This window comes from Phaenicophaeus curvirostris, chromosome 3 (genome assembly GCF_032191515.1).
Source record: "Phaenicophaeus curvirostris isolate KB17595 chromosome 3, BPBGC_Pcur_1.0, whole genome shotgun sequence".
NCBI lineage: Eukaryota > Metazoa > Chordata > Aves > Cuculiformes > Cuculidae > Phaenicophaeus > Phaenicophaeus curvirostris.
In genome coordinates this window covers 70,306,006-70,378,094 of record NC_091394.1, presented here as the reverse complement: position 1 = coordinate 70,378,094, position 72,089 = coordinate 70,306,006, and positions in this window count along the sequence as shown.

Sequence of the window (72,089 nt, the reverse complement as noted above, 5' to 3'; positions counted from 1 at the left end):
GTGATGCAGGAAGCTTTCATGTCATTAAGTGATTGTGCAGGAAAACGGCCATAGATTGATAACCGATCAGAATCTAATTCATAAACTTGCAGTTTGCAGTTTATGAACTAGAGAGACAAAAAGCCTTACCTGCTGCAACACTTGGTGAGGCAGTGATTTTTAGGTATCTTCTATTGCATTGGGAAGTCCAGCTCTTCTAGTACATTTCAAAATATATACCTAAAACCAGTATTATTTCATTGTACAATACAAATCCTGAAAAAAAAAAAAATCTGAAGTAGTTTTCTACTCTGCATCATTTTGCAGGATCAGAGTTTCGTGTTTAACCTCCAACTTTTTTTTTTTTATTTTCTACTAAGTCAGTTTTGCAGCTGTTAATGTGTTAATGCTCACAACCTGTTACCACCAAGTCCTGTATTGATTAGGCAGAAGTTTCCATTAGTACTAATAATTTCATCAATAACCTGAGAACTATGGATTGTGTTGCTGCAAAGATGTGTTATGCAAAAAGCGAGCCATTGAGATCATGTAATTCGTTTTATGACATCTTACTCAATCAACTGATGAGGCCAATAGTTTAGCTGTTCTTATTATTGTTGGATATAAACCTTTGCTACCAACAGTGAAAGACAAATGTTTAATTTAAATAGATGCCCGATTCCCATTATGAATAGATTTTCAGTATATATTTGTAATGCTCTATTTAGCATCAAGTTGTTTTTGCAGATGCCTTCTCCACCCTTGGCAGTTAAAAGTTTTAATATCTTTAATAAAATTTTCTATAAATAGCATTAGTAAAATTGAAGTCTGATAGAAAACTGTAAGGGAAGTGTTTATACTATCCAAGTCATAGTCTAAACAATTTATAACAGCTGTAAATATTTAATATGAGTGAGTACATGAGAACATACTCAGGGCTGTTTGCAGGTTCGTTTCAATATTTTTAGTAGAATTATTTTCTTCAAAATTGTTTCTTCTAGGACAATGCTTTGCATAGACTTGATCCGGTATGGTGTGGCTTACCTATACGTCTGTTCTACTCAGTGCATGCTGTTTCTTACAGAACTGTTACATCAGATCTATTAAGATCACATAGAAAAAAAAGATATTTTTAAATTATTTTTTAATCTGCCAGTGGTCAGTTTCAGTCTGCAATTTGAAAGTCACCATACATTGTATGCCATGGCTTGCAAAACTTATATCACGACAAATCAACAAGAGGAAATGGTTGTAAGTTGCACCAGGGGAGGTTCAGATCAGGTGTCAGGAAAAATTTCTTCACCAAAAGGGTTATCAGGCACTGGAACAGGCTATCCAGGAAGGTGGTTGAGTCACCATCCCCAGGGATATTTAAAAGATAGGTAGATGAGGTGCTCAGGGGCATGGCTTAGGAGTGGGCAGGTATGGTTGGGCTTGATGATCTCAAAGGTCTTTTCCAATCAAACAACTCTATTATTCTGTGAGCAACACAATATTCATCTTTCTCCCTTGGCTGTGCTGTCTGGAAAGGAAACAGGAACTGGTATAATACAAGTATATTATGACAACTGTCAGGAAGGTAGAACTCCAAACAAATATAGGATATAAAGTCTCATCTTCCTGGAAGACAGCTGGAGATTTGTCTGACTTCATCAGATTAAGAGATTCACCCAGGGAATATATGTTTTGAGGTAATTTGTATTCTTTTCACAGAGTCAACTTTATGCTAATAGGATTTAAAGCATAGCTATTCTATATGAGTAATATCCTGCTTTCATTTGAGTTGATTTCCTTCCTAGTAGCTGATATAATGCTGTGTTTGGATTTAGTTTGAGAATAAAGTTGATAAACACATTCATGGTTTATTTGTTGTTAGGTGGTCCTTATGCTAAATTAAGGACCTTTCAGCTCCCCGTGCTCTCCCAGTGAGGAGGTGCATGGAAAGCTGGAAGGGAGCAAGCCAGGACAGGTGACACAGACTGGCCAAAGGGGATATTCCATATCATATGATGTCATGTTCAGTATATAAAATGGGGGAAGTTCATAGAATCGTCGAATCATAGAATCATAGAACATAGAACAGTTAGAGTCAGAAGGGACTTTAAAGATTTTCTAGTTCCAACCCCCTTGCCATGGGCAGGGACACCTCCCACTAGAGAAGTTGGCCAGCTGCAATCACTGGTCAGGGACAAGCTAAGCACTGGTCAGTGGGTGGTAAGCAATATTACTGTGCATTACTTCTGTTGTATACTCTTTATTTCCCCCCCCCCCCCCCCCCCAGCTCTTCCTTTGCTGTCCTATTAAACTGTCTTTATTACAACTCACAAGTTTTACTTTCTTATAGTTCTCCACCCCATCCTACTGTAGGGGTGAGAGATGAGAAAGTGGCTGCATGGTGCTTAGCTGATGGCCAGGGTAAAACCACAGCAGTCCTTTTGGGGTGCCTAATGTGGGGCTCAAAGGGTTGAGATAATGGTGAAACTAGTAACCATCCTTGTTTTATTTTCTGTTTCCTCATATGTATTGGTTAAAACATGTACACTGATCTTTGAATCAGATATCACTCGTGTATACATTGCATCATTCATCGTATATAGTCTCTATTGTATGTCTGACTCTCAATATAAAAAATGTTACTTGATTGCTATCCATTCACTGCACATTTGAAATCTACAGGAAACATATTTATGCTTCTTTATTACCTTTTTACCTGTTAATAATAATTAATTGCCTTTAATATCCCACGTATTTTTGTCGTATAAACCACTTTGCAATGCTTTTTAAAATGCATATTGTATTAATATAATGAGGAAGTATTTCCCAGTTATTCTTTGAAATATGAATTGTCAAATAAAAAACAAAACCACCCTTATTTCTGTAACTATTTTCTTAGGTAGCTATTTCTCTGACCTCAGTGTAAAAACTTTTTAACCTACACAAATAAAGTGGTTTTTTTGTCTTTCTCCAGTGGGGTATCTCCATCATCATGAGAGATTTTAAGGCGCCTACTTTGTCTCCACTATAGACGCTGTATATATATAGATGCTCTTCTTCAGCTTCATGGAACATCCAGCAGGTCTCTGGATCAGGTATTGATTTAAAGCAGCTTTTTACCTATATGCAACATTTTTTTTAGAATAGGCCTCTGGACTATTTCTCAGTCTCAACCTAGGAACATATCTTTCAGAGATGCAGATGTGATGTCTTGCTGTAACCACAGTAGCTTGATAAGTACTTTTATCAAGATAAAGTGAATTAAAATTAATTTTATTTATTGTGAAGGACTGGGCTAGTTATTTGCCCATATTCAGTGTTCTTATTGCATTGTTTTGAAATTCAGGAGCTAAAATTGGATTTATGGCTGTAATCTTAATTTCACTACACCTGTCCTTTAGGGAATTCAGTACATTAGCTGACAGCTGTTCCTTAGTTATTCTGGACTGTATATGTTCTTTGTCAGGAACATTGATTTCATTTCTTCTCCCCAAAACTTCATTCTTAGGCTACCCTTCCTTTTAGTCTCCTTGGATGAAGTGCTAGCCACGTTCCCAACAATTACAATTACTTAAGAAATATTTCATTTGGTTTATCAGTTTTGTATTTAGTCCAATAAGGTAGTCTGTAAGGCAACGTACCTAGTATCTTATTTATCACTCAATGTACAGGACAGAAGAATTCAACATTCAGTTTTACTTGTCAGTACTAATATTCACACCTAGTACAACAAAACCTGTCTACCTGCCAAATGGCCGCACATGTCTGTATTCATACATCATTTCTGCTTATCAATGAGCTCAGAACCTACTTGCCTATTTACTTTAGAAACTATTGAGTAGGAACAATTGTATTCTTAAAGAGGATCAAGGGAAATAAAAAAGATAAAGGAAAAAATCTTGCTCTTTATTCCTCCTGTAGAAGGAATCTGAAAAACTTTTATACTATAAAGAAGCAGTTCTGTTGAAACTTTTCTTAAAGGGAAAAAAAAATCAGGAATTTACAGTCTTGATTATCCTACATTGGTTAAATAAGGTGGATGTTCTGAAGAATCTATGATTCTTTTTGATCTTTGAGTAACAGAACTGGAATAGTTACATATTTGCAAGGATTCTTCTTCCAATTGGAAGTGGAATGCTACTAGTTGAACAAGTGCGGCATGAACGTGAAAGTGTATCCAAAGAGTTTATTGTTGCTTTGGCATTTAATTTATAGTAACTATTTTGTTAAACATTCTGTGAGTGATGTTGTTAGTTGTTTTCTAGCCATTGATAGCATTTCAGGTGAAAGGGCTAAGGCAGGAGGGAGTTGAACTTCTCAGAGCCATCTTCTTTATTTATCTTAGCAAATGCAATATTTCATTTTACTTTTACTTCTAAGACTCTTCAGCCTAAAACTGCATAAACATAAGTATGCTTTTCATTCATAAAGGAAATGTTTATAATTTAAAATATTGTAGGATAATTTTTCACATCATGTTTCACTTGTTGTCTTATAGTTTCTGTAGCATTTTCTGTAAGCACTGTATCAGACTTCATAAACCTGTTCATTTGCTGCCTTGAGGACATAAGCAAAAACCTCTCTCTCTTGACCCTGGCAGACAGAAATAGATGTGAGGGCTTGAGTGACATTTCCTGTCCTGCTTTTCTTTCACATTCTTCTCCAGTTGTTCCTCTAGATTTATTTAAAAAAATCTTGTTATAATGGACAATTACTCTTACCAGAGATTTATAGAACAATTCCAGTTAGAAGGGACTGCTGTATGTCACCTAGTCCCTACCTGCTGTTCAGAGGACATCTAATTAGATTATATTGCCTATGGCTGTGTCCACTTGAGCCTAAGGCCCCACAAAGAATGGAGATTTTTTCATGTTGTTCCAGCTTGTGCTCATTGTTTCTTATTCCATCACCATGTACACTGAAAAAGAGCCTAGCTCCATCTTCTCTGTCTTCCAATTAGATGTCAATAACAATGAGATCTCCCTTGAGACTTCTCTTATGGCTGAACAAACCCACTCTCCAAGCTCCTCTTCCAAAGTCATGTACTCCAGTCACAACTGACTTACTTGTTCCCCATATGATTCACAGTGGCAAGTCAATATTTTTCTTGAAATAAGCCCATAAATGGGCATGAAAGTCTATATCTGTTCTCACAGGCGCCAAGCAGGAGGGAAAGATCATGTTCCTTGGCCTGCTGAATCAACTTTTACCAATGCAGTTAAGAGTACTGCTGGCTTTCTTTGCTATAAGGGCATATTGTTGCCTCATGTTCAGCTTGTTGTTCAGGATGTCAAGTTGTTTTCTGCAGAGCTGCTTCCCAAATTGTTGGCCCTTAGGAACACTGTATGGGGTTATTCCATTACAAATGCAAGACTTCACACTTGCTTGTCACAGGATCACAGAATGGTTGAGGTTGGAAAGGATGTCTGGAGGTCATCTGGTTCAATCTCCCTTCTCAAGAAGGGCCACGTATGGTCAATTGCCCAGGATCTTCTGAACAGCTGTCATGTTCTGCATATAAACAGTCCCGCAACCCCATACTTGCTGCCATCTGCAAAACTGTTGAGAGTGCCATCCACTCCAGGTGGTTAATGAAGACATTAAACAGTATTGTCCTTAACGTGGATCCCTGAGTGATGCTACAAGTTACTGACTGCTAGCTGGACTTTGCACAACTGATAACAGCACTTAAAGCCCAGCAACTGCGCCAGTGTTCCAACCCACGTTTATCATCCACTTATACAGTCAGTATCTCACCACTTTGGTAATAAGAATCCTACAGAAGGCTATTTCAAAGACCTTAATAAAATTAAAGTATACAAAATCCACTGCCCTATTCTTGCCCGCAAATCCAGTTATCATATAAGGCAATCAGATTCAGATTAGTCAGACATGATTTGTTCTTGCTAAACCCTTGTTGGCCTTTTCTAAATATCTTCTTGTCCTTTATGTGTATAGAAAGGGCTTCTAAGAAGATTTACTCTATAACCTTCCCAGAGACTTAAATTTGACTGACTGCACATACCTGGATCCTACTTCTTTCGATTCTTAAAGATGAGGGTCAGATCTGCATTTTTCCTGATATCAGAAGCCCATGCTGTTGCTCATTTCTTCCTACAGTTCCTTCAGCCAGTGACTCAGGGCTGTGACCAAACCACAGCAGATGAACCTGCTTCCCTGACCCCATGAGAGGCGCCAACTCTGTCTCCAGCTGCAGACCTGGACAGAAGTGTGCTCCATGCCAGAGATCTCTGTGCTACAGACATTTGCAGCAGTCAATGGCAGAAAACTTACCCCATGTTGTACTGAGACCATCACTCCTCTATACTAAAGCATCATCAGCTGAGATGCTCTGTGCCCTTGCTATGTGACTGCTGTGTCTCTGATAGATGAATCTTTCTGTTGGCCACACATTATATTACAGAGTAGTTAGAAATTCAAAAGCTTTGCAAAGAACCCACCCTGAACTAAGAACAGACAAGCCAGAGCACGAACTTGCCTGTATTATAGAACTACAAAATATAGTCCTATTTTATGACAGAACTGAACAGATATGACATTTTTTTCCCCCAGAAAGGCATATGAGTAACTGTGGTGAATTTGCCATAGTTATGGTATTTCCTAAAAATGTTATATTTACTGGGTATGCATAAATCAACACTTGTGAAAAAAAAAATCAGATGTTTTCAGGAAGTGTCAAAATTGCTGCACTTCTAGTCTACTGTTCAGCACTGTGTACTTCCACAATTTCCAAAAGTATGACAGCTTAGTCAGAATTAGTTTCATAGCTCTGACACAAGCATCTGGTACCTTTTGACAGCTTAAAAAAAACCCCTTTAAATTATACTTTAACATAACTTACGGGTGGAAAATCTCAAGAAATATGATATGTATTAGCCCAATACCTGGAATTGTGTTAGTACTGTTTTAGGAAGACTTTCCTTCCTTTGAGAATCTGCAATCTGTTCATTTATTTTTCTAGTAGTTGTGACATATTATGTGATTAATTTGCTGTTGTTTATTGTGGGAAGCCAGAGAAAAACACCATTACTTATCCACAGTATGATGATCAACAGCAATTTTCAGGAATGAAAGGAGTTTCCTTATTGGAACTCATTGATCAAAGATACTGATTAAATTTGAAAGGTATATCAGAAAAAAAACCAAACAAACCTGATAAGCAAACAGATGATTTATGAAAAAAATGCTTCAGTTTTTATTTCTATATAATAGCCTTGGACTGTTAGAATGTGATTAGAAAACAACAGGAATGTTATCTGGTTATCAATTATCTTTCTTTTTCTGTACCTCTGTGTTATGTAATGTTTTCCACTTGCTTTGTGCATTTAGATACCTGAACCTGAAGAAGAATTGGACATAGTATTACTTAAAAATTTACATTTCTTGATATGACAAATGAAGCTAATCTCTGTGACAATGCTATTAATTATATCTTTCACATCGATTTTTCAACATGATCCTTGTTGTTTCTTTTCTAATACAAATGCAAATCTTATCCAGTACAACTGGAAATCATCATGATTTTGAAGTATTTACAATAGTTATTAAATAGCTTAGTAATGCTCCAGCCAAAATCAAATCACAGTGATTTATCCAGAATTTTGAAAGTCTTGATTCAAAGGTGAAATATTCAAAAGTGAAATTTGACTATCTTTAACTTAAGGAAGAGTAACCAAATCTGATATGTTACCCTATTTGAAAAGAAAAAACCTAAAAATATTACAAAGAAGTTAAAATTGTGAGATGCAAATTTAATTACATTTAAGAGGAATATTTTGTTTTCAAGAACTTCAAGGAACAGTCCATGTCTGCCGAGAAAGTTCATGCAGACCCTAAGGGATTCCCTTCAAACACTGTCATGTGTATCAACTTATTTACTCTTACAAGCGTAGTCTTCATCGAGTGAAAAACTGGCTGGATGGCCAGGCCCAAAGGGTCCTGGTGAGTGGATTTAAATCTATATAACACCACCAAGCTGGGCAAGAGTGTTGATCTGGTTGAGGGTAGGAAATCTCTACAGAGGCATCTGGACAGGCTGGATCAGTGGGCTGAGTCCAATTGTATGAGGTTCAGCAAGGCTAGGTGTCAGGTCCTGTACCTTATTTCTTCCTACAATAACCTGAAAGGAGGTTGTAGGAAGGTGGGTGTTAGTCTCTTCTCCCAAGTAAGAGGCAATAGGAGAAGCGGAGATTGCCTCAAGTTGCAACAAGGGAGGTTTGGACTAGATATTGGGAAAAAAATCTTCACTGAAAGGATTGTCAAGAGTTGGAACAGGCAGCCCACAGACATGGTGGAATCACCATCCCTGGAGATGTTTAAAAGATGTGCAGATGTGGTGCTTAGGGACATGATTTAATGATGGACTTGACAGTGTCATGTTAATGGCTGGACTTGATGATCTTGAAGGTCTTTTTCAAGCCAATAAATTCTATGATTCTATAACTACAAACATTTACATTAGACTCTGAACTTTCTCCTGTTTTTTTCTCCCCAAAACACTGGCATTCAAAAGTAAGACCAGCAGTTTAAGGTCTGTCCTTTATCCCTTCGGAAGTCCCTCTAGATTCTAAAAAAAGGTAATCCATGAAATATGTAGAAAGAGAAAGTGATATTACAATACATAATAGATTTTCCACCTTACAGGAACTCACAAGGAAGATCAGATTAGTTCATTCAGCATTTGTACACTCCTAGCTGTTCCTAACTTTTCAATATGTGCTCTGCCAGACAATGATTTCAGATATTCAGAAATAGTATACAGTACATGGCTGCCTTAATAAAGGCATCTGTTACGATTTTCAATGCCCTACTGTAATCAGCAGTTTCTCATGGGTCTGACGGATTCACAGATTTTTCTTTGGGTCTGTGCAATTCTGTAGTGGTGGTGTAAACGAGGTGAGATATCCTTGGATTCCTGAAATTTCATCAAATGCAACCCATTCAAAAAGCTTTCTAATTTTTCTTGGAGTATTTTAGACTGTAGTATTTATCAGACTCCTGACTTTTATTCTTATGTAGTAAATTAGCTTGTACAGAGAGTAAAAATTAAGTTCAATTTTTAGATAAGTATGTGTAGTCTGGCCATGGAGGTTGTAGAGTTATAGCTTGATATTTTATTCCCAATTATTGATCCTGCTTGTAGAATTTATAGTACTGCATCATATAAATCATGTGGAGATTGATTTGTTGTTGACATGATGGCTCATTACTTAGCAAGCTTAATTGGTTTTCTCCTTAAAAACAGTGTGTGCATATCTATATATATGCAATTTTTATTTACCATATTCATATAAAAAATGAAAAGGCTCTTGATTTACAGTTAATTATCTAGACTTTCATATCAACATCAGTTGACAGAAGTACTAGTCTGCCTCAGAGTGATCTAATGAGGCTCAGTTAATGAATGCTATTACGAAGAGATGATTTGCCTACAAGAAAACTACAAATGCATCTGGATTTCATTTACAGTGAAGAACATCAAATTACAAGAAAGTAGTCCAGGCTTTAGAAAAAAAAAGTATTAATCTAGAGCTTGGAAACCTCTTAAATGACATAAAGGCCCTAAGCTGTGTGTGAATTGCTCACTCTCGATGATAAAACTTTATCTCTCGAGCAGTTATGATGAGATGGTAAAAAAAGGGCAGGATTCTTCAGATACATGAGCAGTAAGGAGAAACACGGGAAAACACAGGCCCATTACTAAACAAGGAAGGGAAATTAGTAATGATGCTGACAAGGCAGAGGTTCTCAATACCTTCTTTGCCTCTTCCTTTACTGGCATAGTTGGACACCAGACAACAGGATCAAGTAGATACAACATCACCTGTGCTGACCCACTGTCAGTGGAGAAAAAGCTGCTCTGCAGTGTCTTGAGGGAGTTCAACCCACATAAATCATGGAATGATAGACGGTTTGGGTTGGAAGGGACTTTAAAGATCAACTAGTTCTAACCCTCTGCCATAGGCAGGGACACCTTCAACTACATCAGGATGCTCAAAGTCTCACCCAACCTGGTCTTGAACACCTCCAGGGAGGGGGCATCCATGACTTCCCCAGGCAACCTGTTCCACCTATCCCAGGGTGTTAAGACATTGTTGGCTGACATTGTTGCAAGGTCACTGTCCATAAACTATGAAAAATCACAGAGATCTGGTAATATGCATGATAACTGGAAGGGGCAAATATCTTACCTAACTACAAGAAGGGCCTAAAAGAGGACCCAGGAAATTACAGGCCCAGTAGTCTTCAAACTCTGGAAAAGTAATGGAACAAGTCCTCCCAGAAACTAACATGAACCAAATGTAGCAGGTGAATGGGAAAACAGAGCATAGATTTACCAAGGTAAAATCACACCAGACTCATCTGATCACACTCTGCAACAAAATAACATCTGTCGACATGGGACAAGCAGTGGGAGTTATTTACCTGAACTTCAGCAAAAGGTTTGACATTGTTTCCTGCAGCCTTCTTGCGGACAAATTGGCGGATATGGCTTTGATGAGTGGACTGTTCAATGGATAAGGAATTGGTTGGATGGTCACATTCAGAGAGTAGCAATCAATGGCTCAATGTCTAGATGGAGATCCATGATAAGTGGTGTCCCTCAGGTATCCATATTTGGACCAGTGCTGTTTAATATCTCAATCAACGATACAGACAGCGAGATCAAGTGCACCCTCAGCAAGCTTGCAAATGACACCAAGCTGAGTGGTGCAGTTGCTACACCAGAAGGATGGGATGTCATCCAGAGGGACCTGGATAAGCTGGAGAAGTGGGCTTGTGAGAACCTCATGAGGTTCAACAAAGCCATGTGCAATGTCATACACCTAAATCAGGGCAATCTGCAGTTTCAATACAGGATAGGGGATGATGTGACTGAGAGTAGCCCTGTAGGGAAGGGCTTGGGGGTGCTGGTTGATGAGGAGCTAGACTTGAGCCGGCAATACATGCTCGTAGAAAGCCAACCATATCCTGGGCTGCATCAAAAGAAGCATGGCTAGCAGGCCAAGGGAGGTGACTCTGCCCCTCTACTCTTATAAGACCCTACTTGGAGTATTGTGTCCAGTTCTAGAATCCTCGAAATAAGAAGGATATGGAGCTGTTGGAATGGGTCTAGAGGAGGGCTACAGAGATGATCAGATGGCTGGAGCACCTCTGCTACGAGGACAGGCTGAGAGAGTTGTGGTTGTTCAGCCTGGAGAAGTCTCCAGCAAGTCTGTACAGCAGCCTTCCAGTACCTGAAGGGGCTACAAGAAAGCTGGGGAGAGACTTTTTACAAAGGCTTGTAGACTAGGGGCAATGGCTATAAATTGGAAGGGGAAAGATTTAGACTAGACTTCAGGAAGGAATTCTTCATGATGAGGATGATGAGACACTGGCACAGGTTTCCCAAGGAAGTTGTGGATGTAAATTCCAATGATTAATGTGAACCATCTGCTGTCATACCTGGGGAAGAAAAGAAACTCTTGTAATTGTGGCAGTCAGTTCTACTTGTCCGGCTGCTTAGCTAGTAGGCATCTTCTACAAATCACACTGAATCACCCTCAATTGACCTTAGAAATGTAGAGATCTATAGCACAAGAAAACTTCTAAATATAGATGTGTAAATCTGGAGGACAGTCTTTCTATGAATGTTGTCCTTTGTTTAATAACTTCACCCAGCAAATCTTAAAAGCAGCAGGGCTGCGCAAGGATTTTGCAAAAGTACAATCATAAAGAAGCCATAGCTATAGGTTTCCACAGGTGTAGACCATGAAACTAATGTGCTTGAAATACGAATATGCAGAATATGCTTAAAGACATTAAATGTCTTTCAGGTCAATTACAGTTTTTGCAGAACAGAAAACTTGATAGAAGTGTATTATGAAATGTATCCGTTACAGACTCAAGAAGAGGGCAAGGACACAGGAAACATCAAATTGACTCAGCCTTTTAAAATATAGATAAAACTTGCCTGAGGATAAAGTTAAAGTGAAGTTGTGTTTCTTCATTGACAAGAAATGTTGCCTATCATTCAGTACTAAGAATTTAAATTTTGACAGTAATTTTCCAGTATAAAGGAGCATAGAAGGGAAGAACCAAGGTAGAGTTCATAAATATAAAGTGCTCTAGAATATGAAAAGTGCCTATTAGGTTTAGACCTAAAAGGTGCAATAAATGTGAATAAAATATAGATCTCTATCTTTCCCTATCATTAGACTAAATAGCATGCAATGTTTTAGACAGCTATACTTCATCAGACTCACTACAGATTTTTTACAAAACCAACACAACTCAAACCATTTTCTGATTTTACTACGGAAATACTAACATACAAAAGAATTTTAAATGTAGACTTGCTGTTGTCTAAATTCAACCGGAACCTGGAAATCTGCTGTCATATAATTTATGATGAATGTTGCAAAAGAGAAAACAAAGAGGGGCCTAGATTTTTCCTTTTCTATCTCTGGCTAGTAGCCCCAAAAGTAATAATTTGTATTCTGAATGGGACAAAATACAGATGATCTTTCAATATCAAAATGTGTTGAGAGGAATCAATAGTTTTATAGTTTTAAACAGATGTTAAAATGATAGAAGAATAAAATATCTCAGTAATTTTTACCTATTGCTTAGAGTCTGTCATAAGATTCTGTTGAGCTGGTCCAAAGACAGCAGAGTGATGACAGCAGCTTGCCTAAAGCCTTGATTCTGCATTTTAATACGTCTCCAGGCATGAGTGTAGAATAGCTATTACTGCATGGTTTGAATAGCCTTCTTACTAGCTATGCGTATGCAGAAATTTAGCACTGTTTGAAAGAGATTTCCTCTGGAACTGCTTCCATTTTAAATGAAACTAATTGGGGATTTCAGACTATAAACTAGAAATGCGTATTCAGACATATCAAAATTTCACTGGAAATTTTTCCATCTTTTTTTAATTTTTCCCAAAGTTGAGAAAAACATTGTGACACTATATGTTGGAGGTGTTGGCAAAAAAATGACCTGTGTGGTTTTATATGTGCAGTAGTTTTTATGCAGTTATGAAATGAAGAAAGGCAAAGCATTCAACTCCAGTATACTTCACTTCTTTTAGCTCTTCATTCTTTCTTGACATGCAAAAGTGACAGCGGTACATTCATGCTTTGTGATATGGCTGGCTGAGAATCCTAGTGTTTCATGAGTTCTTTCAGGGCATCAGCAGTGGTAGATAGGTAGTCTGCTGCTCCTACCTATGAGTATGGGGAACTTGACAAGCCCAGCATCTTTAAGTGTTACTTGCACCTTAACTCAATATATGAGACTGAGTATAGTAGATAATAGTAAGGGTTGGGCTTTACTGGCTGCAGTAGTTAAAACCATAAGCATTCAAAGCCAAGTAGAATATGTAGAAAAAGTTTCAGTTATTCAGCAGAAAAATGCTAATTTGATTCATTTAGTTTATATCCATTAGTCACTGAGTAAAATATACAACTGACTTGGGATGAAAACTTGATGGCCTGTGCCCCACTGGGTCACATGTCTGTCATGCTCAATGGACTCTTCTTCACAGGACCAGAGCTTTGATAAAAGAGGTCAAAGTGGCAAGTGCTTTCTCTTCCTTCTCCCTCCTTTTCAATGAAACCAGTCTACCTTACATGGTTCATTTGTGTCAGTGGTTCTTGCATGAAGCTTGATGTCTCTTATATGCAACCCCCCCATTCCCCCACACTCTCCACCCCACCCCGGGTTTTCCTGTCCTCCCATGAGTGCTTTAATTGCAACCTGACATGTCACTTTCAGTTTTCTTCTAGAAATATTTGAAAGAAAAATGGAAGTTGTAATTGACTTTCAGAAATACCTGTTGGTATATATTAGATGAGGCTGGAAACATATATCATATTGAGGTTCTCACACTGAACGGCCATATTCTTTTCACTAGTGGGGCTGAGACATGAGGGGGGAACCCAGCAAAGCTGAAGACCTTCTCCTTGCTGCTAAGGTGCCATTACAGTTCTGCAGTAGCTGAGTAGGAATTTCTCAAGTCCTTGATTTGAACGGAAGTTTTTAACATTTGCCCTGACCCCTGTATATCTATGTAAGTTGTGTTTTAGTACTTCAATATGTTTATACTTAGAGCAGATGAACTATCACAGAATCACAGAATAGTTAGGGTTGGAAGGGACATTAAAAATGCTCTAGTTCCAACCCCCCTGCCATGGGCAGGGACACCTCCCACTAGATCAGGTTACCCAAGGCCCCATCCAAACTGGCCTTAAACATCTCCAGGGATGGGGCATCCACAACTTCCCTTGGCAATCTGTTCCAGTGTCTCATCACTCTCATGGTGAAGAAATTCTTCCTAATGTCTAGTCTAAACCTGCCCTTCTCCTTATTAAAAAGAGAGTAAAACTCTTTCAGTCTGCAGGGATGATCCATAATGTTACTGAAAACTACCAGTCTCTGAATCTCTTACTGTGAGCACTTCAAGCAGATTTTATGAAAAAGACCTTCATCTATACTGTACAGACTGAATGCTCTGAAAAGATCAGTTATCCTGTATAATATTTAAAGATCAAGATTTTGAAAGTTCGTCTGTAGTTCAGCATTGTTAATGCCTAAAAACTGCAACTCTGTGATGTAGCACTAATCTAAACAGCAAATATTTAAGAATGTGTTATCTTACCTTGTGTTTAATTAAGAATGGAGCTTTTTTGGAACATTGATCCAGCTACGGGTACTGAGCACATCACAATCTGGCTGTTTGAATAACTTTTAATATCCTGGCTTCTTTGGTTTCTGATTTAAATTGAAAGTCAGTGAATACATTCATTGAGTTAATTCCCTTGGTCATTCTGCATGAAAGTGTCTGATGCAAAATCCAGATGTCTGTGCAGATTTTACACTATTTTCCAACTCAAACATGGCTCATTTTGTTCAGATGAGCAAAAGTAGTGATTAAGACTGGGATGTGGATAGATCAAAAGAAAAAAAAATCCAAGCAAATGTGTTGTGAAAACCCTCACAAAGTTTAATTCAATCATAAATATCTGACATGTCAAGGAAACATCATCTTCTGGTTTAAATTTTGTATAGTTTCTTAAATTGGTAGTTGGTTGTATATGACTTCCACATGAAAAACATGATAGAAGTTAAGTCTTGCAAAATTTCCCTCTTAGAAATCTTGAAAAGTTTGCAGAATTTTCACTTGACTGATGATGAATTAAGTCATATTGGTATATTTTTTTTTTTTATGGAAATCCAGGAGAGAGTTACCAGTTCTGCTTGAGATTTCTCTGATGTTTTTTGGGTTTTAGCACTCAATGCTCATGGAGAAACTCAACACATGCAAAATCCACCTATTTGGCCTGAAGAAATTTTTGTCTTTATTGACAAAGCAAACAAGCTACTAGTTTCTGCAGTGCTATGGTTGTTAATACTATTCGTTTAGAAGAAACAAACTTGCTACCAAAGAGCAAGATAAGGATTCTTATAGAAATTTCTGACATGATGTTACACACCGAGCAAATAATGGTGGTTTATTTAATAGATTTATGATAAGAAAATGAGTACACCTGGAATATTATAGGTAAATACTGGGATGGAGAAGCAGAAAAAAATCATTGTAAGAATTATGCCTCAACAAACTCTCAAATAAATTAATTACACAACATTTATCCAAGCTGTTTAAAACTGACTGAAAGAGACAAGAAAAATGTGCATTGGTAGCATAATATTTTACATAGCTTAACCAGGGTTATTTCTATTGGCAATCCTTGTGAATATAGATGCAGTTAAATATGAACAGCATACTTAGGCATTTATGGATAGAATCCTTCCTCCCTTCACTTTGTATCAAAAATTCTGTGGGACAAAAATGCTAAAAGATAATGATGTCTATTCTGAACTCCAAAACTATAGACAAATATGCTGTGCTATTATCTCTGAAGCAAAAGTAAGGCCAGATTTAGACAATGACAGTTTTCCAACAATATTATCCTAAATGCTGTATTATCACATGAGCTTCTATTGTTGTTAAAAAGCTTTTTCACTACAATTTCAAGTCACCACCTTTATGTTTCAGACTTAGAGAAAATGGCATTACCTTCCAATTCATCAAAGTATCAATAATAACAGAAGTTAATGTATTTTAGAGGCAATTCCTACTCTTTGTTTAGCCATATTCACACAGCACTTTAAATAAAGGCGTTCAGATATTGTAGAACAAGTCTTTTCGGTCTGCTTAGTAAGATCTTGGACAAATAAGGAAGGCATTGGTTTTTTCAAACCTTTAGCTGCTTGGTCTGTGGCATGAGGAATACAGAGCATAGTGGTGACTAATACATCTCTGTGCACTTTAAATGTGAGGTAGTACAAAAGTTCACCTGCTTTCAATAATTTTATTTATCAGCTTTTAATTAGATCCTTCACAGCTACATGTCCTTTGATCTGTGCTAACTGATGATGCATTGTGTTTTTAATAGGTTTCATAATAATAATGCTTGGCACTAATATAATGCTTTAGAGTTTCAAAGTACTATACCAACATTAATTAATTAAACCACAGAAAGCCCCTTGGGAGGTAAGAACAGTAAGTAAATATTTTACTGACTTTATTAAATGGGTATCTAACAGACACAAAGTGATTTTCCCAAGACCAGGGAGAGAGGTGAGAGAGGGCTTATCAAACAGAATGTAGGAGAAGGTCATAAAGTGTGTTGAAAGGTAATATTTGCATTTTGCTGGATATGTTGATTATTTGTAATATGTTTTATTTCCAATTTCTAAATAATGTTTTGGTTTCTGAAAGTAGAATGCAAATAGAATATAAAAAATATTTTACTTAGATCTTAAATATATGTTAATTTTTTAAAAAAATATTTAAATTCATTTTAATTTTCATGTTTTTAACATCTCTTTGTTGCAAATCTGTTGTGTCTTCTTTTGTACAGAATCAGGTTTTGGTTGGTAATTAACTACTTATAATATTCCAGGTTGTGCATAGTGTTCTAGAGCAAAGCCTTCAATTGCCAGGAAAATACACTTGAGACTTTGCAATTTTAGGCAATGTTGCTCAAGTAGTGTGATGGCTGCCTGTCAAAAAAGGCAAAGAAATGTGAGTGCCAGGAGTATAAACACTTTTCTCGCCCAATAGCTCTTATAGATCTAATACAGCTAAATCATTATTCTGTAACAGAAATTATCTATATGATACTTTAGTTTTGTATTGCATTGTAATGATTTTGTATGCCTGTACTAGAAAGGGAAGTGATGAAATTATATATGATGTGTATAGTGTATTTTTGGAAGTTGGTGTGAATGTCTAACTAAAATTCAACATTTACTTTTTATTGAAAAGTCATGATTAAAATCAAGATTGAATTGAATTGTTGATGCTTATCCTTCATTAGGCTTTTATTCCAGCTCCTGTCTCCTATTCTTTCTGTCCCCATTGTAGCTTTTTCTCTCCATATGAATTTTGATATTGGAAGATTTCCAGCTTATAACTGAGGGCTGTAACAAGGGTTGTGCGATGAAAAAAAGTGAGAGGGAAGGAGATAACAACTAGAAATTAAAATCTGACAGTCCAGGCTAAAATGCCGTTGTGGTTTATCCTGGAAAGAGCAGCAAGCCAAAAAAAAAATAAAAATAAAAAATCAAAGTTTATTGCTATTTAGCAATTAAAATCTTACCTTTTTATAGCTTATAAAAACAGATCATATAGAACTAATGGCTATTGAACTCCCACTGAGAATTGCACAGTACTTAAAGCAACAGAGATTTTTGTTAGGAAACAATAAAGATTCTTTGCTGTCTTCTGGGTCTCCTAACAAGAGGCCTAACCCCTGCCTAGATATGCTACTCCAGAAGTAAATTCAGCAGCATTTAAGATGACAAAGTTCACTTAGAGAAATGGGGTCTGATATCAGTGGAATAGGCTGTCATCTTGTATTAGTGGTTTTGCATTCCCACAGCTGTAAGAGCTTTAAAGGAAGAAGGAAATGATTATATGAACGATCCTATTGCAGTTAAGTTACAGGTTGGTAATGCCTGGAAATAGATGGGTTTCAAGAAGCAGGAGCAAGCCAAACTATTTTTTAATTTTCACTTGGAATCTGTAGTGACAGTTCCAAGCACAGATATGTAAAAAGTAAAATTCACAAGTCTAACAAAAACCTGTGTAGAAATTTCATCTTCTGGTGAGTTCTAGTTTCTACTTTCCTGCAGAATCTCCTTCAAATATTGTAATTTCTTTTGCTTATTATTTTGACATCTGCAAAATTATTATTTAAGTTTCATAGCTATATCTCCTAAAATACTTTATTATTGAAAGAAAAAAAAAGAAAAGTAAGTCTCAGCAGAAATGCTTGAAGCATTATTTCTTTTGCTTAGTGTCCAATGTATGGTTTTCTACACATCATCTATGATTATATTTGTCTTTGTATTTGACTCCAGGCATCCTCTAAGTTAAGGAAGAAAAATTTGCTGCCTTTTTATCCTGCAGTTTTTTTACAATGCAGCAAGAAGCATCAAAGACAAATCACCCAGAAGTGCAAGGATCAATTGAGGAGAAGGGAATAGCTTATCTTCCACATTATCAAAGACCCCCGCATTAGGCACGCTGTGCAAGTGCTGGCAGGCTGTGATGGATCAGCAGGCTCGGTCACACCAAGCTGCGTGGGAAATCCAGCTACTGCTGCAGTTAGTGCCAGCATCCACTAGGCAAAATAAAGCAGGAAACAGAGCACAATGCCATGTATGCTTCACAGTCTGCAACAGCACTTCATAATCAAATTTGGTGCTTACTGCATTTGCTAAATTCACACAACACCATTAGAGTGGAAATGTTTACATGAGGTGACACTGCAGTCATGCACTCAGGAACTGTATCTTGTTAGAATGTAAACCAGCAGTAAGAACAGCAAAGAGGCTTGATGAGTGCCCAGGAGGGTACTTTTAAGCCAGATCTGTACTTGGATCTGGTTCATGACATGACCATAAAAAAGTTATGCCAACATATTTAGCATGCAGCCATACATGGAGTAAAAGCAAGAGTGAAAGGAATGGATCAACTTGTATCAGACCAGTTTAAGAAGAATCGCTATTAAATGAAGAGGTAACTGTTTCCTCTATCTCTGCAAAAGTCCAGGGGTGTAAACTGTCCATAATGATCCACAGCTATCAGCTGTGATGTAGAATTGATATTGTTACTACCTACTGCTCCATTTGTGCTCAGAAGGTCTGAAAGAAAAGAGTTTTTTAGCTCTGGTAGATGACAGAGTTCACTTACTGCAGCAATTGCTGAACAGCAGAAACAAACTTGCCAGCGAAGCCTTCTGTGTTGATTCTTCTTTTGTTCAATCATTAGCAACTCCACCAGTTTAATACTAAAAGGCACAGGGCAGAGTTCTGACAGTTTAGTTGTCAAGGAGAGGGAAACATTGACTTGATGGTTGATAGCAATTCTTTCAGAGTAGGTTTTTTTTCTGACAATCTGTAAAGAAAAGGTGCAAGGATATCCTGTTTAAAGCCAAAGCTGGTAAACAGAGATAATACATTAATAAAAGAATTTAGTTAGCAATGAAGTTAATTTTCTACTATTTAAAAAAAAATATATTGAAGTATATTCTTGGTATAGAATTTGTTGGAATGAGATCTTTGGCTTACATTAGAAATCAAAAAAAACCCACAAGTATCCTATTTTCCTTAAAAGTATCTTTATCTGCCTTGCATTAATTTGTAGAATTTGTTAGATTTTCTGCTAATGCAATGTCCTATTTATGTACGTAAGTATACGTTTAGGGAAGAAGAGAGGGAGAATAAAAATATCTCTATCCTAATATAGATGTATAACCTGTAATAGGATGTAATGTTTATCAAAGAAAATATCAATGTTCCATCACATGAATAAGAGACTTTTTTAAAGCCATGTAATATGAGAAGCTGTAAATATTTCCCATAACTGGGTATATTAAGCTCACATATTATTTTTTTTAATTAAGATGAATGAAATGAGTGAATTATTTTCTATGCAATAAATAATTTTTTTCCCCTCACATTATTCACATTCAGGGCAACAGGTAATAAAAAATACACTTGTTTGTGATGAGTTAGATAAAATTTTTTATCAAAATGACTTTGATTCTATCATAATGACTCATAAGTAACAATAAATTAAATTTATTGAAAATATTTCTGCCCATAATTTATTGAAAATATTCCTGTCTCATTAAGTTTGGAACAATACAAAACATTTCAGAGATTACATTAATAAAGTAAAGTATTTGTGAAACCTGAGATAGGTTTGATTTAATTTATTAAAAATAAAAATCTAATTAGAAATTTTTCTAGGACTTGTACAGATTTTTCTAGTTTGCCTAATTTTGAAAGGTAGACAGTAGGTAGAATTATGAAGTGGAGATGGGGGGAGCTAGGAGCCCATTCTGCATCGGTGAAGTATCATAATTAAAAAAAAAAAATTCTACAGGCATATCTTCTAGAACATTCAGAAAATTCCATAATTTACTGTGAAGATAAATCACTTGCAAATGCAAAAACTAATTTAAGGTAACTGAATGTCTTGTGTTTCACCTTATGCAGACTCCTTCATGATCCTACTGTGAGAATGTGTTGGCTTAGGACAAACTATCATGTAAGATAATATCAAGTTATATGGTAAAACAAAGAGAACACAGAATGACCATGAGCAGGCCTCATACATACCAGATTCTAGACTGATCAAAGTAACAATCGAACATGATAATATTCATATACATATATATTCTCTTTAACTTTAAAATAAATTATCAGGGAATACGCTTATGCTAGTTTTTTGCACCAGGTTACCTGGTCAGCCTCTGAGATCCTACATTTTTAACTTTATTTACATTCCACAGTCTTAATGAACTACATTTTACTTTTTGTAAAAATTAGTACTGTACTATGTTTTCACTCTCATGCAATCTGACAATGGTGAAGAAGGAAATAGACTGTACCAGTTTCATGCTTTCTTATTTCATTTCCTCCTTCCATACTATACTTAGTCTTCTGGTGGAGGAAAAAAAATTGTGTTTGGAAGGCACAATCCCACTCAGGGCTAATCAGTTCCCAGCATTCACGCATACAGACGAATATATGCATATGCATATAGAAAAATATAGATAATGTTCCTTTTACTAAGAGATTGTTAGTACCATGGAGATTTTTATTGCTAAATGCGATATTGTGTTTAGAGTGTGTTAATAGGAAGGTTACGCTGGTTCTGAGCTTTGTATTATCTAAGCCAACAGGATGAGAATTTATAACAGAATCATGTAATTCACATGGGGCACCTTTTGTATAGGACTAGTATTTTGATTTCTTAGGTCCTGGTAGAACATTCTCAAAAGCATCAAGAACTTTCCTTTAAAGCTTTGCTGTGTCATAGCCTTTATAATAATTTTTTATCTGTCTTCTTGACAGTCACTGGAATGTTTTATTTAAAAATGAGAGAAGCAATGTGTGGTTCTCTCAGTTCTTGTCTGATGTGACAGGACAAAGCAGCATGAATGTTGGTCATGAGGAAAGTTACTATGAAGCAATGTAAAATTGATCAGTGGTTTCAGTGTCCAAGATGGATGAATCAATAGTTAAAATGATGACAAATAAATTTCATGTTTAAAAATCTTTGTTTTACTGATTTGCTGTAAGTAATGCAAGTAAAGACTTGCTCAAATATATACCTCTGGCTTAATTGTGATCCTCTAAATTAACAATATTGCAGCTCGTGTCAAAAGGAAAAAGATGGTTGGACAGACTCTGACAGAGATTAAAAAAAAAAAACTAAATCCAAACTGAAATTAATAGTCCTCTGGTGATACTGTATTTTTGTCAGAGCCAGTTGTTGGAATTGTGATTGAAAAGTCAATGGAAGAAAAGATACTTTCCTTCTGAAAAAGATGGATTTTTATTTCCCATTTAAAATACTGCTGCTGCTACTACTACTACTGCTACTGCTACTACTAGTACTACTACTACTACTACTACTACTAATAAACCTGTTCCCAGAGAAAGGCATCAAATTTATTCAGGAAAAAAGGATTATTAATTGGTAGCCTTCTAACCAATCAAAAGATTGCAAGCTAAAGCAATCCAATACTTTTCCTCCTCAATCACCTTCTGTTTTCCTCATCAGCTGAAAGATGCTTTTATGGCTCAAGGTTTTATAATATGATGCTCTTGGAAAATATCTTTTGCTACAGATTTTGGCAGAACAAGTGACAGGATTTTATGTAACTGATTAATGTCTAGTATCGGATGCAAAATTGTTGCATAACCTGTAGAGCTTCAACTGTCCAACAACAAGCAGAGTTAACTGATTTAGTGAATGGAGGGATGGCTTTTAATAAAGAAAGTAGTCATCATCCATCAAAAAATCTGCAAGCCAAGGTGGAACACAAAGCTTTCTGATTAACATTTAGTTAGACACTTTCATTTCATAAATATATAGCTGTGATTTTTTTAAGACTACAGCAGATAGCACTAGGAGAACCTGAAGACTATAAACAAACCTCCTCTTCTGTTATAATGGTCCCCAAGCTCAGAAATGTCCAAAAGAGATTAACTAGCCATGATTGATGTTCTGATTGTCCCCATCCAGTAGCCAAGATTCTGTGCATCAACTCCTGGAACCAGCAGCCTTTTCTGTAAAGAGTGGAGATGGGCAAAGCCTCAGGCAGAAGTGGGTTAGGGAGAGGGGCAGCCTGCCAGAAAAAAATTCTTCCTCCTGTGCCCAGAAGACTATAGTGCCTTTTTCAATTAATTATGAGAAAACAGAATCACCAGTGTTCCTCTGCCTTTCTTACTGCGTAATCCTGCCATAATCCCAGTTTTTACCAGTGCCACACGGGCAATGAAAAACAAAAGCAGACAGCTTTGTTATTGAAATATAACCTTCCATTTAACTACAGCTTACCCTTCTTGGGCATTACTGCCAAGTGGATGTTCTCTCAGATACTTGTACTTGCCATTTTCATGCACTTTGTCATACAGTAGAAATTCTTTACTTGCAGTCTAGTTTTCCTGATCATGCATTTGTTTTTTTAGGACGGTTTACCACAGTTAAAATGTCTTCTCTTCAACAAGCTAATCTTTATCTCTTTCCCTACTGATCCCTGCTATTAAGGGACAATGTCAGCTCTCTAGATTTGGTGCTGTTTTGAAATAGAAGTAGTTTGGGCACTGGAAATGGACCTCCATACATTCACATACAGACTACTGTGGAATGTATGATATTATAGGGAATCATTCCTCTCCTCTTATAGTTGCTCTATTAAATGTTTGTTTATAAACCTATTATAATAAAAATGCTTATTGAGGTATAAAATGAAAACATGCATGAAGGTTATAAGCAGCATCTAGTGTGCCTTGTTAAGAAGATGAAATCTGTTATGCTTTTTCTGTCACTAAAGTATCACAAATACATTGAGAAAAATTGTAGGACAGAGTTTGGCAGAAGATTCCAGGCCCTTACAAGACTATACCATATTATGAGCTGCTTCTCTCCATTTGCTATTCAGTTTTCTAGACTCTCGTCTTAGTAAAGCTCTGCAGTTGCTACTCATGTTAAATCTCTCTAGGACAAGAAGGACTAGATTCAAGGGAAGCCTTGGCTGCAACAACCATGAAATGGTGGAGTTCAAGATCCTCAGAGCAGCAAGGAAGGTGCACAGCAAGTTCACTACCCTGGACTTCAGGAGAGCAGACATGGGCCTCTGCAGGAATCTGCTTGGTAGAAGACCACAGGATAAATCCTTGGAGTGTAGAGGGGCCCGAGAAAGATTGTTACTGTTCAAGGAACACCTCCTCCAAGCACAGCAACGATGCATCCCAACAAAGAGGAAGTCAAGCAAAGACACCAGAAGGTCTGCGTGGATGAACAAGGAACTCCTGGACAAAGCCAAATGTAGAAAGGAAGCTGATAGAAGATGGAAGTAAGGGCAGATATGCTGCGAAGAATACAGGGAAATTGTCCAAGCAGCCAGGGGTCAGGTTAGGAAAGCTAAAGTCCTGCTTGAATTAAATGTGGCCAGGGACATAAAGAACAGTAAGAGAAGCTTATATAGGTATGTTGGAAATATAAGGAGGACTAGTGAAAACGTGTGCCCTTTCTGGAAAGAAACAGGAAAGCTGGTTATTTGTGACATAGAGGAGGCTGAGGTGCACAATGAATTTTTTTGTCTCAGTTGTCACCAGAAAGGGCTCAAACCGCACCACTCAAGTCACAGAAGACAAAGGCCGAGTCTGAGAGATTCAAGAACTGCCCGCTGTAGGAGAAGATCAGGTCTGTGACCATCTAAGGAACCTGAAGGTGCACAAGTCCATGAAACCTGATGTGATGCAACCATGCGTCCTGAGGGAACTGGTGGATGAATTTGCTAAGCCATTATCCATCATATTTGAGAAGTTGTGGCAGTCCAGTGAAGTTCCCACTGACTTCAAAAGGGTAAACATAACTCCCATTTTTTTTAAAAAAAATGTAAGACCCAGGTAACTACTGGATGATCAGGCTCGCCTCTGTGCCTGTCAAGATCATGGAGCAGATCCTCCTGAAAATCTGCTGAGGCGCATGGAAAATATGGAGGCAATTGGTGAAAGCCAGCATGGCTTCACTAAGGGAAAATGTGCCTGACAAACCTGGTGGTCTTCTACAATGGGGCTAAAGCATTGGTGGATAAGGGAAGAGCAACTGACATCATCTACCTGCATTTGTGCAAAGCATTTTACGCTGTCCCACATGACATTCTTGTGTCTGACTGGGAAAGACATGGATTTGGCCATTTGGATGGACTGTTTGGTGGATGAGGAATTGGCTAGATGGTCGAACTCAAAGAGTTAGTCAACGCCTTGATGTCCAAGTGGAGACCAGTGATGATTGATGTTTTTCGGTGGTTGATATTGGGACCAGCACTATTTTATACCTTTTTCAGAGACATGGACAGTGAGATCAAGGTCAACCTCAGCTAGTCTGCCAGTGAGAGCAAACTATGTAGTGCATTCAACATTCTTGAGGGAAGATGTGCCATCCAGAAGAACATTGGCAGACTTGAGAGATGAGCCTGTGCAAATCTCATTAATTTCAACAAAGCCAAGTGCAAGGTTCTGCACCTGGGCAGTGATAATCCTAAGCACCAGTACAGCTTGAGCAGAGAATGGATTGAGAGTAGCCCTGAGAAGAAGGACTTGGGGGTTTTAGATGTAGTGATAAGACAAGAGGTAATGACTTTAAACCAAAAGAAGGTAGAATTAGATTGGATATAAGGTAGATATTTTACACTATGCATGTGGTCATGCACTGGATCAGGTTGCCCAGAGAAGTTGTGGCAATGTGGTCTAGTGGAAGTTGTCCCTGCCCATGGCAGAGGGTTTGGAATGGGATGATCTTTAAAATTCCTTCCAACCCAGACTATTCTATGATTCTATGATAAATACATTTAATGAAATGTAGTATAATATGATATATAATCACAAAATGCAAACACACAATTGTGGGACAGTTACACAACTAGAGTACAGGAAAAAACTAGAGTACAGGAAAATGTGTGCAAGTAGAGGAAGAATATGTAAAATAACAGCAAAGGATGTAAAACAAGCAGGAAAGATGATGTCCAAAGAAACCAAAGTTATCCATATGAAAAAACAAGACAGAGACTTACAGAAACAGAACAAGTTCCAATTCTTGAAACAATATGAATTATTTGAGGAGCATATCAGCTCTTTTTCCTTCTGGAAAGGGAGATGAGTAGTGTAAACCCATCAATGATGAGAGAGGAAAGATGAGAATGAAAGGAGACACGAAAGAGGATTTTAGCTTTCTTCATGAAAGAGCTCTCGAACCTAATCACTTTGATCTTGGCTGAGAACATCAAAGACTGTAGGAATCAGCGCTATGTGGCAACAGCTCCATGATGGTGCTATGTATTACAATATAATATTATCCTATACTCCGGCAGTATAGGATAAGGAATAGTTGCATAAATATCCAGTGATAATTATTGACAATGAGCAAGAACTACCCATTTTCAAAATGTGCTGTTAATAGATGTCAATCTGGAAAAGTGTTCTGAATTTTTTGAAACACTCACTATAGTGGGCTATAATTCCCTGCATACTCCTATATATAGACCCAGCTGCAAGTCTTTTAAGACATTTGAGACCAGTTCACCAGTATTAGACTGTTAAGAGAGCTGTATTATCCTTAATTTTTCGGTAGTTAGGTGACTGTATGGCAACTGATATTTTGACCAATAGAAGGAAGTGAATGAGAAAACTATCAGACCTAAAAGACTCAATACAAATAGCTTGCTGTAGGCAGCTAGGACATAGTGCTAAACTCATATCCTTTTTAAATCAACCAAGGCAAGGGACATAGCACACACAAGGAGGAATTAAAATTATACTGTTCTTAACTTTGATACTGATTCAGTACATGGCTTGATTTAATTCATTTAACATCTTGGTATTTATTTAGCCTGACTTAAAGATTTAAGTTAAAAAATATATTTTAATCTGAGATCTGCCTTCAGATCATCAGGTGTAGCAGCTTACCAATGCCTATTTCTGAAAGAATCCAAAAAATGGTTTACAAGGAGTAAAAACTAGTAAAGCTGTACCATAGTAATCGACTAATCCAAAACCCAAAATACTGTCTAGTAAAACACGGTGCTTACATAATGATGCATAACATTCCTGCAGAATAGCTTAGATTAGAAAAAAATGGACACAGAATGACTATTTCCTTATTTATTCCTTAGGAACTGTGAAATCTGGTTGTTTAGCTGGTTGGATCAACATTATATTGCCAGTCTATCTATACTGTCAACTTGCTGACCTTATTGAGACCTTTCCTACAGATTGTGATAGGATCAAGATCTGGTCTAGTTATAGACAAATAAGACCTGGGTCTGATTACTTCCAGTCCATGAGAACTTCAGAAGTCTATTGGCAAAAAAGGCTTCCTGCTTATAAAATCAACTCAAAGATGTTTCTCTTTTATTCCTCCTCTTCTCCTAGAGTCCTTTATTTATTTTTTTTGAGAGTTTATAATCCCTTTTTAGGGATTTTGTTAATGCTGAGGAAAGTATCACAGAGCTGGACTTGGGATGAAGCCAAAAACATTATTTTGGACCATTAAGTTATTTCAGTTGAGGGAAATAATTGTTCCCAACTAATATTTTAGACCTCTTTTAAGCGTATCAGGTTGTCACAGTTTATGGGACCCAGATAAAATCTCATTCAATAAATGCAGTAGTTGAATGAGGAGTTGGACCTGGAAATCTTATCCAGACTAAAGTGATAATGCCAGGCAAGGGACACTGTCCTCATTTCTATCCCTAAAAATGGAGAAAAGCATCTGCTTGATACTGTCTTCATGTTTTGGAAAGCTAAAACAATTTTGAAGATGAAATAACAAACTAAACTAATTTTCACAGAAAATTTTACTCAGTTTTAAACCTCTTAATTTTGCAAATGTGGTAGATAGTCTTTAATCAGGTAGAAGATTTGCTTTCATAAAGATTATTTACCACATAGTAAATTGGCTGACCAATTCTTCACACTGTTTGGTACCCTGCTATCTTGAGTTTTTTCTCATCAGTTTGGTAATGAATCTATGGAGGAGGACAGCAGGCAGACCACCTGTTACTGCACTGCTAGTAAGCATGATTGAAAGATTACATTTCCTTTCTCATGAAAAAAGTTTTTGACTATCTGCTTATAAACTTAATACATCACTTTTTTAAATCTCTTTCCCTTGTTTAGGATAAAGAGAAATATGTATAAAAATATATCTAAACGAATGTATATTTCAATATAAGTTTTATATATTTTAAAAACATTAGTTGTGTTTATTTAAACATATTTTGTTCTAACAAAAAATTTGTCATTTCTTTGCAAATTTTATGTATAAGATACCTGTTTCTTTTTGAAAGAGCTGAAATTTTATGGACATGCTTCATTTACACTCAGGATGCTTCATGTTTTTCTAACATTATAAATGATTGCAGCAGAGGTTGCGTTAAGTCTGCCTCCAGTCAGTGTCCGTAATGGGTATTACTAATGGCAGGGTGTTAACAGCAAAAGTAGCAATAGTAGTTCTATTATTTAAGCCTTAGATTTTAATTTGCTATATCCGAGAAGAAGTAGCAGTATCTAAATTACTTAGCGTCTTTTGTATGAGTATAATCAAGATGTTATAATTGTTGCTTTCCATTGGATGTGTCTATGTAATGTTCTGAATCACTTTTAACTTGAATTTACTTTCTTTTCTATTCATTTTACAAACATACTTCTGTGAAACAGAAAAGATTATTTTCTCCTTTTCTAAAGATAGACAGCTGAAGAACCAATGACTTCACTTGAATTATTGGTCAATGTAGAGATAGTAATTACTTGAGTAGGCTTCTGATCATTCCCCAAGAACTTAAATATTCAGAATCATACTGGCTACTCATATCAGATGTAGATTTAAACCCAATTACATTGAACCAAGCATCTTCTTTCTAGTACAACGTCTCCTACGAAAATCAATATGAAAATAGGGGGATAATCTAGTCCAGGTAAAGCGGGTTCACTTAGAGCAGGTTGCACAGGTATTTTTATATTTATTTATGCCAGAATTGTAACCTGTAGTGAATATATGAAGAATATGAGCTTCACTATAACAAGGAAATTAAAAGATTTTTTAAAAGGCGACATATCTATGTACACCAGTTTCCTGAATGATCACACAGTGGAGCAGTGTACTTTTATTTTACCTTGTTTAAATGTACAAAGGATATTTTCCCTATGAGAAAATAAGAGACTATGACATGCATCTAAGAAATTACACTTGTAAAACACCCTTATGTGTGGAAATATGATAATTGCTAAGATTCATTACTACTGACTTGCTACTCCTGGCCTGGTTTTGCAGCTACATTTAATGATAGGATGACCTCATCAATTCTAATGACTCTACATTAACTAAGGGTTCTATTTTACCAGCATTTAATATAAACTATAAATAAAATGCATCTTTCATCTACTTTGACAGTGAACTGTGAAACAAAGGTGAATTCCAGGCAATAAACAGAACCAACATGTCAGGTACGTATGTATATATGGTACTTTTCATTTAGGTGAGCTTGTTGGTATTGTCCAAAGATTTATTATGGTTACCATATTAACTAATCCTGCAGCTGCAGAATACTGGTGTTGTAGGTATTAAAGCTTAAGAGAGCACTTTTTTTTTTTAATATACAACGGATGTTTCACTAATTTTAAATGATCACTCAATTATGTTTTATGATTTGTTCAGATATTTTTCTAGAATGCCTATGCTGATTGTATCATGTAACCTGCAAGTAATATACTGGCCAAGTACAAAATTAGACTTTCTCGTAAGAAAGTCCAATGTGAAATAAGACACACTGACCTATACCAGGGCTGAATTTGTCCCACTTTCTATTAGTGAATGGATAGGGAGATAAAAGTTTCCACACAACTTGAACACACAAGACTTACCTAATAGTTCATTGTGTTGATATATTTAAAAAGTTTTTTGTTTTCAAAAGGAATGGAAAAGCAATTCAATGTTCTCACTAGTCAAGGTTTTAAATAGCTGTAGGAACTGTCTGTGTTGTCTGCTTTCTAAAATGCTCAGCTAAGTTTAGGTTCAGATAGGTTTCTTACCTGACCCATTACTTGGTGCAAAAATGAGGAGATCTTACGGTTAACAATCCCATATCACGTTTTCTTATTTATTTTTCCTATGTTACTTTAATATTTTCTTTGCGTATTTATTGTTTTTGAGGAGTATACTTTTATATCTGTTTTTAAAAGTTGGGCTTGGGAATTTTAATACAAAGGTTGTTTTGTAAGGCATTATTTGCCTGTGCAAGTCAAAAGCGCATTATAGGCCAACAGTTAAGTTAGAAAAGATACAAAAAGTAACAACCACTCAATTATTTTTTTTTTTTTAAAGCAAAATCTTCACCTCATTCTATTCATTGCACACACATGCATTTATTACATCTGCAGTAAATTCACTGCAGGAGCTTTTCATCTGTGCAAATATTAGTTGTCTGCATTACAGCCTAAAGTTTCACATGCAATTGTAATCCAAATTATTTCAGGTAAACTGAATCTGTAAGACTACCATGTGGCTGATGCTGATCCTAAATTTATAGTTCATTGATTATTGATTAATTATATCTTGATAATAAATCATTAAACCACTTTCATCCTTGGAACTGTGTGGACTGGACATTTTGTCCCTGTAACAATATTCAAGATACTGGCTTAAGACTAGCTTGCAGGAATTATCCTAGTTGTGGAAGTATCCCAGCTGCATTGCAGATATTCCTAATTGGAGGGACTGGAAATACAATGTCACAAAAATTAATACAAAACAAATATTTGCAGTTTATGGTTGTATTAATTTATATAAAATATGGCATAAAGAGATCAAAGTTTGGGAGTATGTATTATGGAGAGTTTATTAGTATTTATCTAAGATGACTTTGGTAATTTGATTTGTATCTTCAGACATAAGAAATACAAATATCCCATAGTATAACCCTACATGTCATGCAAGCAGATCCACTTCCTCTCAAAGAGGTTGGTATTTTGAAGGCAATTAAGAATTATTGATGCAGAAATCCAATTCAGTCTAGTAGACTTGCACATTTTTATTTCCTTAAGTTTAAAAATTACAGAAATATGTACCCTGTAATTTTATAAAACATGCAATAAGAAATTCAAAGCAGATGGCTAAATTAATGCATCTCCTGTAGTTCAGCCCTTGAAACCTACTGAGGATTCAGTCTAATGAAGACTGGCAGTGTCACATTGTCATGCTGCTCTTCTGTACTCTCTTATCATTGTTGTTTTTAACATTTTTATGATATTTTAACACTTGTTCACTTGCCAGAATGTTCTTTTGAACTTCAAGTTGAAGAGAACCTGAAGTTGGCAACCTGAAGTTTCACTGCAGCTTGTGGGTACTACAGAAGAGCTACTGGTGTAATGGTAAGAGAGGAGCAGAGGCAAAACCTGTCATGTTTTAGTACCTCTGCTAAATTACACTGCATTTTATATAACACTCTACTAATGTAATTTAGCTTGGAACATGATCAAAATTAGATTGTATATTTTATATAAAAACTTGTGGTTTGGTCATGTTCCAAACAAAACTACATTAGTGTGCTGTAAATACTACAGTGAATTTTGAAGGAGGCACTAAAACATGATAACATTTTCTTCTTCCCCACTCTGAGTTGTGTTCCTCTTTCATCCTTTAGCAGACTGGATTCTCAAAATCTCAAGGTCACAGTCTGGATGAGAATAATGGCATTTCAACAACAGTTAATTGCTGACAAAACCATTGATAAACAAGACTATTGAGGGAATGAACTATGAAAAAGCTGTTTTGTCTGCTGTTTGCATTGTTGAATTCTAAAGGTGCAACCAGCATTGAATTGATGGGGAAGTGTTGCAAATTCTGAAAAAAAACCTCCTCACAGGTACTGCATTCATATCACATTTCAGAGAAATAGGAGACAGTAACTTTCTCCTCTAACTGCTTTATCTTTCTTTATTCCAATAACAGCACTCTGCCAGTGCCACAGCTCTGGCCTTGCCATCTTTCTCTTTCCCTTCATATAAAGAAATCATAGTAATCAGGGGAAAAAACAGAAGTTGTAAGTGTTGGGGTTTTTTTGTTGTTTGTAAGGGCTTTTTTTGATTGATAGGTTGATGCTTTTTTACAGGATATCAGGTGATTTCTGTTGGAACTGATTGGAAGTTTCTTGTCAATTTGTTGATTTAAATGTGCCGATTTGTGAAATCATAGTAAAAGACCACAAAAAATAAATTAAAGCAGAGGGATAGCAACACATTTATGTAGTTCCCAGTACAGCCTGAAGGCCAATGAGCTGGCAGTCACCTGGCTATGCAAATATTTCAATATGAATAGTATACCTGCTTGATTCCTTCCTTTATCAGCTGCATAGATGTGGGCTGAGCTTTACTTTCTCTCTTCACTTTTCCATACCTTCTTTCTCCTTCTTTCTGCCCTTACCTATATGTTCCTCTGCACTTATTTTCCTCTTGTTTCACGTGAAAAACTGTGGCAGCAGTTTGTTTCAGGTTAATAAGGACATATACTGATTGTGAAAAAGTACTGATACTTTGTCTCATCACCTTAGGCAAGAATGACTAGCAAAATGGGTTTAAGTATTAAACTTCCTGAAAATTTGTAAAATTTATAACTTAATCATTGAAAGGGTGTTCCTGAATATAATCACCATTGGAGAAGAGGTTTATATTTGTATGTCACCTCAGTTCAATATGTAACATCTCTATCTTTTAAAAATAGTTACTATACAACTGCTATATTATACATTTGAATTTAGTGAAACTGTGATTCAGTTCATAGAAATTGTCAAAGATGGTATCAAAATGTGAAAATATTCTAGCATAAAGTCACTGAACTAAAGGGATTTTCATTATAACACTTAAAAAATGTTTATTAAATAATTCATACACAATGAAACCTCATATCTAAATGGGTCTTAAGATGTAGGAAGTATGATGTTACTTCACCAAAGCCTTTCCTGTACGCTTCCCTATCCTTTCCCTACCTTTCTCCTCTACCATCTCATAATATAAGTTCAAGAAAAATTGGTTTTCATGTAAGATGATGAACATTAACAAAGAATTTGTTTTATCTTACTTATCTCAAAACTCTCCAAATGCTGGTATTGCCTCAATTTCAAGTGGTATTCAGAGATTTTTATTCTAACTGCTTTGAAAGTTTGGATAAAAACTGCGGTTAGTGGAAGGTCATGTTTCTCTTGTAGGCATTAAATGATATTATAATAATTACACTTCAGGGATCGTTTCTAAAGTAGTGTCATGGTCAAAAGCAAGTGGCATAGCAACTATAGAAAACAAACCCAAATAATTTAGTTTTTTGCTCATAATCTGTGGGCCAGGCTCTTATTTAACATTAATGCAAGATGTGGAAATTAATTCCGTCTAAAGATGTAATCAAATTTATGTTTGTGGGGTTTTGCAGTGGCACGGAGCATTATAGAATACTGATGCAGCAGGCTGCACAGCTCTTAACGCACAGCATTTACCAACTGCCAATGAAACACCTGGACATACATAAACAAATAATATACATATAAATAACTACAGAACTACCTGAAATAATCTTCTACCCTGAAAATGAAATTTTCATTTAAAATTTATTAATTTTAATAAATTAATTTATTAATTTATTAATTTATTTAAAATAAATAAATTAAATAAAATAAATAAATTAATAAAATATTTTTCTTCCTTTTAGAATATGAGCCACATATGACAAGTACATCCAAAGACTAATGTTAAGGGCAAGACTGGTTTACAAAAATAAAAAAAGTAAGCCACTTCTTTCCCCCACCCACTACAACTCCCTCCGAGCAAAAGCTGTAGTAGGTAGCAAATTGTCACATGTATAGCTTTTTGTCATCAGTAAAAGCTGCTTTGTTCTGATTAACATGATACAGATGATAAAAATAAGACACTGACATGAAATACGTAAAAAAAAAAAACCAAAAAAACCAAAACCCACACACAAAAAATCCCAGAACAAAACAAAAAAAACCCCAGACCAACAAACAAGCAAAACTGAACCAGAAACAAAACCAATACATTTTTTACTCTTTGTGAGTATTCTATGGAGAATAAACTGCAGTCTGGTCATAAAAGATACTGCAAAGCAAGACAACTTCTAATTCTTTTAAACAAGATGACTTATTTTGATTTTAAGAATTCTGTTGGAAGCTATAAAAATAGACTCAATAATTAAAATTACTGTCATTTACACAGATCTTTTTATTCAAAGATGAATGTTATTTTCCTCTCTGTTTGTTCCATTGTGCCAGTGGAGAGGAGTGGCTGGCAATGGTGCCCATTGCAATTGCCAGACTGTGGAGAGGGGTGGCTGGCAGTTCCTGCTGATGTGGATGGAGGGAACCAGCTGCTGCAAGCTCCAGTGGCAGCTTCAGCTGATCTTGATGCTGATTATTTGGAAACATTATTGTTCTACCAAGTGGTTGGACAGTCTCAGCTGGAACCAATACAAACACTATTGTCTTTGGGAAATCTATGTTCTAAAGTCAGCCTTGTTTCCAAGAGCTGTCTTTTCAGTTCCAATGTCTATCCCATCAGAACACAACTGAATACTCATGTTTAATAAGCAATTTATCTTTAAATTTCTGGCATTCTTGCGTTTTTATTCTTTAAAAAAATGTAGTCTCTTGGGGATTTCCATGTCTGGACTGCAATACATGGTTGATATCGGTGCATTTTTTTTTTCACTTTTTGATTTTTTTGGGGAAAAAGGGGATTATTTAATTGTTAAATTATTATGGATTTTGCCAGTCCCTCATTATGGGCTGAAGTGAATAATTGTGATTATTATCAATTTGCCTGGGTAAGAGGGAGGTGCCTTTGTTTAAGAAGAAAGAAAAATTATGAGTAAGAAAGATAATGTGTATATTTTAAGGAGCATGGTTTATTTTCCATGTCATGCTAATAGAGAAAACCACTAGGCACTTCCAGAAGATAACTACATATTTACTCTCCTGGGATGGACTGACTCATTGTTTCAAATTGCCTATTTTCTGTCTTTTCGATAAAGAGAGCCTAAACTACTAACTTAAATTAAGCCAATTTTCAGATAGCCAGACAGTGAGATAAATCCCACCTTCTGAGTGAAAATATTACCAGATATGCATTAATACATGAATAGCCACTCTAGCTTTAAATTATTTGCTAGCATTACTACTTTATACCTTCTTTATTTTGGCTTAAATGCTTAATTTCTAATAAAATAGTTATAAAAACATAAGTAAACTGATAACGTTTTTTTTCATTTTTCTAAAACATAACACTTGCTGTTTTGAATAAGAGTTGCCACATATTATTACTCCCATAAGTAAATTACTTGACAACCCCTTGACTTTCCAGCATGAAAGTTTGAATCCAGCAGGTGGGATAATAAATATTGTATGAACATTGTAATTTATATCAGGGTAAGAAAAAGCCATCAGCTTATGCAAATATAGTGACTCAAAATTGCTCACTCCAGTAAAGACATTCCTGCTCTGTGTGATAAACCTCAAGAAGAAATTTGTCTTGCTTGTGCAATAGCAAATACAATTTTCCCCACATGAACAAAATTAACTCATCGACAAGGGACTCCCTCTTGTTAACTTCCCTCAACAATTCTTCTAATTAAATTGTATATTGAAAAAGGCTACTGTGACTAAAAGCTTGATTAAAAATTTTACAGGGAAGCAAATAAAACATAAGCATAAATTTATCACTAAAACTTGTGTGTTAAACAGGAGAAAGGTATGGGGTAACTTTGGTCTTAGACCAATTGGTTCAGACTGACTGACTTGCAGCCACATTGATCGGTTAACTTTTTAGTGGACTAGTTTCTTCTACAACATAAAAGTTGCTTGAGGGTCTTATCTGTGATGCTCACATATCATTTAGATATTCTAGATATGTTTACTTCTGCTCAAATTATTTGAAGCATTACAATCTCTATTCTTAGGTTTAGTAGCATGACATTATAGATCTTGTAGTATGCTCTGTTGAGTGGCAGGAAAACAGGTGGAGCATTTGGATGTGTAAAGTCTGCTGCGTGAGCTGGAGGGAGAAAAACCTGGTGCAGCCCACTCTTTGGAAGTGATTCATGCAGAAAATCTCCCAAGAAATGTTAATGTTTCATCACAGACAGTGCAAACAGAAGTGCTCTACAACAGAGCTAGCAGTTCAGCAGCATGAACTGTCAAAAGCTCATTATTCATGGCCTTTTTGTCTTTAGCAGTGTCAGCATACAACTAAGCATGTTTGCTTCTCTAGTGCTTAGAGAAACAAACATCCCTTGGTCTATGAAATTTCAGATTTTACTTCTATTCGGTACTTCACCATCACAAGGAGAAAATGATACAGTTCTGAGCAGATTCTTGGGCCTTGCTCAGCATTCTACTTCTCTCTGACAGTTCCCAGAAAATGTCAATGTATGTTACAAAAACAAAACAAAAAAAGACCCAAACAAAATCCATAACTAAGAACAAACCCAAAAAACAGCAACACTTTCCCTGCAGGCTACAAAACATTCTCAGTAAACGCAGGGATTTTAAGCTCTTGTGTTTACACAACATGTCTACCAGGCTTTGGTTATAAGTTAGCCAAAACCACCATGGAAAGGCAGAAATATTACGTATAACTTTTAACCAGAATGTAATACTTAAATTACCTACAATGAAGTTTAAGAGTGTCTTTCACCTAGCATTGGATAACCTGTTGACATAACCTGCTAAACTGTTATCATTTTATATTTATGATATGATCATGTCTAAAACTACTTTTGCTTTATTTCAGTTCGTATTTAGCTCACTGACAATGACAGCTACTGTTCTATACTAAAACTAACATTCTCAATGAAAGTGTATTGGCTTTTCTTAATGCAAGCAAATTCCAAATGACAACTCAAATAACTTAAGCCGAAAAATATTCAACTATTTGTGCGGGTATTTAGTAGGCCTTATATAAAATAGTTTTTAGTTCTGCCTTCAAAATGAGAGCTTCTTTTCAAGGTTTGAGTCAAGCTTATAGATAAACTACTCCTGCTCAAATAGATGTGGAAAGATTTGTTTAAAAATAGACACAGATATTTAAAACCATACATGTAGTTGTATTCATACATACGTATGCCTACTTGATATTTAATTCCTCACTACAATCACTGTTTAGGCAACTGAATTGAGATACTGATCAAGACAGTTAATGGAGCCTAGAGAGTGCTTTAGCTAACCAGCCAGCTGAAGCACAATTTAATTCTCTCAATATTTTCACAGTATCACTGAATACAAATTAATATCCAAGACATCTTCAAGAAGCTGGCAGGTATGACAGAGATCTACATATGGACCTAAACTTCAGACCATTGATGACCCCACAGGATGTCTCATGCAGCACTAAATGTTTATGTTTAGGCAACAGGATTGGTTCTTAACTAAGGCTGAGCTTTAGTTTCCACTTTCAGGACTCAGCTAAGTCAGACCCAGTTTCCATCTCCTGTAGAATCTACATGTAGTGACCATACTGAGTTTCAGGACTGATCTCTGTGGACTTCAGTGGGAGTTCAGATATGTTCACATGTTGCCACTTCAGAACAATTGAGAAATATATTAATGGGATCAAAGAATTGGATCTCTTTATGTTTTTTACTCATCCTAATAAATCAGAATTACAGAATCACAGAAGCACTAGATTGGAAAAGTCCCACTGGATCATCGAGTCCAACCATTCCTACCAATCACTAAACCATGCCCCTCAGCACCTCATCCACCCATCCTGATGCTATTAAAAGTAAGACCGATCTGCTGTGCAGATAAGGCTCACAGCACAGATAAGACAGCTAACATAACATGGTACCAAGATAAAGAGGAGGTTATTTTGAGGGTTTTTTTTATGAGTCTACATTTGATCCAAATGTGCTTAAATTTCCACCGAGCGATTAAGTTGTAATAGATGTTCTAAGAAAAGTAACTCCATGAAATTTCATACACTATGTGCCAAAACCTGATCACAAGTACTTAAAGCTTTTTATTCGTGCATTAAGCAACAGGGTTTATCTCTCCGTATAAAGAGAATCAAACATCAGATTGCAATCACATTAATAAATACTTCAGACCATGGAAAAATTGAATGCCAATATAGCTAATCTGTAGGTAATATATACAGTCAGACTAACACAGTCCTGTATCTCTATTCAGAGCATAATACTTCAAAGAACAGAATTTTCTTCAGTGCGGAAGGCAAGCTGAGAACATGTAAGTGGCAAGTTTGTCAAAGGTAAATCATTTAGACTATCTGTGACAGTATTTGTTTGATACAAATATCAATTGTATGAATTTCATGTCACACTAAAACATTAAAATAATATGTAGCTATCTGAGTTTATTAACTCCTACAAGATTTTGGATTAGTGTACAGAGATCAAACTCCTAGCCATATGCTCTAGGCAGAAGCTAGAGTGCTAGCATGAGCACAGTTTGACTTTAAATTATTTTTCCGCTCTTTTACATTCTTAATTTGTTTGATAGCAGCAAATTAGGCACCCTAAAAGTCAAATTATAATTCCAATAACAATGAAGTGGGAATGAAATGAAATAGGAGAAAATATGGGTTTTTTTAACTATTCATTAAAATTGTTAGTGTTTGCTCAGGAAAAAGTTTTAGCAAAACATTTTTTATTTTGTAGTTTATTTCTGTTTTAACTGTATTTTCCATAGAAATATTATTTTTCATAAAATGTTGCTTGAGAAAACCAGAATGGAATTTTGATAAAAATTGTTATAAAACTTCCCTAAACACAGAAATACCTCAGCAATTAGGACACAAGGCAGAAATGTGATACAGGCCATTTCTTATCCTGTTGTTCATACATTCTGAATAAGAAGCATGGGATGATCAATTCTCGATTTACTGGCTTAATTTAACAAATTATGTAAAGAAATACGTATTAAGAAAGCAACAGAAAACTGCTGTTGAATTTCCTAATCACCTAGTGAATAATTACGTGCATGCAAGGCTAAATGAGAATTTTTGTAGCTTGGAAAGTACAACAGATGTCTAAGAAATAATTTGTGATATGGAGGGTTATGGGGAATGATTTTTTAGTTTTCTTTAAAATGCAAGAAGTAATGGACACAATGAAATAATTAAGTAGCAGATTTAAAACAAAGGAAAATAGAATCCATCTTGATTCAATTCTTAATGAAATTGTGAAACATTTTGCTAAAAGATCTTTTTGATGCCAGCAGTATAAATTTTTTCAAAATAGTTTGGCTTATTTAATGAAGAGCATGTATTATACACTATGAAGCAAAGTTTGTTGAGTACAATTTTCAGGTCATGAAACTTGGCTTCTAAACAGAGGGTTTACCAAGAGAAATCTTGAACAACTCCTGGCCTTGTTTTTATGTTTGTCTTAAACATATGATACAACATTAATTCAGGCACAAAACACTGAACTAGGTGGAACATTTTTGATTTATTGTGGATCTTCTGTAATACAATATATTGAATAATTCTCACTAAAAGGTAGGATTTTATGTTCCCAGTCTATTTTTTCTGCATTTGGGTCTATAATGTAGATTACTGAATTCCTGAAATTATTCATAATAAGAATAACTGATATGGAGTAACGCTGTAAGTGACCTTAGTATATGGGACTACATACATTATAGTCCTGTCTTTCTCTTTTCATCTTCTCTCTCCCAATTCATTCCCCTTCTCTTCCTTGAATGCCATTAATATTAGTTGAAGAGAAAGAATGAGACATTATTTTAAGTCTCCACCTCTGTATATCACAAGATTTTCACAAAAATGCTGCTGACAATGTGCTGCAGGGAGACATGACAGCAGGCAGGATTCATAAGCTATTTCTCGAAAGTGGATCACTTGAAGACAATAAATGTTACCAAAATAATACCAATAATAACAAAAACAGATGGCCAAAATGGTGAAGAAAGAAAATCATGGTGAGTTATTCTGAAAATTATGAAGAAGTGGAAGTCTCTGGAGCCTGGACATGTCCTAAGACAGAGCATGGTATATATAGTATACTGCAGTAACGGATCAAAGGAATATGTATGTGTTCATCTCATAAGATAGTAACTTGTTTCCTGGGCTGCAACACTGAAATTACTTTGCTCCATACACAAAATAAAGAGAGGGCAATGCTACCACCAGCCCTAGAATTTGATGATCCTATTTGATTTTATCATTTGACCATATTAATAACTCAGCTTGTGGATCTAAGTCTTTAATGCCCCTAATTCTGAAGTGTGTTGAGAAACAGGATCTTCCACTGACATTGACTTTTGTCGTAACACTGGAACATTAGTCAGAACTGGGACATATACTAGTAATTGAAAAGAAAATTACGATTTTAGAAATAAGTAACACTTTATGGTGCATAATCAGACCTGAAAATTATTACTACCATTGCATCAACATAAAAAATATTAATTATACTGCTTAGTCCTTGATGTGTTAAAAATCAAGAGAGAAAAATGATAGCTTTGATTTTTTAAGCACTTGTAACAAAATATTCCCTGCTACTGGAAAGCTTGTAATTGTTGACATCAATAACATTGACATCAGGAGGGAATTTACCCTAGGATCCCAGGGTTCGTCTCCAAAGTCAAAGTTCACTGACTTACTGAAGTGACTAAGACAGATTAAAGACCTTTCACTTTATACTTTTACATTTCAGAAAAGATTACCTCTGTTTTCACAATGATAGATTCATTGTAATTAATAAAATTCTTCTATATGGACTTCAGTAGAACGAATCATATGAAGAAGGTCTTAAAAGTGATGGTGACTTAATTGGAAGTGACTTATCCCTCGGCAGAAAAATAAGAATTACTTCCCTGTCCCTTGCTGTCTTTGTTGAATAGAAAGCAATAACCTGAACATAAAGCATTTCTGCACATCATCTGGCATAGTTTGGTCCTTATTCAACTTTCCTCATGGCTGTATATTTAAAATTTTCCATTATGTAATAATATATTTTAAATAAACAATACGGTGTAGAGAGGTTAGACATTTCTAAATAATTAATCTTCAGTACTGGAAACTGTCTAAACATTAGCAAGTCAAAGTTTCAACAAGAATGTTTTTTCAAGAATTTAGACTAAGTAAATGCAGTCTGATTATTAATTTTTGTATAATACGATCAATTAAGTTTTATGAAGCCAAGATTATTTAGTATGTATCAATAATTCAAGTACTGCTAAATAAATGAGACAATGAGGTTTGAATATCTAGTCTAAAATGCAAAATGCACTAGATATCAAACTTTAATATTTTATCTCTGTTGACCAAGAGACTTGGGAAAAAATGCCCTTTTTTTTTTACTATATTCTAAATGCAGATGAAATAGTTAAAAATGAATTAATATAAAATAAGCAATTACTCCAAGATTTGCAAATGCAGCTCTACATTGCCAACAGATTTAGATGTGTAAGATCCAATTTCAGTAGGACTTGTATTTTAGGGTGTTATACATTGCAAATCAGTCATGATGACAAAGTATTAAACACTTGGCTTAAAATTGATGTCATTAGAAACATATGCTGCAATCAGACATTTCCTGTTCATGAATATACATATAATTAAAGAGAGAAAAAATATATTTGTCAGCTGCCAGATGTGCTGTTTTCTTATATAGTACGTACTGTAGACAGGAAGAAAAGGATAAGAAGTCATTTTGTCTTTCTACAAACTCCCATTTTTCAGAGGTTTGGAAGCAGTTGTCTTCATAACAATAATCACCTCAGTGCTGCAGGAATATACAGTTCTCTCTCCTCTAGTGATTTGCTTTATTATACTTTAAGTGTTAGGCAAAATAATCTTTGCTGTTATTTTTGCAAAGCACTTGCATAAGTGATTGTGGTGATGAAGGATTTTGGATGGCACAGTCCCCACACCAAGGAGAAATACATTTCACTGCACTAGATACACACAAAGGAAGAGTAGTATTTTCGGCAACATCAGACACAGAGCACTTGTCTGTCTTGTCATTAGCGAAGTGAACTATCTTTACTACGAAGGAGGGCAGGGTTTGAGATATAACTGACCCTTGAAAAGGTGACCTCAGTGATTTGAAATACAAAGTCATTATGCACTTCTGATTTTCTTTTGACAGTGAATGTATTGCATAAGCTTTCAGTTTGGAAATCCAAGGTGCTTCATCCTCCTCAATTTCAACAACTTTCCAAGTCTCGTGGTGTTTTCACAGCACCTTGTTTACTCTCCCATTTTGTGTTCATAGGTTTCATATTAATTCTACACTTTAAATTAATATTTTCTTGAAGGATACACTTGCTGCCTTTGACTCTAAGTTTTCTTTGAATCCCTAGTAAAGATTTCAATGAAATAATTTCAGATTAGACTCAGTTATTAATTTGCAGCCTGAAAGTACTTCATATTGGCTTCCATCTCTTTCCAGTCATCTTTTGACCATCAGGCTGAGTGTGGAAATGCCACTCTCAGTGGTTAACACAGGCATCCTATTACACCCACATTTAGTCACGGCTCTGCCATCACCCCCATACAAGGTAGCCCAGAAGTGAAAAACACAGCTAAAAAGGAAACACTTCACAACATTTAGAGACATTCAAACCTCCTCAGAACTTGAAACAATTCCGTAAAAGGACATTTGAAGTTTGAATGTCAACTTAGACAGTTAAATATGCATATCAATGTCTCAACTAGGGAGAAGCAGGGTTAAGCTTTGCTTCATAAAAGAGGTGGTTATTTACCATGGGAATCCAAAAGCTGCAGGGAACATGATGCATTTCATGGTAATGCAAATCAAATATGACAAAACAGAATTTCATCATATTCTAGATGAAAAAAAAGGAAAAAAAAAACTTTTTGCCTTTCTTTCTTGAAAAATAAATTTCCTCTGTTAAAAGTTTTCTCTATAAATAATTCCTCTGTAAAATTACGTGTCCTTCAAAACATGGGCTGGTAGGAGCACATTCAACTGTAATTTCAGTGCTAGTCTCCTAAATAAGAATTCACAGGAGAGTATCATGGGATTTACTAGATAAAATAAGTCCAACATTTTGGAAAGACAATATCTACAAAAAGAAAATCCCAGCCAAATGTAGTTTCCTGATGACAAGAATTTCTTGAAGATATTTAATTTTGGTGTTAGAGCTCATGATGGTCTGTGTTAATTTGGGAACAGCATCTGAAAGCCATTGGAAGATGTATGAACTGCTAAAGCAATGCTCTTTCCCTCCCTTAACCTAACATTATTTTGACTAGAATAGGCTGTGGGTGTGCAGTGGTCTCTGGGTATAAAGCCATTGTGATAAGTGGTTTTGTAGTGAATAGATAGGTTTACAGTAGTGCTTACCTACAATGTTTGCCTTCAATGTTTCAGTGAGCTAATTTTCCCATTGGCTAAACTAAGATGATTTTGCACACAGATGACAAATAATATTCTATAAACTGATTTGTCTCTTGATGTAAGAAAGAAATTGAAACACATGAGCCTGCTGGAAATACACCTTCAGACTTGCTACTGCTTGGGCCTGGGGACATGGAGCTGCAGCAGCCTCACCACTTGGGCTGACGGGTCCCACGTGATATATTTTACCGAAAGGATATATAATTGTTTATATATTCATGTATTACAAACAAAAAAGTTTAATTTGGTTCAAAATGGCATTCAGGTGATGAGTGGATGGAAGAAATTTTATTTGAGGAAAAGAAAGAAGGTCAATCAACACATTTTTGGCTCTTCTGCCTAAGTAAATCAACAAGTGTTGTGATACAACTTCTCATTTCTAGAACTGTTTTTAAAGCATGGGTCTGTGGTCTAAAGTAAGTTCTAGGAATCCCATCCTGTGCAATCTCTAAACAGTCCTACCCTGTGTCCCATTATGTGTCCTACCCTCAGGCTCCGAAGGTGATCTGGAGAGCTGCTCTTGATGACTTACAGTGATAGGTTTCACACCTGGGACTTGAGGCTTCCCTGGGGCAGCCCTGGGAGGGGGCCAGACAGTGTATTTGCTTCTCTGGAGTCCTTAATTTGGATTTTTGCCTGCTGTTGTGTCCTGTGATGGGCCTGGGAGTATCCTAGTACAGTATTATTTGAGCTATCTCCAGCCCTCCTTTGTCTCTCTGTGTTCCTTTGTGTGTGCATGCAGATGATTTTTTTATCACAAAGCTTAACAAAGTTTTTCTTTGACTGTCATGACTCGAGTAGGATAATTGGTTTCTTTTCCTGTCTATGGGAATTTGCACCTAATTTCTGAAATTTCTAATCTTCTTTTCCATGTGCTGGTCAGATATTTTTTGTTTTGTGAGGAGGTTTTGATTGTTTATTTGCTAGATAGGGAGGTTGGTTGGGCTTTTTCTTCTCAGATATATGGTGCTAGCAAACTCTGGAAGAGTCAGCAAATCTCTATATCAATTTCCATTAGTTTTTTTATCTCTCATTCATTTTTCAGCCAAACTAATTCCATAAATTTAAAATTAACTCATTAAGATTTTAAGCAGCTCCAGAATTACCTCTTTCATTGAAACATTTATTCATTGAGAAAACAAACAAATAAGACCTGCCAAGTTTTATTTAGCAGTGTAAACCTGACAAGGTTTTTTTTAGTAACCTTACAACGGGATTTAAAAAAAATGTTCTGCACTCTAAAGGTCAATGCATATCTAGTTAGCTTTTACAGGAGTTAGACTTTAGGGGTTTAATGAAGGTCAAATTATATTTTTCTTTTTAATTGATACTATAGGGTGAAAACATAACTAGCCAAAATATTATCATACCATAGTATACGGTTTACCAGCCATAATCTTTCTCTCATTAGTTATGAAAAAAAGGCCTTTAATGTTATGAAAAATTACTGAATGGCTCTGAAGTGGAAGATTATGCCCATAATCCCTCCAAATTCCAGAAAAGCATTTAATCATATACAGGACTCCATTTATTTCCAGAAAGGTTAACATTAACCTAACTTCCTCATAACATTAAGTGCCCCATTGAACCACACACATATTTTACATAAGACATGCTTAAATGTTAAGCTGTATAGAAATGAGATACTGGGACAAAATCTTAACTTTGTAGTTTTAATTATCTTATGCGGTCAATGCAGATTTGGGAAGTGGGGTGCATAACTTTAAGTAGTCATGATTTAATTAACCTTTCACATAGAGTTTATTTTCATGTGAACTATTCTGTTTAATTAAGATATTGCTTGGTAAATTTCTGCAGGAACATTTGCTAGTGGTAAACCAGCAATGCCATGCAAGTATTTTAAAGTAAAGTTAAGATCAGGATGTGATTCAGTAACAACAAAACTGATAAAATTTAAACACTTAAATTTCTTATTTGCAAGATTTCAGTGTGCTAGTATAAAGGACTAATGAACAGAAGAATTTATATCTCATACTTTAAGATAAACCAATCTTCACAGGATACAGTAAAATAAATTATTAATCTACACTTAAATAACACATGAAAATATTTAAATATATCTATTTATTCTGTCTCTCCTTGTATGTAAATATAGAAATGGCAGCATGCAATAAAATAAGTCTTTCATTACTTTTAACTTTTCTGTTTGGTTTTCCTACCTTTATTTCAGTTTAAATCGTAAGTTTAGAATAAGTTGAAAACAAAGTAATATTTGATTCCATGCTGAAGGACATACTTCATAATAACTGAAGAAAATTTCATAGCAAATATGAAAGAAGGTGGCATTAGACAGATTATGTTGTGTGTGTATTGTAAAGAACTCATTTATCCTCTTAAAGTCTGACAGTTCTTATGCTTACCTTCATTTCTGGTGAGGATTTCTAATAACTCCCAAGGAATTACCCTAAGAAAACAAAGTTCAGAACACATGGGGAATCAGTGGCCACTTGTTAGTCAGTCTGGAACTGAAGATTAATATTTCAAATTTGTATTAAAATTGTGTTTCATGGTTGGACTGGGAATGAATTCTAAAGTTTGTTTAATAGTTCAGTGTCATTTACTGGCTCTTTCTGACTTAAAATTAATGAAAGAAACTCTCCTTTGACATCAAAACATTCATTACTGAATTCAAGAACCAATAGGAGGAAAGATAAGAGCTGAAAATTTTCTGATATTCATGATTTTGCTGCATTGTCTTCTGGGTTTATCCATGGGCAGTGACATGCATTTATTCCCAGGCACTACTGTGTGTCCTTGGCAACCGTGGTTATGGAAAAATGTCAGGAGATCACAGGAGGCTGTGATCACCATAATTCTTGTGATCTACCAAAATCAACCAAACACCTGCAAGATAAAAATGTTCTGAGGCCACCTGTGTACTGGAGGTAAGATGAATATCTGAGTGATTTGGGGATTTTTTGTTGGGTTTTTGTTTGTTTGTGTGTTTGTTTGTTTTAATTCTGTCCTATCCCACTCAATTTTGCCTGCCTATTCTATTAAAATTATCGGTTGCTATGGACAAAACAGTTAGAACAGAGCTTCTTGGGTAAGTCTTGTGTTAGGTATCCAGCTTGGTGTACTGTCTGTTCTATTCCACTGAAGAAAAACACTGATTAATCTTGACATCTCTCCTTAAATGAGAGAAAATTCTGTTCTGCATTACTGTTATTTAACTAGAATATGTTTCTTTTTTGTGTGTCGGTTGTTTGATTGTTCTTCTCAATAGTCACTATGGGGTACTTTTTGGTATATTAAACATACCTAAATAAACATAAGCTTGCGTGCCTATTTTAGTTTTGATTGTATTTTTCTTGCTAGAAAGATTTGCATCAGCTGGAGAACTCATTTGTCACATTCTCTTGCTTTCAGTTTTTCACACACAGAACTCTTTGTTCATAATACACTTACAGCAGAGCTCAGGGATAACCTCTCACTCTTATGAAAGCCTACTGAACAACATTTCTGCACTACAACAGACATGCTGTGTTCTCTCCCTCAGGGTTAAATGTAACAAAATTGCTGGCTTTGTCATTCTCCTATCACTCAGTTCAGGCAAACAGTTTTAAATATGTCAGCAGAGGTTTATAGATTAGATGACACATAAGGAATTGAATTGATCCAGTAGTGCTAGTGGTTTACAAATATATAAAATACACTTCTGTTATAACTAGTTTCTCCAAAATATTGTGATGTAGTCAAGGAACTTCAAAACTGGTTTGCTTATCCATACTGACAATATTACTTGTAAACTCCTGTGATAATATTAAATTAACTTTTATTAATCCTACTTATGAAAGATTTACTGCAGAGAGGAGAGATCAAAAGGTTAATTTTTTGGAGGAACTCTCACTAGTTGTTAGTAAAATGTGTAGGTTAGTACAATTCCAGACATAAATCAGACTTCTATATAAAACAGTCCCTTAGAGTTTACTAGTCTAACCCCTGCTTCCACCGAAGACCTTTTGAGTTCTTATCATTATGCTGTAACAAAATATGCTTAACTCATCTCAAAGGACTCGAGACGTACTACACAGGGTCTATAAGAATGATGGGGACAAACTTCTTAGCATGGCCTGTTGCTATAGGACGGGACTAGTATGCTTTTGAACATGGTCCCTATGACCACTCAGTAACGAATCCTCTCAGACCTCCTTGTCCAGGCTGCAACTCTGTACATTGAAAACCAATTGAATTCAGATTAGCTTTTGTAGGTAAGCACTAAAATTAGAATTGCAGCAATAATGATTAGAAATTGTAACTGGTGCCAGAATGTTAACAATGTGTGGTATTCATCCATTTTGTGCTAGAATATAACTTATTTTATGTATAAACCTTGATGCTTTGTCCATAAAGAATTTCATTCTAAAATGAATAAATATGATAAGAGTTGAAATAAAGCTAAATAGATCTTATATCTGTATTACTGTAACTTACTTCTACTAACAGGTAATTCCAGGAATCACTTAGCAGAAAAGGCTGTTTCTGCAAGACTGAAATATTCAATGGAAATATGGTGTAGGAATAAGTTTATTTTTTAACATGAGTAATCCAACATTTTTTTTCAAATTCATTAGAGTAACATGAAAAGGCTTCACATTAATACACACAAACCTATATTTGTGAGGGGTTGATTTCTGTTGCATTGCAGACCTCCTACACTGTCACCATTCTTCTGCAACCAAAGTAACCATTCCCCTGTAGTGCTGAACCACACTGTATGCAGCAAAAAGGTGAACTTACTCAAACACTTCAGAGCATATCAATAATTCAGAAATAGCTGGTTTTATTTTGGAATGTGGACAATCTAAGCCTTGAAACTATACAAATATTCTTTTTTTCCCCTCTCTTTTGAGAAGCTGCAGGATGTCCAAAATTTGCTCCCTTGCTGGAAAAAAGCAAGAATTGAAATATCAAAACCTTCTGCAGCAGGCATTTAGAACACCAGTTGGCTTTGCAAATTTTTAAGCACTCAATAAGTTAAGAATTCATATTAACGGTGCTACCCTACCTCCTTCTGTTAAGACAGGGTAACCAACTCTCAGAACAATCAGTTTGTTCATATTTCAGCAGTTCTTAGAGACTGGGACTCCACTGGGCTTCATACTATTAGTTCAAAAAAAAAATAGTCTGTAACCCCTGAAAAGGCAAAGAGAAAATGGTTAAAGAACAAACAAACAAAAAGAAAGAGTATATACTCTTTCTATACAGAAGCACCTGAAGATTAAGTGATAATATCTTCAGAGACTTTAAATGACGCATGGCCAAAGGATGCTCCTACCTCTGTCCCTGCAGTTAGATCTATCTGGACACTTCTGCCTTTACCAAGAGCTGGGTAGCTCTTATGACTACAACAATATGCATTGTATTTCAGCATATTTTCCTTAGCAGAATATATTTGCATGGACACACTAGCACACTTTGAGGCTGGTTGTGTTTAGTCAACTTAGAATGTGTGTAAAGGAAGCTGAGTCAACTTGTACCCATCTCTACAGACACGCACATCCAGTCTCCAAGGAACTAACTCCTGTTGCACCATATCATTGTGGATTGTTAACTTTCTATCTAGACTGTCCATCCATAAATTCAGACTAGCTCCTGGTTAAAATAACCTACATTCCATCAAAAACACGTTAAAAGAGGAATATTCTAGCTAATCTGCTAAATTATTCTGAATTTCAACATGTTTATCACTTTGAGTCTCTTTGGTTAAACGGAAACAAGGTAGACTCACATATACAGATAAACCCTCACAGATTTGTGGCTCAAATTCTTTTGAACAGCTCTCTGGACCACATAAACTTCAGAGATGAGGTTTTCATACATATAATCAATTTTGACCAACATGCAGTAATCCATGTCCAAGCGAGAAAACATATTGCAAAGACTCAAAAAAATCCAAGCACAGTTAAAAAGCAAATTACTAGTCTTCATGCAGTGCTAAGCAGTATGACAACAGGTAAGTCACAGAACATAAAAGAAAAATAATAAACACTGTATCTGATGAAATGTCTCCTGGGCAGATATCTCCTACACTGCACACAACATCATCTCCTTTCCATCAATAAATAATTGCTGGCAGCAAATAATCCCTCCATACTCTAAAAATCAGTAGTATACTGTGAAGAATGGGCCCAACATCCTGTGGAAAATGGAAACAGAGGACTAGATCACTACAAACATAATTTTCTGGTGTTATTCATATGTGCAAAATATTGAACATATGAATATATAAGCTTATATGAAAACCTTGACGACATGAATTTTGACAAACACCCAATCCATTCTGCTTTGAAAAGGAATTCTGCTATTCCTTTTGTACAAAACCACATTTATGCAAGAAGTGTCTCCCAACACCTACAGTCTAGAATGTCCTATTTAGTTATTAGATTAGTAGTGTAATGGGAAAGGGACAGAACTACATTATACTTAAAAGAAATACCACAGTCCCAAAATAAACAACTAAATGACATGTGGCAATGAGGGAAACATATTTAATGAGGACCATATTTAAAAATTGGGATAAAAGAGTACAGAAAAATTACAAAGATGAAGCTTCCCCACCTCTCTTTGCATCATAAAGTGTATAACAGTATTTGTAGAAATGGATCACTGTAGTGAAATAAAAATTCTTCTCAGTCTAAGCATATAAAGTTGTAATATTTAAAAAACTTACAAACTCAGGGTAAGCAAAATTTGAACCACTCAAGTGCAGCATAAGCGATGTGTGTTAAAAAAAATTGAACCCAGTTGACTTCAGGATCCCAGGGAGATTTGAAGCTACTATGTGTCTCTGTTCAAGATGCAGGAGTTAAGAAGGCTGAGCATATTTTCCCAGCACACGCATGTGGGTAGACATGTTTCACCATCTGCAAATAAGCATAGGCAAAAGAGCAATGCCTCTAGATGCACCAGATATACACAAATCACACTCATCTAAATGGCACAAGTGGCCTGATCTCAAGGCTGGCACATACCTAGTCCATCTAGTATCCAACTCAAAGACCAGCCAGCCAGATTACTTGCCACTTAGTCTGACTTGAGTTTGCTAGCACCTCACACACAGAGAAAATAGGCTGAACACTCATACTGTTCTCCCTATGGATGGAAATAGGAACAGAATTTACCAAGAAGCAAGGACAGGCTGTGCCATGATCATGCACAGGACTCGCACAAGTGTACTGACCTACCACTCGTTTACGTGACAATTCCTCTGCTTCTCCATTTTTTTACCTCCCTTTTCTGGCATTTTTTCTTTCTCTTAAGCAGCCTAGAATAAGTTTTGCACATTTCCAAAAATCCCTTCAAGCATTGCATAAGAAGTTTTACATACTCACAAGATACTTGCCAAGTATCCCATAGGAAACAGTATCAGGCTGTCTTCAGTTTCTTTCCTGTGTGAATTATTGCTTCAATGTCTATTTTAGTATTTATTTTAGAAGTAACTGGTACAAGATTGTTACTGACTTCTATGTGCTTTGGATGCCTTAAGATTTGGGCAAGTTGGCAGTGAGAAATGCACATTTATGTTCTTTTGAGTGTTAGTACTGCCAAGTTAAGAATTTCCAAATGTTTGTAGCCAGACTTTTCAGCTGCTGACTTGACAATAACTATTTCTACGATAAGTCATCCTTAATCTATGGAACATTTTGGAAAATGTAAGTAAATGTTTGGTGCTTATATGTATCCCTCTCTCATTTGTTAATACAATAAGCACTATGTGGGATGTGCAAGGGAATACAATCTAAATGTCCTTCTTCATGACACATAGTGAACATTTAGTTATGGTCCAGAATAGGCAACAAATTCAGTACAAGGCAAGAAATAATGTCTACTTTGGTATCCCCTAGCATATGTTGACTAGTTTATTTATAGTGTAAAGGAAGAAGTGGTTTTGCCCTAGAGAAGAAAACTGAATCCGTGCCGCCCACATTCATGCTGCATAGTTTTAGCACTAAGCTACTGAAGTAGCATAAGAAGTCCTGTTTTAAAAACATTGCTGCTTATTTATGCATTTAATCATGGGTTGGAGCATTGTGGGAATGTCAATGGTTCCCAGGCAAGAAAGGCTGGGAAACATTTAACTCATGCAGTGAAAGAAAGTTTAGGCAGTTCCTGCCTGATGGCATAGTTCCCTCTAAATAGGCACTTGAGGCAAACAAAGGAGACTTCATCCAGGAGAATGAAAAGCTTTCAACTGGTCTGTATTGACCAGAGAGACCTAAATTTACCAGATGGATTCTAGAAGCAGTATAACTGTACTGCTTCCGTAGAACTTCACCTGCAGAGCAAAGGTGAAGTTCTGCTGTTTGGATTTAGCAGATTAATGGCACCTGCTGTTAGTGTTTATACTGCTCGGATCTTCATGACTGATGATACCCTTCACACATATATGTTGTTGGAGAGTCTCTGGACCCATGACCTCTTTGATGTATCTTGACAATAATGGGTCAGTGACATAAATTTTATATACAGAAATATATGGAAGCATTTCATATAGACCCAAAGTCTGTATAAAGTTTAGAAGAGTCATTACTTTTAGTCAGAATAAATACCAAACACACGGGGAGATCAGCAAAAAGAAGCATTTATTCCATAGCCTGTGTCTGCTTTCTAGACTTAATTTTCCAGAAATATCATTCCAGAATTAATAGTTCTATGAAACTGAATCCAAAGTAGGGCCTGAAGGCTCTCGATACCCTCATAAAATTAAAAAAAGTAATCCATTAAGAGTAATAATAAAAAACTTTAAAAACACTGTTTAAGGTTTCAGTTCATTGAAACACACATCCCCATATTGCAAGTCCAAATCAAGGTTCATGCTTCATACTTTGTGTAATAACTATATAGAAGCTTGGTAATAAGGTATATGGAATTATGAGAAAAAGAAGGAAAAAATTGTCTGTATGAGAAGCACATGTATGGAAACATGATTGTACGAGATTTCATCTTTATTTAAATGCATTTTTACATGTACTATGGAAACAATTTGAAATGTCTTTTTCAATTTATTAGCACTAATTTTGCACCTGCGTGCTCCAGGTACGATTTTCAAACACTGAGTTTTTCAGTGGAGAACTCCCATGCATTTTGACAATCCATGCAAAGATATCAACAACTAAATGTTACATTCAACTGAGAGTATCCTTATATATTTTTAAAGGCTTGTTACTGTCCAGTTTGGTAAATGGATTTCAGCTACTATGATAGAATTATTAAAGAATAATCAAAACCTGTTTTCTTACAAATACTTTTGGATTTGAGCAATGATTGTTTAGGTTATGTATCTGTCCACTTTAATACTTGAGTTGTGACTCCATGTTCTAAAATAAGTGGCAGCGCATATATTCCAACTGTTACATTAATCTAAATAACAGATATTGCCTTTTTAAAATAACAAAGTTTAACGATGGAGTGAAATAGATCAGTGACTTTATAGATTCTAAGAAATGCTTGACATTCATAATGAGATTACAAATTGTATATATATATTCAAAGTTCATGTTATTACACTTAAATTTCATTGAATATTATTTTAGTCAAGCTAGGAACAATTAATTTATTTCTCACACTTCCCATTTTGGTAGTTGTTACTATGTGCAGTCAGGAAAATGAGTTTCTTCAGAAAGTAAGTAAGACATGATGTTAATGATGTTGGAAGAGCAGATTTCAAAACCAGGGGACTATTTCTTTCAGTTTCACTAATTAAATGAAGAGCAAAATAATATCTTTGCATAGAAAGAAACAAAATACATACCAGCAAACTAAGATGATGTAGTGAAAAGGTAGTATGATAATAAGGGATTAATGGCAACACGTTTTGGGTGGCTGTAAATTATTGCCTGGTGAAGCCAGCACTGAGTTAAGTTATTCTAGTTAAAGACAATAACTAGGAGCTGCTAAAAAATTATTATTTGCTTTTCTGACAGTTTTCAAATTCAAAATAATTTTTTTCTTTTTTGGCATTAAAGCAAAGTCTCTTAAATGCTACTGCAAAATGGAAGTATGTTTCAAAATATCTGCTTCATCTTGAAAAGGTCAATTTTTTGACACAAGTCTTTCTCTTCTGAGTGTTTGTTCTTGACCAAAACCTTTATGCTGAAAATTTCATCAAAATAAATGCCTCAGGAATGGTTCTGAAAAACGTTTTTTTGTCAGCGAAACATCTTGCACAAATATGATTTCTCCATAAGTAGCTAAAGTAATGAACCCTGGTGTCCTAGTGTTCTGAGGCTTCTTGACTTCAAACTCACTCTAATTCACTCCACCATAGTGATCGTGACACCCTTACTAAGAGTCAGAACATTTCCTTTAATCATGCTAATTTTCTTTCCTATATGGATCTGCCTCGGTGACTGATAAACATGCTGCCAGTAATCACAAAGTCTCACAATTATTGTTTCCAAAGCAAGGAGTTGACTCTTTCTTTTCAACAGCATATTGAGAGGGCTGGAGCAAGTGAACAAGGAAGTCTTCAAGGGTCTGGGGTTTTTTAGTAGTTGGTTAAGACTGGTGAGAACTTTTTGCGGGTGACAAACGGCATGATCATGCAAATAGGAAAAATAGAGAAAAATATTTGTGAAGAATAGTCTTACTCCACCATTATCAAATCCAATATTACACTTTAGCATCATATAATTTCACTTGTTTATTACGCCATTTATGCTTAAATTAATATTGCAAAAGCACTGAAGAAAACTCTGACTGATGTAATCCACCAGAGAAAACTCTGGCAGGTGTAATAAACACTCACTGTACAGTTATGGGAAAGGTAATTTTATTTTTGTAATACTCAAAGCATTGATTTCTCTTTGCATTTTGAGGACAAGTTTTGTCTCCCTGAAGAAAGCAGTGTAGTGCAACACAGACATATCTATATAGCTCGTCCTATCTCATAGGGACTTTCTTATCAGTAGCTGATCATGTTTGAACACCAGGTACTAGATGATATCAGAATTATGGGTTAATGTCTTTGTCAAATCTATGCTACACTGGAATGATATATACTGCATATATACATGGCTTAAATTATGCAAATCCACAAAACTTTCCCCGACTGTATTTAAATTATAGCCGTGGCTAATCAACATTTCTGCAGTGCAGGTTTTAATGCTTTACCTCGTCAGAAAAACCACTCTTGATCTAGTGAAACCTCTATTTGGCCCTTTTCTTACCTCCTCAGCAAACTTACTTTTTAAAACTGAAACAATAAAAAAGAACACTAAACAAAAAATCAGTGGCTTGTGGTCAGGACAGTCAGCTGGTTCCACAATAGGTACTTGAACCAAGTTGCCTGGTATGTAGTAAACAGCCCAAAAGAATACTCTGTTGGCTTTTGTGACATTAGTAGCACAATTAGCAAACAAGAGAGACAAAGATGGTCTGTAGCCCAGAAGCTGGAGGGAGATGAAAGACACTGGGTATTTGGGAAAATGAAGTTTGTACCCTTGCTTCAATGAACACTCCATAATTTTTATGAAATAGAATAGTTCTGAGTGAAGACTAAGGGAATTTTGTTGCGAATGTCTACCTACCACAGAAAAAGTTGGTGGACAGGTTATTCCGATGGCAAGGAAGAGATATGAATACACATCTTTCACATTTTAGATTATTGCTCCATAAACCATGCTCTTGGCTACTCTGAGAGAAGAATCTTTTTCCTTAGAGAATAGTTACTGGCTCACCTAGGAAATAATTTCAAAATATTTTGTGGGATAGAAAGAAGCATTTTCACCTAGTTTTAAATATATAAACACGCACAGCCACATCACTTGTAATATCTGAAATATCAGCCCATGTATTCTCTAACTAAACACAGACACATCTCAAATGTAGCCTTGAAGAAGAGGGGGTCTTATTAAATTTGTCACATCTAGAGCCCTGTGTTTCAGCTATATTTAGCACAGTATCTCTCATATAGGCTTTATATATAGAAAAGAAATCTGGTTTTCTCTTGCTTATTTTCAGCACCACATGCCATGCACCAGAAAACTAACACTTCATACAGGTGTTTTGTTTTATTGGGCTAGATGATGAAAAAGCAGCATTCAATAGAAACTGAGAACAGTGGTGCATATCTTAGATCCAGCCTAGTAACAAGCAAATCACGGAGTGCTCCCTGAGCTCAGCTTCTCATGTGTTAATTTTCAGCAGATCTGTGAGGCACTGCAAGCTGACAGGTGAAATTATTTGCCTCATAGATCATGAATAGAGCTACAGTAAGGTGAATTGTACGCAAAATAGCAGACTGAAAAATAAACAACACATGACATACTGAAGCAATAAGAATTTTGCATTAGATTAGGGAACTCACTGAGAAAAAATACAGCAGCTGCACTTCAGAAGGAGATATGATAAACTAAGCTCAGATGAACACTGAATACAGTGAAGTCATGATATATGTGAAATAATAGAATACTGCTAATTCCAGGAGGTCGGTGATTCCTGAAAGCAATCAAAAAAAATTGTTAGTCTAGCCTGTTGTGTTAATGTTTATTCATAGCCATTTTATCAGCTGCTAGAAGCACAATGAGATACCTTTAACAGTGTCTATCTCCTGTACCAGAGTGGAATAGATGGTGAAACACTAGCACAACATTTAAGACTAGAATTCCAAGACTTTATTCAGCAAAGCATCCATATATTCTGTTTTGTCACTCACACAGCCCATTTTTTGTAAGCTGGTATGTTTAGTTGTAATTATACAGGAAGATTAATTGACTGCAGTTCTATCAGAATAAAACATTCATTTGCTGCATGTAGAATAAATCCAGAAGTGGGGCAATCCGATTTTCCCTAGACTGAGTCATAAGACAACACTTGGGAGCTGTATTTGGAGCTGCTGAGGAGAGTACAATGTCTCTTGCTTGTGCATTCTCTGGGAAAACATGAAGCTACTTCTTCTACATGTGCTACTACGACAGTGGTGCTGGGTCCCGCATCTCCAGACAAGCAAATGTGTGTGCATCCATTGCTCGTGTTCAACATATCATCTGCATGGCTGGGGCAGTACCACCTGCATACCACTGCTTTTTTTTTTCTTTTTTTAAAGCCTGTCTTTTATCTGAGAAAACTGAGAGATTAAGTCACTGTGAAAAAAAAAAAACAACCCCAAAAAACCCCTAAAATCAAAAACATAGAAGCTACAGTCTTTTTTCTAAATGAATGAAATGTAACATTGGAAGATGCCTACACTCCTGTTGGAGCTGGTGGAAGTAGAAGTCCTTTCAAGATCAGGATACACGTTGCTCCCTTTTTCCCAGTCCTTATTTGAGTTGGCAGTCAGGCAATCAGCCAAATGCAGCCTGGTCATAAGCCTGAGAACTGTGAGTAGAGGCACTGGGCTAAATCCTGAATGCTGGAGAAACTTCCCTGAGGTAGACAGAAAGACACACATCACCCTGCACCATTCTGGGGTTAGGCCCCACCAATGGGATGGGACCAGGCTGGAGTAGCAGCTCTGAAGAGAAAGCTCAGGGTGAAGGGGCAAGAGGAAGCCAGAAGGCGTACCCTCGTTCCTGGACCTTTGCTTTTCCAGGTTAGGGTATCTTTCAGGCCAGACCTCCCCCTGCAACAGAGCCGTGGCTGGGCTTGCATGTTGACTGGCATCACAGCAGCCTACTGATGTCATCAACCTGATGAATCGTACAAGTTCTTTAAAAACAATGATTTCACTTAGAGCAACAGAGTCCTCTTTCATGAGGACATATCCTGGGCTATATCAAGAATAACCAACTTCTGTCAGTCTGTCATTAATCTCTGGAAATGCTTTGCAACTGAGTAATTATTAAGCAAGTAAATGCAACCTTCTACTTTTAAATAATAGTAATGTTATAACAAAAACCTATAAAAACATGAAATTAAAGACAAGTATTGCGATAGGTCCTTTATTCACATTAATATGAAGAACACACAGTCATATGAAATAAAGAAGCATTGACAATTTTAAAGCCATTTTCCTCTAGATAAACTGCACATCCTTCCTCCAGTGTTAGCATCTGGAGTATTTTATAAAACATTATTTCTTTTGAAAATAAAAAACATATATCGCTTGCTAAAAAAACTCACAAACATGGCTTTTTTTCAGTTTCTAGTGACTGATGACCTCCTTCCTCTCCCCCCATTTATTCCAGATGACACAGTGATCTCAAAATGTAGGGGAAACTCATATTGTAGATTTGTTTTCATTTAAGGGATTTGCCCCTACATATGTATTTCTTTCATGAAAAATAAGATGTCTAAGATAAGACAAAATGTATTGATAAAACAACTCATAGTAATTTGTGAAATCTAGATTAGCTCAATGAGCTTGATGACAGGTATGCAGAAGTCTTTACTCAGTATGCTGGAATAATTTCTGTCTACACTCTGTGACTATCTTTGAAATGACGACAGGTTGGCACCTCAAAAATTCTAGTGAATTTGAGGGAAGGGAGTTAGATGGTAGTGTTTTTAGTTTCTAAATAACTTTGCTGCATGCTGCCCATTAGTAGTAATAGAAACTACAGTCATTTACAAACTCTTTACATTGCAGTTGACTTAAAGCCTAAAAATGGACATAGGAGCAGTTTTTCTAGGCATTTTAGAAACACCTAAGAGCCCCTTTTTCAAAAATTTTGCTGTCCAAGTAAATGATTTAAGCAACAGATGTCAGAGGAAAAGGAAAAGTAAATGATTCGTTCTCATACAGGTTTATAATTTCACCGATCTCAAAAAAAATTTAAGTCCCCCTTTCTAAAGCACTGCTAGGACTCCAAATGAAAAACTATGTTTTCATTTTGCAATTATATTTCAAATGAGACATAGACCAACTAAGTGAGTCAAGTGGACAATAGTGAAAAAATTATCAAAGAAAGCTTAAAGTGTTGTTTAGCCTCAAGAATGAAGGAAAAATGAAATTATATCAGACCTCAAGTGAAAGATTTCCACAAAAACAAAGAAGAAAAAGATTTGTTTTCCACGGCTTCTTGAATCCCTTTTCAGTCCTGCTGCCCTGTGATCTTTGTAAACTTCATCATGTCACTCAGGTCTTCCCAGTGCCAGCTGTATTGAGTGTCAATCTATCAAATCTTTCTTTTAATGGCCTCAGTGAAATGACAGGAAAAGCTCTATTCATCTTATAGAATTTGGATAGTTCAAATAGGATTATTTGAGAATACAGAAGCAGAGAAGACATCTCGTGTCAGTTCAGTGTCTTCCTACCACAAGCACCATAATATACAAATTCTACCTGAAGTCTCCAAACTGAAGGAAATATTCACAACTTTTTTTCTTTGTAAATATACCTGGGATGATGCACCCAAAATTTTATTGTTATCAAAATCTGTCAGTAAAGCAGTAAGATTTAGAAGTGAACATTAACATTTTTCTTTAACGTTTGAACTCATTCATGGTATGTTTATATTTGGCATTGACTTTTCATTGCAATAACTCTTCTATGTCTGTCATGTCTGCTCTGTGTGTGATGACAATATTTGTACCCATAATTAACCTTTTTATTTCCACTGTCTAGGCAAAACAATCTCTTTCATTTCCTCTTGTGTCATAAGCTTTCTGTTCTCTCTGTCCTGCTGCACTCTTATTCCATGTATAGCTGGACTAGTCTAAATGCTGTTGCCACTACCTTTACATTTGTACAGTGGGCAAGTGAGAAGAAATCTCTCTGGTCATAGCTACAAAGAACTGAAAAGAAATAGAAGATTGTCTTGTGAGGTTAAATCCCCCTGAATGAGGAAACTTTAGAAAATCTTAGCAGTTCTGTGCCACTGAAACACTGTCAGAAGTGTTTGGTGACCTCAGTGAATAGCTTGGACACATGCAAAAATGGATGAATGAACAGAGTTACAGGAGAATAGATGACAAACCCAATTACATTAACTACCTAATGACACCTTATTAAAAATAATTTCCTTCATCTGACTTTCATATGAGAATCAAGTTAGTTTTCAATCATTAGTTGCTCTCAAAGCTAAGACAAAATTTGGAAAATAGATTTTTTTTTATAATAAATCAAGTTTGGATATTACCATGGCTACTGCAGTTATCATAGGAGATGCAACAAATTTATGATACTCTCTGAGGCCTGAACAGAAGAAGTCCATTTATCTTTCTAATGAAAGATGAAAATACAGAAGAATTATTTTATCTATGCAACATGATAGCAAAATTAACATAATGTTGAAGAAGACTGTTACAAAAGCTGTATGAGTTAAACTTAATCATAACTTAAAAACTAAAATATAGAAAAGTTAAATGACAAATACTACAGTGAGTTTAAAAATGGAATGTTTTGAAATAGAGTGATCTGTGATTATGATGAATATTGGGAGAAACACTGTGTTATAATTGACATTAACACAGAAAAGACAGTGCAGTTAGTTAGCGTTTTAAATGGAATCAATTTAAATCAATAAATATCTGCTTGCTTTTTTTAAACTCTTAAAAACATTTTATTTTTCCACTGAGAAATTGTTAAGAATAGTGAAAATAAGTTCTTACTTAAATAGATTAATTCTAGTCTTTAGGTGAATTTATAAATAAATACAAAAAGACAAGCTTCACAACTATTGTTAGTGATAAGCACATTCACAACTATTTAATGACTGATAAGCTCTGTATTCATCTGTCTGGTTTAACTCTTATTTATTCTTATATCAAAATAACATTTATGCGGCTACCTTAGTCAGCTGTTACTCTGATACATAAATGTCTTTGAATATATTGAGGAACTGTTAAAAAAGTCTACGCATCTGAGTATTTACTTGATTTCTTTTTTCAAAAAACAGTGTTAGGTAAGACAGTATGAAGGTTGTATCTTAGAAAACATGTATGAATAAATCCAACTGAAGATGACATTAAAAACAAAAATTTACATCTGATATTTTGGCTGAACAGTCTTTTGAAATATGTCACTATTCAAATTTCAGCTGCACTGATTTAAACTTAAATCAGAGCAGAGTGTGGAATATGGTCTCTGATGCATCATATCTCCATGGCTGATATTTTACAGCACCACTTTATGATCCATACTATTTCCTTCCATTCAAATCAGTAGGTGGTCTGGAGGATGACATTTTAGTGACTTGGCTGTATGGTATATTCATTAGATAGATCAGAAGACTGTAAACAAGGAGGTACGGCTATGGATAAAAATGACAATGAAACACAAAAATCTATCCTTTTTCTTCTTAGCTCATGTATAAATTTGCCTTTAAGTGCATGCCAGGTCTTTGATACATATTTACAGCTTTTGTGAATATATGTCCTAAAAAGACTGTACAAAGGTAGGGTGACATTAATCTGTAGAATGTGTGGAGAAAATCTAAGAAATATCTTATCCCTTCACCGTCAGACAATTATACTTTTAACTGTAAAAAAAAAATCACAACTTTAAAAATCGATGGGTAAATCTTTGATTTTGGGCCATAACCACTGAAAAAAAATATTTAACACTGTAACGAAGCTTGATAGGAAATACATGAATAACAATACTTTAATCTTTAATATTCTCTTTCTCGCAGTTATTAATTGATACTATTTAGAATTTATGGTCACTTAAAACTAGATCAAAATGGAAAAAAGTGGGGTTTTCTTACTTATAATCATACTTAATATTCATACATAATTCCATGTATGTTTATACTCTGCCTAGTCAAGCGAACATTTCTTCTTAAACATGATTTTGTTTATTTTGCATTGTACATAGAATTCTAGGACCAGGTTACACATAAAAAGTCAGAGACTTAGAACTCAGTAATGTGAAGAATTTTTTTCTCTCAATGGGGCCTTTAAAATCAGTTAGTTGATTAATTGTGATGTTTTATGAATTATTCATAATTGGATCATTAACAACCAAATATAGACAATTCTGAATCTAGATCAACATTATAGAATTCATTAACTGGTCCATCAATGCAATACAAATTTACAGCTGGAAATCTAATTCGTGAAAACTTATCAAAGTTTTGGAATTCAGCTTTAGTCTTTGTTGGAATGTGAGACCTCTCTAAATAGTCAGAAGAAACTACACTCAACAGCTGGAAGTTCAGTATTCCCAGATCTGCCACTATTTGCTGTCTTCTGTAGAACTGCAGAACTGTTACATGATAGTATCAACATATCCAATAGTGAATACTGATTAAAATGAGAATCGTTTTTCCTTTTCTGTTCTGGCTTCTTGTCTTGTTTCCCCAATGAGTAGTTTCTTAAAAACCCGTGAGTCCCATGTCCCATACTTTCAGTCCTTTATCACCTAACATCGTAATATAACCTGTCCTTTTTTCATGAAAATCCTTGTAAAATCCTCCTGAAATATATTCAATTGAGCCTTTTCCCAGAAGGGCCCAGTCAGATCACACACCTTGACTTTTGGATGGGGGTCTCTCTAATCTCTTGTCATACCTTGTCTTTTTGCTTTCTTCCAAACTCATCCTGATACTTCTGTCCATGCATTGGATTTTTCATTGAGTTCATGTCTGCTACCCTGACAGAAATCAACTACAAGTTCATCATTCCCTTCAGTTTGTCCCAGAACTTCTACATGCTGGTTTTTTCCAACTCATTTACTCAAATTCCTCAGAAGAATCAAAGTCCTTACCAGAGACCCAAAGTAGATTTTTCAGCAGATCCTGCCAGTCCTCCTTTCCGATATGAAGTAGTCATTTTTTAATGTCATTTTTGAACAGCCATGACTGTTTATCTTAATCCCCCATCGCACTTCATTTGCTAGTGTCTTTACAGTTACTCTCTTTTTCTATGATTTATTAAAGATTTCGATGACATTACAAGATGAAATAGGAAAACTTCTGAAACCTTGACCAGTATTGTGAGAAATATGATCATTTTTTGCTCTAATCTCTTTGACAAATTGGCATTTTGGGGAATAAGCCTGCTTCAGCTACAGTTTCTTGACAGCTCTTTCTACAACTTTCTCTGAAAGGTTATTAAACACACATAAGTAAAATTTCATAATAATATAGAATAATACAGAGACAGTGAATAAAATTATTCCATTTTAAAACAAGAAATTAAATTATTTTATCTAGTTCCTTTAAATCCTCATCAATATCAAGATTTGTGTCTTGCTAAAACAAAATTACAATGTCATCAAATCCAGCTTTTTACAATTGCTAATAGTACAATGTAACTGACTTGCTAATTTTTATAGCTCAACAAAAGTAAGAAATTAGAGTATGTTTATTGGTCCACCATTTTGAGGATTTTGCATTTGAGCATTGATGTATGTTGCATATGCATGAACAATTTACTTAGACTGGTTTTGAATCAATATGTTCAATTAAAATTATTTACCAATATCTGGTATCCAATTTTGTTTACAGATAACATATGATTGTGAAAATGAACACAAAAGTGTATTCTGATGCCTCACTGCAAAGTATTACCAAGGGATATTAAAAAAAATTATTAATTTTTAATTTTTCATCTGACTACGTACATTTTTGCCTGCTGTTTTTCTGTTTACATTTACTGAATTCATAAGACTCTCCTCAGATATTTTTTTCCCAATTAAGCCAAAAAATATTACTTGTTACTATGTGGGATACACTCAAAACCAGAATTTTACTTAATGGATTCATTAAGAAAAATAATTTGCAGGCTCTGAGCACTGAATCACAAGTCTAATGCAATATTCTTATTTACACAGCATGGATCAAGGAGAATCTAATGGTAAATTATGCATTTCAGCACTGTCTCCCCTGTCATAACCCTGCTCCTAACCATAACAATGACATCCTTTTCTGCCCCCAGCCAATTAGGAACCATTCAACCAACACTCAGCTGCTGTTATTAATGGATTCTGCCAAACTAGGGAAGTGTATGTTTTACTTTTTGGTTCCAAAATCTTATCCTAAACATCATAACCATTCTTAAGTATTATCACAACCTTAACTGCAATCACAGCAGAGACCCAGACATCAGCTCAATAAACAGTTGAAAGCTCTACATATCCATGCATAAAATATGCATCCTAGCTCTCTGTATCTGGCAGGATCTAGTAATGCATTATGCATGTCTGTCCCAAACTTTAATCGTATGCTGAAACATAACCCTAGTTCTGCAGCCTATCCAGAAACTTATCAGGAGCTGTCTAGCCCTGTAGAGCTCTTATCCTAGTCCCCAGCAGTTTACAGTAGGGAGCAGTCAACCAGATTCTCCAGCTGTTCATTAAGATATGTGGGAGTATAATGGATAACCTCTTTTTTTTTTGCTGTTAGTGAAGTAATCTGTGTTTTATCATCTTTTTAATATTTGGCTGTTTGTTCATAGAGTATATCAGCATAACAATCACTCACTTTTTAGGCGAGACATAAGGAATGCAGTTTCAAGCAATGCAAGCTGCAAGTCTGTGGTGAAGCTACAGTGGAAAACAAGATATTTTATACAACATGGATTCTCTCCCTCATTTTATTTTCCCAGCTATTAAATTAGTTTCCATGACATTCTCTTGTCAGTGATACGTGGCTAATGAAGATGATAGGTGGGGCTGTGCATTAAACTGAGCTCTTTCATTCACTTGCAGAAAGCATCTTGACAAAGTCAGGAGAATTCTTCTGAAACAGCACTTAACCATAATTTGAAAGAATTACATGGGTAAAACCTCGTGACTAAATATTGCAGCTGACATTGTTTTGGAACTCCTTTTTATGTGTATCCATAATATATTGAGTTAGCTGAAAAATAATTTTTAAAAAAATTAAGAAATAGTTACCAGATCAGTGAGAAGGGGAGGTTTAGGCTGGACGTTAGGAAAAAATTCTTTACAGAAAGGGTCATTGGGCACTGGAACAGGCTGCCCAGGGAGGTGGTTGAGTCACCTTCCCTGGAGGTGTTTAAGGCACGGGTGGACGAGATGCTGAGGGATATGGTTTAGTGTTTGATAGGAACGGTTGGACTCGATGATCCGGTGGGTCTCTTCCAACCTGGTTATTCTGTGATTCTGTGATTCTGAGAAGTATTCTTGCAGGTTCTTCATATTAAATAAACTCGTGCTTTTCTTCAAATAGAAGAAAATATACAAAGGATTTAATACATAATTTCATGGAAAATTTACTTTTTCATGCAGATATGCACGTGTGAATGTGCACATGTACTTAGTAGAAGACAATAAAATTTCTTGAGAAAAAATGTCACAAACAGGACTGAATACTTCTGATTTAAAATGTTATACTAATCAGCATCTTTCTGTTGCTGATACTTTAGCTCATCCTCTGCTGGGTTTAATTTAAGTAATTTATCATATCACTATGGTTCTTCTGACTTAAGTGACATAAAACTCATGTTAAAAAGCTGATAAATAGCAAGAGTTCTGACTAAATCTTATTTTAAGGAAAGGAAAAACATATTCAATTCCTGTTATGTGGTAGTACAAGGTCAGTTTGCAGGTACATTGCTTTTTCTGGCTTTTTATATTCTGCAGAAGTTTTTACAGCAATATCACTCATAACAATACTTCCATAACACTAATGGGACATCTCTTACACATGTATCACCTGTGAAAAGAACAGCAAAAGCAAGAGAGAAGCAGCATGAAAGTTATGTCTCTGAAGCCTCTACAGAAGCTGAAAGAATGACTACATTAATAGGGACACAAACTGCCTTTGCAAACTGGTACCTACGCAGCGACTGTGTCCTTATTTACCTCAGGTGATGGAAAGGCTAACCTTTGGGAGATTTGCTTTAGCATCTCTCCTGTTTTGTGAGACCTTTCTCCAACATCATTTTTCCAACTATTTCTTCCATACTTGAGAAAGACATTCAATATTTTCCATGTCTCAGACCAGCTACAACTTTAAGGGGAAACGTGCCCAACTGCATTTCTGCCACAAGTTCCATTGGCTCTACTTCATGTGCCAAAGAGGATCAGCTATGCCTAGCAGATATGTCCTATATGTATAAAAATACACAAAAGGTCTGTTAAATAATCAAGAAGTAAAGGCTTTATAGTAAGCAGCTAAGTTCTGGGATTTGGGAGTTGGGTTGTATTCTTTGTCACTAACAGAGTTTACAAAATTGGGGGTTTTTTGAGGCACATACCATTTCTTTACGTCTTCAGTGATGTGACAGCTTTTTACACTGTGTTGTTGAGCTTGATTCCAAAGTTTTCACCCTGATTTCTGAATTTTCATGTCCTCTATCTGTTGTGCTTTGTGAAGGGATGGTTTGTTTTGAAATTTGTGTTGGAAGGCATTGTTCACTCAGTCAATGTCTCATTGAAAATCATGCTTGACTGCAAAGGTGATTTATGAGGGATTGATGGTGACCTGAGCAACACAGAAATACAGTGCCTAGCTTGGCAACATCAAATTATATTTCCAAATATTATTTGCAGTGCCATCTTGTGACATTGACAAGTAGTGTCTGAAGCCAGCTCCTGAAGATGTTAGCATTTCTGTAGGGCAGCAGTGTTCAAATTAGGAAAGTTCTGACAGTAATAACAGTCAAGTTAATTTGCATGTCAGGAGGCTGCACTGATACTTTTTTTTTTCCTGTTTCCAGGGCCAATTAAATATAGGCCAGATTTCTTACCCATTTCAGTATCACTGGTTGATACAGGAGCAAGTCTGCAGTCACTGAAAAGCCCCTAAAGTTCAAGCTTACACTTGATATTTCCATTAGTCATGGCAATCCATTGAGAAAAGCACCCTGGATCATTGATGAATTTTAAGTACAGGGGCTCCTGAGGTAACAGGAGACAGCTGGAAAACACTAGTGAAATACCTCAAAGAACTAAAGGGGACTTCTCTAAGAAGGTGATATAGCAAACAGCCAATATGAAATGCCTCTATGCCAATGCACACAGCATGGGCAACAAACAGGAGGAGTTGGAAGCCATCATCCTTCAAGAAAGCTATGGCCTTGATGCCTCTGCTGAAACGTGGTGGAAGGAATTCCATGACTGGAGTGCAGCTATAAATTGCTACAGGCTGTTCGGAAGGGACAGAAGAGGAAGGAGGGACAGAGGAGCCATCCTCTACACCAACAAAAAAAAGCACGGATAAAGCATGAAAATATATCTCTGAAGAATAGCCACTAGCAGGTTGAAAGCCTATGGGTAAGAATTAGAGACTGAGACAACAGAGGGAATCTTCTGGTCAGTCTGCTACAGGCTGCACAATCAAGGGGAGGCTATAGACAAAGCGTTATTACTCGAACTACAGGAGGCAAAGAGAGATCATAGGCTCCCATCCTGTGGGGGGATTTTAATCCCCCTGACATCTGCTGGAAAAGTAGCACAGTGAGCTTTAGATAACTCTGGAGACTTCTGGAATGCATTGACAATAACTTCTTAAGCCAGGTAGTAGATATCCCTACCAGAGGAGGTGTGGCATTAGTCCTGATGGTCAACAACACAAGTGAGCTCATCAGAGTTGTCAAGATTGGAGGCAACACGGGCTGCAGTAATCAAGCAGTGGTAGAGTTTTCAGTCCTGAGTGATATGGGTCAGCAAAGAGAAAAATCAAGACTGTACATTTTAGGAAAGGAAATTTCCAGCTGTTCAAGGAGTTAGTCAGTAGGACCCCCTAAGAAACTGCTTTCAAGGACAATAGAACAGAATGGAACTGGCAGAACTTTAAGGCCACTTTCCATAGAGCACAAGAGCTCTTGGTCCCCAGGTGAATGAAATCAGAAAAGGAAGGCAAGAGACCAGCTGGTCAAAATAAAGAGCAAGAAATAAATGCATGAGCAACAGAAGCAGGGGAAGGTAACCTGTGAAAAGTATAGGGATGTTGCCTGGTTGTGTCAGGATGGGGTCAGGAAGGTCTAGGTGAGGCTGGAGCTGAACTTGGCAAGGGACACAAAGTGTAATAAGGGGTTCTACAGGTTTGTCAGACAGAAAATGAAGGTCAATGTGGGCCCCTGCCACCCACCCCTGGCAATGAACACGACAGGCAAACTGGTAACTGTTGTTACAGATGCCTGAGGTACTCAACAATATTTTTGCCTGTCTCCTCTGGCAACCTCTCTTCCCACTCCTTTTGAGTGGATGGACCACAAGATGGGGACTGGGGGAGCAAAGTTCCTCCCACTGTAAGAGAACATCAGGTTTGTGACCACCAGAGGAACCTGAATATATGTAAGTTTATGGGATATGACAAAATGCATCTCTGAGTCCTGAGGGAACTGGGCAATTTAGTTGCCAAGCCACTCTCCATGATATTTTAAAAATCATAGTGGTCAATCATATTGAACGTAAAATAGACAGCACTGTATGGAAAAGTTTTTCTCAGTGGACACAAAACATTTAATACACTAAATAGCTAAGGTAATAGTAGGAATTTGACTACTGTATTTTTAATCCTAACAATAATATTTAAGAAATTGAATTCTCATAGAGATGAACTGGAAAATTTTTTCTCTGCCTTTCCACATAATAAATTGCATAGCTGGTCAAAAATCTCACAGCAATTATAAAAAGCATTAAATGTTTCATTTGTGAAGTATTCTGTCATTTGTAGCTATTCAACCTTGCTACTTAGTTAAAGACCCTCAGGTCCAAATCCACAAAGGGACCCGTATATAGGAAAGGCAGTTTTAAAACAAGCCTAATTATGCTGGATTTTAGGCTGAATATGGATATCTGATAAGATCACAGTAGTGTTATCTTTCTTTCTACTCATCTTCGTTTGGACTCCAACAGGTATCAGTCCACTAATAGGTCAATATGTACCAGACCCCAGAAACTAATGAAGGGTATATCCTGGGGAAACTGTCATCAGCTGTACAAGACCAGGATATCTTATCACAAGTGCATGCTAGTAACAATGATTTTTGACATCTATCATAACAAAAGAAAAGATCTTTCAATTCAGCCACAGTTTGTGTAGTTGGTATAGTTGCCAGCTGACAGCTTAAAAAACTCTGTCCCAGACATTGAGGGGAGGTGTGTGTGTATTTTTCAGATGTTATGACACATATTTGTTTATGATGATGTGTAAGCCAGCACTGGCATTGCTGAATTGGAATTGTAATAAGCATTGATGGTATTTTCATGTTATTACAGTCTCACAGTGTGTTTCTTTCAAGAATAAAGATTTCAGGTCTGAAGAATGATTTCCAGAGTATGCAGTGCTGAACAATGGGAAGTCTCTATGTAAGAACATTCACCAAACTTTAGCTTAATATTATGGAGAATATGTAACAAAAATGCTAACTTACTATGACATAAATTATGATATTTTCAGGAAAAGTCATTTTATGAAAAGGGATATATAGCGCAGATAATGAAGCAGGGAACTAAACTTGGGCACTGAAATATTGGTCATTTAGTTATCACATTAAGACCTAAGGTAGAAATTTCAGATTTATGATATTTCAACATAATAGTCAATGAAGATATAAAGGTAAATTAGTATTTCTATTTCACAGGCTGCTCATTTGGAATGTGGCATTGACAAGACATACAGAAATTTAGTTATGTATTTAGTATCTCAATAATTTTTAGTGTATTGAAAATACCTTCCAGTTAAGAAGAAAAAATACTTGGTTTGAGAAATTACATTATGATTAAATTAGAACTTCATAGGCTTAAAAGAAGACAAGAGGGAAAGACATTCTTTGTTAATTTCCAGATTTCCCAAATGCTGGTGTTTCTCACTTTAAAACTCTTACATTGTATAAAATGAATGGCCTCAAGCTCCACCAGGGGAGATTTAGGCTGGACATTAGGAAAAAATTCTTCACAGAAAGGGTCATTGGGCACTGGAACAGGCTGCCCAGGGAGGTGGTTGATTCACCTTCCCTGGAGGTGTTTAAGGCACGGGTGGACGAGGTGCGAAGGGGCATGGTTTAGTGTTTGATAGGAATGGTTGGACTTGATGATCCGGTGGGTCTCTTCCAACCTGGTTATTTTATGATTCTATGATTCTATGAAAATTGTATTAATAATTTGGGGGGAGGGCAGAGTGTCCGGTGTTTTTTATATACTTTGAACAAGGGAATGAAAAAACCACTTACTTTTGTCAAAATATACCTGAATTTGACACTGCAGTATTCTTGAAATTCAGTCTTTGTTTAAAAAGGAGGAACATTGACATTGCATGCATGCATTATTTCCCCTGAATTCTAGATACATTTCACTTGCAACACATGCTAAAAATAAATGATGCTAGTCTCCCTTAGGGATAATATCAGCTTTGTCACGTGGAGAGGCCTATTTACTGAATATCTTAAAATTGACCAATTTTTATTTTTATAGCAATATTGATATTACTGATATACATTTAAGAAGTCTGATTGCACTGATATAGTTTTCCCAAATACCGATACTCTCTTCCCATATTCTTCTGATTAGCAGTGATGTCTATGTAGGTAATTTTTTCCTGAATCTGGTCTAACTTCCACTACTGCCTAGTTAGTGTGGCTATGACATAATCAACAACATATTTAAACATTTTTAATAAGCATATTAATACAGAAGTCCAAATCAAACCCCCAAGCATTTTCTCATGTATTCATGTTTTCTTTTTTTATATTACCAATATAGAAAATCCGTGGAAAAAATTATTTACTAGCAACTAGTTAAAAATTCCTGCCAGCAGACTAACTTATATGAATAGCAGAGTAACATTAAATTGTCTTGTCTTGGGGGGTGGTGGGTGTGGCATTTTGTTGCATGTTTGTTTGGTTGGTTTTCCCCAAAAATATGTTGAGTGGCCCCACTGGAACATATCTATTTTTTCAAAGTAAGTTTGCTCCGTCTGCCTACCCTCACAGAGAAAGAAAAGAATCAGCGTCTGAGACTTCAGCATTTTTAATCATAAAGAATCCTCTAAACCAATTTATACAGTTTTGAAATATATGAGTTTTCTTTTCCATATGAAATTTTGTTTGAATTTAAATTGATATTCAGGCAAATTAGTCAAATTACAATTTTGGGAAAAGAATAAAAAAAAATATTATCTTAACCATTCCCAGAATATTCTGAAATATTCTAGTTTTTAACAGCTTTGAGAACAAAATGTGAGTCTAGATCTTTGTCACATTTTGAAATTCTAGTTAAGGTATTCAAAAAGGATAAGTATATTTTGCATGTTTAAGTTTATAGGAAGAGATATATTAAAACACATTAAAAGGGACATGGTATCTAAAGTTCATCTTGTTACAAACCCACTACTATAAAATTAGATTCCATCTTCTGTTAATCTCATTAGAAAAAGAATGAATCTGAAAGTATAATCAGATATCCCAGAGAGAGACAAGCTGCTTAACACAAAGAGATAGTGAGAAGAAAAGTAAATGCTTATTTTTACTAGCATTGTCATGACTAGACTTAGGAAGAAAAGAATTGGATGAAAGAAAATTTGAATTAGTGAAGAAAAGTATTGGATCAAAGTAAATTGGAATTGTCAGTCTTTGAACACAGGTATTCAGAGATGTTTTGAAAGCAGGGACAGTGATATAAGCAATGATCCCAGGGGGAGAAGGAAGGTAAAAGTTCATTTATTAATCTCAAAACTTTCCTTGAGAAGTTTGACAGAAATTGAAATTAACATTAATGGGTGGCCCTCCAGAAACGTGCAAAAGTTCTACCATTCTGAGTTTCATCACTATGTCTCAAACCAATGCATCCAATTAGAAATAATAAATCCAGCAAGAAATAATTATCTGGTGAAGTTGAAAGACTGAAAACAACATCTGGTAGAAAGGAAAATTGGTGCATAGCTGAATGAGGCTTTATCCTTTCTAAAGAATGCAAAGCTCTTGGACCCATCAATTTTTCTTGCATTAATAACTTTGAGTTATGAATACATAACTCTGTAAGAAAAGTAATACAACTAACAAGTTTGCATTACAGTCTCCTTCTTATTGTGATGTGATCTTGCCCAAACATGTTTGTATTGTAAGCTAGTCAGGAATTCATCTAACTACAAAATCATGCAGTAGGTCATAGGGACACAAAGGACATTTCCGACAGTTCTGATCAAACAGCTTACAAAAGATAGATCAACAGTACAGTGTTTACCAGGCATCAAACCTTGTTCTGAAAAAAAGTAGTTCACCAACTTAGAGATACAATACTGGAACAATTTAGCTCAAGTCAATGATTCTACTCATTTGTTTGAATTAAAAAATCTGAAAGTAAAATCTAGTAATGGGTTATATCAAAATCGGTTATTTAAATTTTCTTTAAAATAAATTAAAAAGAAGTCCTGAAATTTCAAAGACAATAAGACTATATCTATAATTAATTTTATATATAGCTGTGTTGTTTATAAACTAGGCCTTTAGTTTATGCTAGAATCTGACCTCTAGCTTAATATTTATTCCTTTATTTTCTTTATAACTAGATGAGTCTCTGTACAGATCAATAAAAATGCAGTTCATTAAATAGTTTTGCACTTACAATGGGACATGACTGAAGCTGAAGTACTTTGCAGAAGCAGGGCCTAAATCTGCCATTCAACTTTGACTGCACTTTCATAACTAAATTAATATTATATGAAGCCCTATTATTATTACTATTATTATTATGTAGCTCTAGTTGTTTTGCCCTGTGGTGTGTGTTCTTTTACTATGCAATTTGTTGAACAATTGTACAAAATTTTGGCCAAACTTCCGTTCCAAGAGTGAATAATACAGCTCTCTTGTTAATTGCAAAAGTAACCCATGTGGTCAGCCTTTCTTCCAGTAGCTGAAATAGTTGTAAATCAGTGGTGTCTATGCATGTGAAATATTACCTTTTAACAGTGGGAAAGATTCAAGACACTTATATATGCAATGCAAAACTGAACACATTCACAGCATTACATGACATATGCATATTGGAAATACAGTAAATATAATTCCATAGAAATAACAATTTTTAGGCTTATTATCAGATACTTAATGAGTAATATTGAAAACACAAGAGAAAATTCAATTCTTTAATAGACATTTAATCATAGAGGAATGTTCAGTGAAAAAAATCTTAAATATAGAAACAAATTGCAATCAGTTATGACTATCAAACAATTTTGAACAGCAGCTCTGATTTCCAGTGTTGAATATGTTATATTTACTTGAAGGAGGATCATAGAAT